Here is a 63,374-nt window from a genome sequence, read left to right as displayed (position 1 = left end):
CTTGTCACACCTTTTTGTTGTTTCCTTATCCTACCCGTAAAACAGCATAAGAAATACCACATATTAAATTCCAAATAAAAGTGACAACAAACCGACGTCTCATATTTATTACAGGAAACAAGAGGTAAATTGTGATTAAAAAATGGAATCAAAACTTCCCCTTGCCTGTATGCCTGTACAAAAGTTGCAATGCACTATAATATCTGGTAAGGCGAAGGAGAGAAAGAGGGACAGAGAGCTGCAGAAGTAAGCATCGCGGTCCTCATTGATTGCCTGAAGCAGATACTGTACACTTGGAGCAGTCGGAGCTCGCCGTCAGCTTTAAAGGCAGTTTCTCTCTAAGTCTTTTTAAGAACAACTCATGTTTCAAATGTTCCGGCGCTTTGTTTTTTTTTTCTAGTGTGGGAAGTCACACAGGTAGGCAACTCTCACTGACGGCAATTCTCTCTATGGCACATAGTGATTGGGTGGCGTTTACGGAGTTTGAAAGGCGTAGATGTATCCCTCTAGCGGTTACAATTTAAACAATCCAACACTTCCACCAAGTCCACAACACAGGGTCATAACCAAGCATTCTGAGAACATTAAATAATTACTCCAATCCTTGTTGGTCTTTGTTGAAATACCCCTCTGAAAGCCAGTTGATTTCATTTTGAAAGTCATAGATTTTGGCAATGACATTCCTCAAGATATAGCCTACATGAAAGCTCAGTTGAACGGATGACTACTCCTCTATGTAAATGTTTAAAATGTACTGTAGAATATTATGAAGAAATTGTTCCCTATATGATTTGAGGATCAAAGCTTTTATTTTGTAATGTTAAAACATAATAGTTGTAATCGATAGAGATCAATATCCAAAACTTAGAAATTAAAAAGTTTTATCCAATAAAAAATACAACTTTTAGGCTACTCACAAGCTCTTCGGAAAGTCCTCCATTTAAACTTTGGCAAGGTATGACGTATTGTATAAAGGTAGACTTAACTGTCGTGTCAAAGTCATGTTTACCATTAATGTCTTAAAAAAAAAGTAAGCAGTAGGTCAAAGATGTAATAGGAGAACGTTGACAAAGTCATAGCAGTTCTTATCCTTTCTTTACTTTTTCCTTTCTTCTTTCAGTTTAAAAGCCAGAGTTTGAGGTGTTTAGCCATAAAATGGCAATAAGTGCACTTATATTTTCTACCTGTGCATGTTTAGTTTTTTAAATCTGTCCAACTCTTTTTTTTCCATTCATTTATTCATTCTCTAACTCCAGTCTAAGTTTATCCCAATTCACTATTGCCACACAAGGATTTTTGTCAAAGGGATTTGAAAAAGAAAAATGTAAGGGATTTGTAAGTTTCAGGTTGACTCACACATCCTAATGTTTACTGACCCGTCACTTTAGATGGATGGAACTTTCAAAACCACACTCTCGACTAAAGTTTGTAAGCCTTTGAGACCAGTGACAAAGCCTTCGTAGGTCTCAGCTGCTGAGTGAAATGAAAACAATCCTTTGGTCAATGTTACTGTTACTCTGAGGATATTTTGACACAGAGAGGAGAGTGACTTTACCTTTTAATGGCTTTCCATAGAGACAGTCAGCTGGAATGTCGGAGTTTCCTCTCTGTTCTCGCACGGTTGTTTGTTGTGAATGTGTGTTTAGACAGCCAAAACTTGCCAGCTACCATAAAAGGAAGAGAGAACAAACATTAAATATTTGCCTTCTTTTTCATATGGTGTTGCGACTTTGGGCCAGATATTTCCTTTTAGTGTCTTGAACAGGGGAAATCACACATTGAGAGGTGTTGATCTAGGAAGTCGCTGGGAGCAGAGTTTCACAGTGGATAACAGTGTGTGTGTGTGTGTGTGTGTGTGTGTGTGTGTGTGTGTGTGTGTGTGTGTGTGTGTGTGTGTGTGTGTGTGTGTGTGTGTGTGTGTGTGTGTGTGTGTGTGTGTGTGTGTGTGTGTGTGTGTGTCAAAACCTTCACATGACATGTTAACACACATTCTCCTGTTAGATGTGGTTGTGTGGCAACACTTCCATCTCTTTGAAAGAGTTTTTGTTTGGGTCCTTGTCTCAAAAACTAATGTTTACCATGAGGTTGCTTGCTTTTGATGCACACTTTGTGGTAAGATGCATGCTTCTTTTCCTATATTTTTTCAGTCAGCAAAACAGCACTGGTCACAGACTTTCCATAAAGCATACTTGATAACAGAATTTAACACTGAAGGGAATGGAAATTTGAGCTCACTAAGGTACCAAAGTATCGTGACAGAATGTGAAAGACTTCTCCAGTCCTGTTATTACATTCTTTGTTTCTTCACCTTAGATCAGGCTATCACTCTCTGTCTCTCTCTCTCTATAAAGGAACATGAGGGCTGAAGATAGAAAAGATGACCTAATGTCTTAAGAGTTAGCATCCGCTCAGGTTGGTACACTATGTACAGTTTGAAGGGAAGGGAAACAACCATGAATCATGCTCACATAAAGGTCATTTGCCTTGCCTCCATTATGCAAGGAGATTGAGTTGAATTGTTTTAGTACAGTCTTGCACCCCCCACCCAACCCCTGAGGGTATAAACCAATCAACAATCACTAAATGTGCCTCCTTGGCTCTACCATTTGCCAGCGTCACAATATCTATTTTCAGAAACAGGCTGATTCCCAGTTGTTTCTGGATTTGATGGTCCAGGAAGACAACATCCCATCTTAACCTAATGACCCATGACGGTTCATGTCACAGAGCCACTATGCAATTATTTAAATCCCACTGCACATCTGAGTCGGACCATAAAGCAGAATACACTGCATGATGTTAAGATCAGTCAGAGGTCAACAGTGAATTAAACACCACAGGACAAATTTGACATCAGGTAAAATCAGGGAAAAAAACACATGCAGCAGTGACTAGTACATCTTGAACAAGATAGTTATAATATAATAATGCCTTTTTAACCCAATTGAAAATGCAATAGATTCCCAATTACTTGAGTCACATTATCTGACCTTTTTGTCATGCAATGTCTAAACACAGGCATCTATCTTTGATGGAAAATAAAAGCCATTTGGTATGGACTGATATTTACCCATGTTTATTATAAATGTATTTATGCAGAGTTGTAGGAGTAAGTGATACTGTTAGAGTTATCCACATTCAGTATCTGAATGCATGAAAACTAGTTTTGGCTTTTTTCACTTTTGACCCAGGGAGATTACATCTGTGTTTCTAAAAGTAACAGTTAGGTCAGATGGGTAAACTTGAGCATGTTCTGTGGACATAGAGCTCAGTAAATTGATATTGGATAGAGCAAAAATATGTGCATTTTGTTTTCATCAATGATACAGACACTGTATTAACTTTGTCAAATTGTGTCTAGATTACAAGCATCCTTAAACTTTATCTCTAGCTCCACGGTGATGCAGTCATTGCTGTCCTACCACTTCTGTTCAGAGACAAGTGGTTGCAGTATTGTACAATAATCCCACAACGTGACTGAAGTGACTGTGGAGCAGTGCGAGTTAAATAGGAAAAAAAACATTGTCCTATAATCCATTAATGCACCCAGCTTAATCTGTGACTGTTCTAAAGTGCAAACCTAAATGCTTTTGACTCATTTTTGTGTGTGTATGATCTGGAGAGTAAAATGATATAATGTAAACAATGTTAACACATTGAAGAATAATACAGATGAGGTTTTAAGTAAATTTAGGGGAATTCTGAATGAGAAATGTCAAAGGAAAATAAAAGCAAAGCTGTTTTGACAATAGCATTTCATAATAGTGGCTAGGACCTTTAAAGGCGGTGGCTCTTTCTAAATATAATGCCTTTACAGAATACCCATTAAAGCCCTTAAGAGTATAATCCTGTGCTGCCTAAAAACGCAGGCAGTTTCTGGTAAAAAAGAAAGCACTTCCCAATAAGAGATGTGCTGACTGGGACGGAGGTGTTGTTTTTTACTTTTAAACAGAATATCGCAAAGATTACAGAAAATGTATACATTTGTGTAAATCAGGTTTAATCTTTCCTAATGCTTATGACAGCTGTCATTTATATGCGCTTAGCATGGAAGGGCAGCCAGTTCAGCTGGACAGTGGCATAATATATATATATATATAATATATATATGAACACTGAAAGTAAAGACTGCTTTTGTGTTACGGTGATAATTGAGTATTGGCAGAATGGTATACGTGAAATACTATTTGTCACAGAAAGTATGGTACTGTAGAGTCTGGTATGAGGCATGAAATCAATGCGCTGTCACACTTTGTTGATGGACACTGAAATGTCAATTATTCCATCTTATTCCACATGAATTAGTGAAGTCTACTGTTTAATTTACATTAATTCATCACAGCAAATTGAATCATCTTATCTTATCTTATCGTCATTCTGGATCGGTAAACGGTCAAGTTAAATCAAGCACATAGTTGTGTATCTGTAATTTAATCATCTCTCCTAAGTGCATTTCTATCACTACGCTGATATATTATATTCTAGTCTTATTTTTTCTATGTCATCCCTATCCCACCCAATAACTTTCCAGTCTGCCTCTTTATTCTCCCTTATTTAAGTGCTAAATCATTTATTAGTCATAGTGCCTGCTGTCTGTACCCCCATCAGACTACATCAGTCCACTTGAACTGTCAAATTACAACTCTTTCTTAGAGTTAAAGGTAGTTTTAGGAAGTTGCTGGCCAAAACAATTTTGGGTGAACAAAACGTTTTTGGCAAAACATTTTTAGTACACAAAGGCATCACATTTTCAACAGACTAAACCCTAATATTATTGGTGTTATGTAGGTAGATAAAGGTTTTTCTGGTGTTTTGGGGTTATTGTCTAAATGTCTGCTGTATACAAAAAAACAACAACATTTGAATAATGTTTCTTGTGTTGTAATTAAATGTTGGTTGACAAAAAATGGCGTGATACTTTACCAGCACCATCTGGTAAGCTGTGTGGTTATATTGGTAGATTTATTAGACAAACTTGGCTGCTGATGTCCTAGCTGGTCAGGCTAAATTTTGTTGCATCAGACTTTCTCTGTGATTGTTTATTTTGTGTTTTAGTATAGCTGATCAATCAACATGGGTGTCCATTAGCGTGTCTTGCTTTTGCTGATGTCAGAATACTGGGCTAGTATAAAGTCAATAAAAGCAGAGTCGGAGGTGGGAGAAAGTTGGTATCTTACTACTACAGTGTTTTCAAAATTTGAAATTCTCCATCTACACTACAATGCAGGACTGGCATTTTTAAATTGACTTGCTTTGAAAGGCCAAAACACAAAAAGTGCTTTTGTCAAACCTATCCACATGTACATTTTAAAACAGCTACCTCATAAACCTTTTCTACCTTTCTAACTTTCACATGTCTCTCTCCATTATCACTATCAAATATGGGCATAAAATGCAATAAAAAAATGTATATATATATATATATATATATATATATATATATATATATATAAAAATAGTTTAAAGGATTACTGAGTTTGACTTCCAAACTAAATACTTCAGGAAATACAGAACCATGCTGAACATCACATCACTGTCTACATATGCAATTGTGCATGAGGAGTGTGTTCCTCATCATCTTCACATCCCGGATTTTAGCCGCTGTTGTGAGCTGTGTGGTAAACAATAACCCATTATGGGTCCCCAACGGCAACCAAGGCTTGCCCTTGGTTTAACTCTGCTGCTTGTGGGGAAGAATTATATGTGCAGGGGTGCAGAGTACGGCACAGTCAGCACACCATCGTTTGCCACCACTACTGCCCCTCCGTCTAGACGTTAGAGCACGTCCATATGGAGATGGTTAAAAAGCTCATTAGCCGGCCTACTTGAAATACAGTTGCAGTGACGCTTGTCCATAAAAACACAAAGTAGAGTGGTTTCTGCAGTGGTATTAACCAGGTTGAGGCATCAAGCCCCCAGGACTGACAACAATTTGGCACAGGCCTCCAGTTCACCAAAGGATGGCTGAAACTGCATGCTTTCCAAGAAAGGATTAAGGAAAGAAATTATTTCTTGGAAGATTTCTGGAGCTTTTAGCTTGAGGTAGTCTGATCCATCTGGGTGAGGAAGAGTGGAAAAATGTCTGGTAAGGTGAATGGGATATGGCCCATTGAAAGAAAAATGGCTTGGTCTTATTAAAAACATTTAGGGTAACCAATAGATTGCTGTAGGGCAAGGAGATATTTGAGGAAGAGAATGCAAAGAGTAAATACATGCTATTGCCAGTTTGTCACTAGTACATTTTCAGCATTACATTCACACATTGAACTCAAACCTTCCTTTCTTTACTTGCAAGATGTTCCTCACAGCTTCACACAATTCTTATGTACAGTATATCAGTAAAACTTTGGAGGGCTGTGGATTAGAACCTGATACCATGGGAAAATTGTAATTGCAACTGTTTTTACGGCCTGCAAAATTCTGATAAACCCACTGTACGCCAAGTAAGTAAGTAAGTAAAATGTATTTATATAGCACTTTTCACAGATAAATCACAAAGTGCTTTACATAAAACATACAATATGAAACATATTAAAACAAAGTACATTTAAAATCACAAGGTAATAAACCTCCCAGCACAATGTTAGCGACTAGCATGTAAACTTAGTAGAGCATTAAGCAACTAAAGAGGCAAACTTTTGCCCTCAGGAGTTGGTGGAGACCAAAACAGAGCTAAAAAGGAGAATGAATATTGAACTTATTGTACGTTCTTCAGGTATACCCAATCGGACTCCAATTGAATGCTAATGTTGCTCTATGCGTAAATAAGCTAACAAGTTTGCCATATCAATTATGTGTAGGTGATAATATGTCAATTTTGTGTTTACAACTTGTTGCATTGTCCCATTATAGGCAAAAAAACAAACCAAATGTATTTAACACAGTCTTGCTAAAATATATTAATAATCATTTTTTTCTTTTTGAACAGAAAGAATAATGGCTTAAACAAAAACCTAGAGTTAATGGTCATAAGTTTTCATATCCAAAATAAATATTACTGCATGAGGCTGCACGAAGGCTGTTAGGGGATGAATCAAATTTGACAGCAGTGACCACAGAGTAGTCAAACATTGAAAGATATAGAGAACAACTGTAGACTGGTTTAACTGGTTTCAAAGTGGAAATAAGGCTGTTGTAGAGCTTGCCTCAGCACAATTTGTTTCATCTAAACAAAACCTCTGCAGTGTGGAGGTCAGGGTGTCTCCACATCGTATACCATTTTATAAATGTAGTTACAAACTACAGGGAATCATTACAGTGGGAGACCACTGGATGTCCTAGTGTTTTGCTGTTGTAGCTGCACCCATGAAGGATATCAGTCTGCCATCGTAAGTACAAAAACTAAATACTAAATATAAATATTTACTATATGCTACTGAGCTATATGACTAAAACTAAACCAACGGCTGTCATAAGCTGGACAAGCCCTACACAAGTACAACAAAATCAACATTCTCTCAACTATCCTTTGTGAGCACTTTTCAAAGCTTCACACCTATTAAAGCTTATATTGCTCAATATTGTTGAGGTTTTCTTGTTCCATTGGCTGCGCATGTTTACAATCATTTGAACAAACAATAAAAGAAAAACTATGTTCCAAATGCTCATAAAGCATCAGATTCACAGAGTGACACCAGCGTCACGGCCCTGTACTGTTAATGTACAAGTGTTTATCTGTACGACTGCATTTAAATGGATTGCACATTTATTTGTAAGCAGAAACGGATATGGCCACACAGAGTAGGTGGGAGCCTGGTGTGTGTACACACAAATGTAGCCTACTTTACGGTTATTAGCGTGAATGTGCTAATCAGACTGAAATAAATGAATTTTCTGTGTATAGAGCTTAAAAACTAAGGTACAAATGTTTCACAGCATTCAAAGATGTGTAGTCGTTAAGAGACTATAAGCAAGAGAAAAATGGCAGGAATGTTTAGAATGTGCTTGGTAAACAACATTAACAAAATGCAGTGGACTTTGTAAAGAGCATATATGCTCTTTGGGTGTGTCGTAAATAATCAAAGTGCTTTGTGGAACGCAAAAACAAGGTTGTGGTTTTTGTGGACACACTGCGTTGCGTAAGATATAATGTATATTTTACTCCAGCTGGGAAAGGAAATATAATGCGTTTAGTGTGATGGTAAAGTCAGTAAGCAGAAAAACACATGCTGCAGCATAAGTAAGCAATGCATAATGCTACATTAAGATGAGCAAACAATGGGCACGTGCTGATTTGCAGTCAACAATGCAATACTGCACCTTAATGTGTCTGGGCCAAACAATGCAAAAGCCGATTATGCAAATTGGGGTTATCGAGGCCATTGCAATATAACAATGGCACCAAGTGGATTGAGCCGCGTTGTGTGTGTGTGTGTGTGTGTGTGTGTGTGTGTGTGTGTGTGTGTGTGTGTGTGTGTGTGTGTGTGTGTATGCTTGGGTTTCTTGTTTTTCCCACAGATGCCCTTCCCAAAACCCCCTATCCTTTGGTCTCTGTTCCGAGGCCTCATTATAGGGGCTCCTGTCAATCAGAAGGTCAAGGGTCACGGCAGAGGATCAGCTTGATCAATACCCCCCCCGGCCTGATCAATCAACTTGTCTTTTCGTCTCCACTAATAAGATACCAGCTTCCATCAAAACAAAGGAGTGAGAGGAACAAGAATGCCAGAAAGAATTAGGAGGAGTAAGAAAAGGGAGAATGTAAACAAGCCTGCCTCACTGAACAGATCCCAGAAGCTTCTTTTTTTTCTCACTTTACAATGACATTGTCAAGGACTAGGACATTGATGAGTGGGTTGCGTCATCATGATGCACCTGTAATGCCCTTGGGCCCCTCTGTGTTTGCACCAGATTTGAGACACCTTATGAGAGACTTAAATCTGTGGCTGCATAGGGATCAGTTCCTTATGGCAATAACACACACATCTTGGTCTTCTTTAGTGTTGGCAATCATTTAAAATAAGGTTAATATTTGTATGAATGCACATTCATCTCAGGTCATTACTATGGGGAAAAAACTCTTTATAAAACATAAACAATTAAGCTTTATGATCACAAAAGCATACTTCCATTTAATTATAAATCACCTCATTTCATATATCCAAATAAGACACAGTCAGCCTCTCCTCATTTCCTTTTAGCAGCTGCAGAGTTAAGAAAATTGAAACTATCCATCAGCTTTGATTATCAAACAGGCTTAATAAATGGGTCATTTTTCAGTATCCTCTCAAATTAAAATTGCCTAGTGTGTATTTTCAATTGAGTGTCTGCTTCTCTGCCAAGGAGTTATTCTCCCTAAGGAATAATTCCAGCCACCAAGTAGTTACAAATCATGGAAATGAGATGATGGAATATAGAATAGAAAGGCACTCAATGCTAAATCATTAAAAATTTACTTTCTTTACCTCCGCTCCAGAGCAACGCCTCACACAACATTGGTTGGCGAAGAGCCAAGCATAAAGAGCGAGCTGGCCTGGAATGTTCTGTGGTAAAAGATAACTCTTTTAAAACTAAAAGGGCAATATCCGAACAACACAGTTGTGACATGTAGCAATAAAACAGATTTAAAAGGTTTGTAATACAATTTAAATGCTCTAAAATCAAGCAGAACTGTAGCCTATACTTAAGTGATGATACTTGGACTGCCAGAGGGAGGAAGTCACTCACAAAACTACTTTCTCCTCACTACTGTGTAACCTATTAGATCCCATATCTCAAATAGCTCAATTATAATTCACCAAAACAACTGTAAATTAATCTACCAACCCCATCCATCCATCCTTCCCCAGCACCACAAAACAAAAAAAAACTAGATGGGCACTTGGAGAGCGCAGACCTCCGCAAAGGCATACCCTATTTCATAATGTTCATGCAGTGGTAAGTTTCCAGTCAGGAACTCATTTTTCTGATTATTTTGACACCACATTAATGCAGCACAAACGCCTTATCTCACAATGTTAATGACAGTGAAAAATTATTTGTGTATCCGCCCTCTGATTTGGATCCGCTCAAACATTTAATGGGTTCTTTCTTGGCCCATGCTATACCCTTCCACCAAGTTTCATAAAAATCGGGCAAGCAGCTTTTCTGTAATCCTTTGTCCTGATGGACAAACCAACAAAAAATGGACAAAATGAACCAAAAGCATAACCTCCTTGGCCGACGCAAAAAAAAGAAGAAAAAAAAGGAGGAGGAATTGAATTCACTTTTAAACAGAATACTGCTCTTCTTTTAATCTAATTCTTAACAAGAGTAATAAGCGTATTATGTTGAAATATTCCACTAAAATGTTTTTACAGATCTGTGTGAGCAAATGCTACTTCTTGAAGTCTATAGTCCATAGACCAAAAGAGAAAAGTGATTTATGAAAGAAAAGTAAACATACAAATATTGCAGAACCAGAACTGTGATAGCGGATAAAAAAAATGCAAATGCTCTTTTGCATTACAGTATAACAATTACATGCAATGGGGGACCGAGTGCTAAAACAGGGAGGAGAGAGAGGAAAATGGAGGAACAAACAGGTCATGAACTGGATTTAAATTCACTGTGTTACAAGTACATGGTATATGTTTTAGCTTAGTGAGCTGTCAACACAGCCCAAGGGACTGTGTCTAACAACTCATTTGCAGGAAAAGAAGTTTGAAAGGTGCAGCAGAAGGTGAACTAAGCAGCTGAAAACTGTGCAGACGCTACAGAGGAGGGATAAACAGGGGAGCAAAAAAAAAAGAAAACGGCAACAGAAGTAAAAGATTGTATAATGAGCCAAGACGGAGGAGTTGGTTACAGTACTTTCAACTTGTAATAATAATTTCCCGGCAAAATAACACAATTCTATTGGTATGTGTAATGTTACCTGTTGAGCCTTAGGTTCTCTTGGTGCAAATTCATTGTAGAATAGAGAAATTAAGTTGATGAAAAAAAATACTTAACAAAAGGCAGAGTCATGTTGGGAACCCTGCCAATGACCCTATAACCCTGGCAAGAATAATGCTTGTGAAGACCAGCGTCAGCAATCCTGAATATGGCAGTTTAACATAATAAGGGCAATGACGTCTTTACACAAAACAAATCTTTGGCACTATGCCCTAAATATATGGGCTTCATTGTAAGGGTCTAAAATTCTGGTTTAGATTTGTCCTCCTCCTGTCATTGTCTTCAGCTGTCTGAAATTGCATGGTGAGGCTGGATGTGCTCCCCAGATCATGACGACGATTAATAAATAATAACGGTGAGATCAGGGGGACATCACTGAAGGGCTATTTATAGCCACAAAGCAAATTTAACCTTGACCTTTTTTTTTTCACAGTGACGCCACTTGCCTTCCTCAAGCCAAGAGTCAAACATCATATTTTCACACTACGGCGTCATCTCATAACTCTGACTTAGATATGAAATATTCAAATGCTGCTCTGCCGACTGTAATAGGCAGTGAAAATTGTGTTTTTTTTTCAGGGAGAAAGTTGCCTGCACCTGTGAGCTGGTACATGTGAGGAGTGCAAAAACACCTGGACACTCATGTGTGTTTGCATCATATTGTATCATATGTGGCTCTGGGCAGAACACATAGAGGTGCATGAGAAGCCACAAACTAAAATCTTTTGGGCCTATGTGGGGAAAAGGCCCGAATCTGAGGGAGTCTGTATGAGGTGTGTGCATGTGTATATAAGTGTGTCTGCGCAGGTGTGCAGAGGGAGGATGGCAGGCAGGCGAACAGACAGGCGCACCGGGTGCCTGTGAGGTCAGGGGCTAGGTGGAGTGTTAGCGGGAACGACACCTGACAGCAACTGGGTGGATGCGCCCTGGCAGTTCTGTACATTCATGTCACTACTGATAAAAGTCAGCACCTGCTGAGCAGGAAAAACTACAGTGCCAGTGCCACCGGGTCCTCCATACAGGACGAAGAGAGGAGGATGAGGACACTTCCTTCCGCCTGTCCCTCCAATGCTCACTGAGCAGACAAGTCGGGACAGCTGTGATGGCCATAGGCTGGGAAAGGGGTGAGGGTGCCAACCTTGTCAATGCTAGAGGTGGGAGCAAAGCTACATGGCACTGCCTGATTTGGTCTTGGAAAACGAAACCTGGATGCCTCTCTTTTGATTGTGTAACAGCCAAGGGCAAAGGGAAGTGAACAGAACTTTTTGTATTACAGTAGCGTTTTACTGGATAAAGCAGAACAATCAGCTTCATGGGCTGAGATAATGAGTCAGTGTGGAGGAGTTTAACATCAACACCGGCAGGAAATGGGTTTAGTAGAGTGCTGCATAGTAGCTCATTGATTAATGAGTATCAACTTGACTCTTTCAGGGGATTTCCTCAGGTTCTCTCGATTCCTCTCACTGTCCAAAAATATGCAAATCCTCCAGAATTAAAGCAAAAATAGTTCCGGATTATTGGATGGTCTTCTGGCTGTCTTTGCAGGTCTCAAAACATCTTGGCCTTCCATGTTCTGAAGGAACATAATGACCTGGGGTACCTGGAGCTCAGCAGTACGTCAGTGTTTCCATTCATCAAATTTACACCTGAGAAATAAAACTCAATTGAAAATGCTCTCAAATCTATATTATCTTCTGCGGCCTTAGTTGGTACTGGATTGGATATATCATACCGGTGATGCTTTCATTGTGTCCATTCTATAGCTGATAAAAAGCCAGATACTGCCACCTAGTGTTCACATACTGGTACAGAGGGAACCCCCTTTATATTCAGCTGCTACTGCATTTATCAAACTCCCAATGCAGTCAAAGCCTGATGGCATCCAGCAAAGAAAAAAAACTTGCATTTGCTGTGTATATGACTTGTGTGGATGTATGCTGATGGAAAACAGCCCCACACACTCCTCCTCACTTTCCTTGAGAAAGAGCTGATCTGCAACTTGTCACTAACCCAGAACAAAACGGAAACAATTGTCCAATGGGCGTTTGTTTTCCCCTCATTTTGCTTTTCTAAATGACTGAAAATGAGGGCAAACACTTGGTGCCGTAAGTAAAAACAAACTTAGCATCTCACTGTAGTAATAGCTTGGGGAAAAACGTCACCTTCAGCAGTGTGGTGTTCAGGAAGGGAGGAGGTCTTAGAGTGTGTGTGTGTGTGTGTGTGTGTGTGTGTGTGTGTGTGTGTGTGTGTGTGTGTGTGCGTGGTGGGGCAGTGGAGAATGAGTGGGGGGAGGCAAACTTGGACGCATGTGCTGCAAATTAAGCTTTGGTAGGCAGCCCTTGTGTTGGGAGCAGCGGAGGAGACAAGAGTGTGGGTGTTTCTGCATGCCAGCAGACTGCTGCACCTTGGGGGCTGACTGACCCGGTTGTAAAAGGAGGAAGAAAGACAGCAGGCTGACGAACACTTGCTCACGCTTTCCCTCTTCCTGCCTCACTCCCTCGCTATTTTGCCCTATCCGTGGCCCCTGGGGAACCCTTGCACGCACCTCTAAGCAGCCTCTGTATATTCACTCCCCATGTGCGAGTCTTCAATCGCTCTGCCCTTATATAAGGCCTCTTTCCCCTCTACATGTTTGAGGTCCTCCGCCTCTCCCACTCAGCCACTGTGGAAATCTCTGCTTCATTTCTCTCTGGGTGGGAGTCCTCATTCATACTGAAAATAAGCAACTAGCCTAATTTTTTACAAGAAGATCGTCACATATCTTCTCAAGTTCTCTTGATTCATAAATACAGAAGTAGGCTTTCTAAACATTTTACTTCATCCCTTGATTGCAAAGGAAACTTTTTTTCATCTGAAATGTTGGCAAAGTGAGTTAAAAGCTACACACGGGCCACAGTGGTAACACTGGACTTCATGGCATTACAATACTTGACCATCCATCTCCTCTCAACACACACATACAGCTAGCATTCCTCTAATTGCATATACACCACAGTCTTGTTGACACAGATTTGGAGTTTATTCACACATCACATACTACAGTGGGTAATGTATTTAAGAAACATTGAACAGTGCTGCCACATATGACACAGGAAAAACAAAAGAAAAAGACACTGAACCCTTTCTTCGCCATTATATAAAAATAGTGTTGCTACAAAAGTATAAATTAGGCTTACTAATAGGACAACTCAGATCTAAAGCTACACAGGAATCTGCTGCCAAAGTGCAATAAAAAGACTAAATGAATAGAATCAAACCTAATTTTTTTGCATTTTAGCAGAGTATAAAAGGAAGAAATGCCTGTAAAATAGGATGAAAGCAACACTAGTTTCTTAACCTGAATTGATAATACAGACTGTAATCCATAGTTAAAACAGAAAAGATTTCCATGTTTGCATTCTTACACCATATTTTACATTATTTGAATAAGTTAAAATCCTGAAACAAAATAAAACTTGGTTGATTTAAATTTTCTAATAACAGTATCTAAGTTGAGTTTTCTATTATATCAAAAACCTTTTAAATGCTACTGTAGAAAATAGAGGTATGTTATTGGTGTTCCCTACTGGATCTCTGAAATGAAGGCTCCCCCTTGTGGCATAAAAACAGCAGTTCTCTCACATTTACATAATACATCCTGTGAAAATGGATGATGTCAAGCCATAAACCCCAACCCATGATCAGCATCGCCACTCCCATCTCCAACGGTTAAAATTCTGTTGCTTATCTGACTCCTGATGAGTGTCTTAAGGTAACGTCTACTCATAAGTCAGTGTTTCTCATCAGATGGAAGTGAATCATGTTGGCTCTAACTTTATATATCAGTACTCTTATTAAAAGCATGCATATCTTAGATATAATTCCCATTTAATCAACAAAATGAATGCTAAAATTAAGTTGACATCATTATGTCAACAATGGCATTTTGTCCCAGAGCATATCCTATTTAAAATACTTAAAAACTAAAAACTAAGAAAAATCCCTTCATCAGTTCATTCGAGGAGCACTGCTAAATCTGCAAACCAATGTACAGTATTTTAACTATATCTTAGACCAAAGCTACATTTTTGATTTCCAATCTATAAATTACAATATTACCTTCTGTGTACCGAGGTAAAACATTGGATTGGTAATTAAAAAAACTAAATTTAAAATATAATTTACAGCAATCTTTTTTTTTTAACCAAAATATAAATGTGTGACATAAATCAGTTTGAAAACAGCAGTATATTATCACAATGAAGTAATGTTATGTCTTGGTTACACTGAATCAAGTCATACTCCCCCAAGCTTTACAGAAGGGGAAATAGATAAACTGTTAAAATGTGAATGACATCATACTTCCTTCCAAGAATCTTAATGCATGAAAACAATCAATCAATCAGTTAAGAAACCATTATAGAGTGACATAACACCTGCTGAAAATGTCCTCTTTGCTGACCTCCAGCGGTTTAACTTCTCACCTGATTGCAGTGATGTACATGTGTACTCCCAAGACCCCACGCCATCACGGTTGGGTGGGATTATAGGAGCAACACAACACGTTTCTGACCACATCCATCTACTACTAATGGTGAAACAGGCTACCTTCAACCATAAAGGGCAGCAAAACGGTGCTTTTCAGCCTGGTGCTAAGTTACTCTTAAAGAAGAGAAAAGCATTTATGAATAAATAAATGCTTATTTATTATAAATCAAAGCTATAAATGGAGGAAAGGAGGGCAACAGTCTATCAAAACATTGTAGTTTGCAAGAGCCATTCACATTTGATTGACAGACATAATTCAAGCATTTTCAACCTTTAATGCATTTATAATAAAAGTTGACAAATGTTCTTATATAACTTAAAACTGACACAACTGCGTTCAGGCGGACTAAAAAGATTTGCATTTTAGGGAGACCTGTCTGTTCTTGGCTTTACACTTTGCAGACCATTCACTCAAATGCCCTATAATTCCCCATGTGCAGTGTACTGACTTCCTACTTCCTGTGGCCTATAAAAAGGTACAGTCACATTTAACAAAATTGCCCTGCACTCAGCCTCAAAAAAAGGACATGTCACAATTCTAACCATGATTATAAATAAATGTTGATCAGAGCGACCACTAACTGTAAACCGTCTATAAGGGAGATGCAGCAGTTTTTAGTCTGGTGTTGCACAAAAGAAGGTGGCGCCACAGGGCTAGAATAGTGACTCCTCCATTTCCAAGTACAGTTCATCATCAGTGTTCCTACTGGCCGACCGTGCACATCTGTGAGGTAAAAGTTGAACAAAAGTGAACTCTGACCCATGGAGTTCATACGGACACAGGAAATGGATGTTTGAATTTGTCAAATTCAATTGAAAATGAATGGGAGACTAAGTGAATATTCATTGTAGTGTAATGTGACTGTACCTTAAGATGTACTGGGGCCTAAAGCTGGGAAAAATTGAGAAAAAAATATAGTTAATGTTTATTTTTACAGTTGATATTTTTAGTTATGACCATTTGTGTTAAATATTTAATTTAATGATTGAAAGAGTATGATGTAGCTTTTAATTCATGTGGAGGAGCCAAATCAAATAACTGAACTACATCCTTTTGGATTAAAAGACAATATTTAAGCTGCACCACAAATATTAACATGAACAAAATCCAAATGGGAGTCTCATACCACAATATCAGTATTGATACATTTTCCTGCTCTGGTATGAACCCAATGAAGAGATGACCTACTGAGTATAGGTTTTCAGTATAGTTTAATACAATGGATACTTGTGCTTGGATGTGTTATTGTTGAAATAATTCCTGACCTGTTTATACCCAAGAGGTGACTTGAACTTTGGAATAAAGCACTTGTCAAATACCAGTTGATGTCCATGATGTTTTAAAAAGTCCACATTTGACCACTCGAGGACACGGTTTCAAACATCATCAGCCAGAGGTCCCTTTGGGTCTACAGGAGTGAAAAACCAAACTACAAGCTTTAGAAAGCATGGCGAAAACAAGGCCATTTAACATCAATAAAAAGGCATGGTGTTTGTTCTGACTGTAGGGTTTAAGGTGGTTGCATGAAAGAGACTTTAGGCCCTATGACAGAAATGACAAACTAGTACTTGACTAATTAGTACCAAAGGCAACAAACAAATTTACAGTATAACTGTCATTCATCCAAGTCATTACAGGAGGTATTAGCTTGTGTAAATGTATACTAGAATCCATAAAATAAATAAATAACTTAACTTTATTAGTATGCATGTGTTGACTTTAGTGAATGTACTGGCAGAATTTGCTTTATCCTAGAAGAAAAAAAAAAATAAACCCTAACCCTGATCCATTTTGTTTGTTGCAAATGGCACTAACTGCATTTGGGGTGGAACGTTTCACAAAAGTCACGGTTCAGTACATACCTCGGTATTGAGGTCAAAGTTTGATGGGTTTTCAGTAGAGTAAGGGGAAAAAGTGGCGGCGCCTGCTTGGGTGCACTCATTCCTGAGAAAATCCCGTTGATTTCACAAACAGAAAATAATTTACCATTAATGATTAACTGTAGGAGCGTCATGAGAACAGTCATTTTTAGTAGATAACAATTGAAACTATGCCCTTGAAGCTTATTGCTTCAAAATAGAAATATGTTTAAATTAGAATGATAAATGAGTAAAGAAGAATAAAAATAGCAATGATAATTTTATATATATAAATAAAACAACACCCACACACACAGTGGGCAACATCCACACAAGGATTTATGCAGGTATGCATTAAATCTTTGCCAACAAGCTTACCAAACTGATGGCTAATAATATTACTGCAGTTTATCGGAGGGAAATGCACAGGTAAAACATCTCCAGTATAAAGAAGTGTATTGACGTCTCTTTTCACAGAGCTGACTGATGAGACATTCCTGAAGTACCAGCACTGGAAACTATCATCAAGCCACACAAAATGGCCTCTAGATGTAATTATTGTGTATTTACTGACATACAAGCTGGGTTGTACCATCATGTATTAAAAAAGATAATAAAATATTGGTTTATCCAAAATGGCATTTAATTCCCTGTTGGTACAATTCAGCTATGGTAAGGTTGAATGAATGAAATCGGTGTAAAAGCTGACCGCAAACAAGTTCTAATATGATTCTGTCTTCTTTGTGCACGTAAAAAAATTCAACCAAAAGTTTGACTTTATTCAAGTTAACTTTATGATATAGGCCCTTCTGTGCTAATCTAGCCTTTTGACCAGCATATCCAGCAGCATAAGGCCTCTTGAATTAATTTTAGAAAGAAAACAAACCATTGGATGACTGGATGACGGAAAGCATCATACCCTGTGTTTTACCCTTTTGAATGAAAAATGCATACAATGATCCACAACTAAATTTTTAGGCCACTGAAGCAACCTTCAAATTAGCTGCAATAATTTAGCTCCTGACCTGATGCTGAAATAAATATTTTCAGTGATACGCAATAGTAAATAATAAACCTAGTACACTTAATCGGCAGAGATGCAATGGCAGTCAAGATTCACCGCTTGATTTTTTTGTTGTACACCAATGAAAATGATCATTCTCCAAATACTGTAGCTATATGCAACATTACTTACTGTGTGTTTTCAGAGTTGTTTCAAGCAGAGAACGCTGACTTTACCTGAAAATGTTGCCATTCAGTCAGAATAACAGCATTGCAGCCTTTTAGCAGTTTAGTCAGTAGGCTGGAGTAATTCAAGTCACTGGCCATGATAAGACTGATCCTGCTTACGTGTGCATCCCAAACCGAGGGTGGCGTACCAAACGAGACAATCTTTTGAGTTACCGTTCCACCCCTACATTTTGTCCACAGTACTTTACAGTCCTTTCTTATATGGAGTTTGTAAAGTACTGTTTGTATGAAAGGACCATATAAATGTAATAAGTCATATTGTTTTATGGTGTTGCAACCTATACAATGTGAGTTTCCTGTAAATATCTTTCTCGATGAGTATTTAACACATTTAAGTTTACAGTTGTTCTAAACCTACAGTATATAAATAATAGTCTTCAGTCATTGGTTGGGGGTGAAGGTTTGGTTGATAAGGGTTGGTAGAGTTTCTCTCCTAGCCCATGTTGGAGCGAAGGAAAATGAGTTTGTTCATCTCCTCAGTGGTTACCTGCTGCCTCCTCTTCATAGCCAGGCTCTGCTCGCACACAGTCGCACACTCATTGCGTATGCCCACAGCAGGCACAGCAAGGAGCCACATTGCCAAGCGAGCAAGCCTGGGAAACTTCTCATTCACTGCTGAGCTCCAGTACTGGAAGAGGTCAGGTGTGCCTTGGAGAAGAGGCTCAGCCAAGTATTGAAAAATCTCTTGTCTAACTTGGCTCTGACTCTCATCATTACCAGACACTGTGCAAGATGAGGAGGTCCCCCTTAAGGTGCCACCGTTGTTTCCCCCTCCCTCTACGCGGCTTATTTTAGGGGTTGGTGGGCCATCATTGTCCCGCTCTTCACCACCTGAACCTCCACCACCAGTCATACCTCCATCCCTGGATTCAGCAGCCATTTCGCATGCACGCGAGATTATATCTTCATGCTGGTAGGCTGGCACTGAACGCAGCTTGAGCTGTGGGTCCAGGACCATGGCTACCTGGTGGGCTCGTTCAACCTAGAGACAGAAAACATTTCAACGACAGTCCTTCCTTAAACCAATAACTTTTATTCAAGCAAAGTTCAATCAAAACTACCAGCATTTATTTGTATATTTCAAGAACCTTAACCTTACAACATTTCAGAGGAATCTTATCACTTTTAGAGCAAAAATGTTAATTTAAGAAACTTCATCTAAGCAATAACAGTTCAGTACCTTGAAATTTTCCTTAAGTGCTTCAAGGAAGTAGTGGCAGAGTTTGCTAGCCGTGCCGGTTCCAGCCTCTCCAGCTTTGGAAGTGAAAAACTTCTCCAAGCGTAGGTAGACGGGCAGCACCTGCTGTAAGGTTGGTCTCCTCTGGCTGCTCAGCTCCAGAGCTGCCAGACGCAGAGGTGCCAGCAGACAAGCCAGCGTTCCCAGCAGATGCTTGTTGAGACCTTGGAGGAGAGGAGCTGTGGTCTTACTGCGTCCATAAGCCTCACAAATCTGTTCAAAGTGGGCATGGACCTGCAGAAGAGCTTCAGCCATACGATCCCAGCAAGGAGGGTTGGGGCATTGTGCAGGGCTGCCCTGTGTACCTTCCTCATTTGTGCTTGTGGATGTGTTGGTGCACTGTTCCTCACGAAGGGACAGCGTGGTGGAGGAGGCAATATCTCGGCACGTTGAGAGAAGCTCAGACAACTCATGAAGGCCTCGAGCCTGGAGGCTGCGCTTCCCAAGAACAGCCTGGACAACTGCCCCGAGTGAACACCCCGCGCATCGCAAGCATATCCTGCTCCGGCCACCACCACCAAGTGGCGATCCCGCAAATCCTGCTGCCCAGACTTTGGGCTCCGAGACATACACTGTGCGAATGTCTGACATCACAAACTCAGACAGCACATTCTGCACCCAGTGGTGAACCTGCTCGGGCCCTTCCCTCAGTTCAGCCTCCCTCACACCGAGCACATAGCGCTTCAGTCTCGACCCCTCCACCTGGTAGGCTGTTAGAACATAGCAAGCATCTGGGCCTGATGTCTGGGAGTGGCAGGTGACAGCGATACCAAGGGAAGCATTGGAGCCTAGAGCACATGTGACTTTGACTTTGACTTGGTTGTACATGCGGGGCAGCTGGCGCAGTGCCAAGGCACTCATGTTGCCAAAAGCATCACGGGTGGAGTAGGCACCATGACGAGCACCCGTATCCACTAGGGTCTGTGCCAACTTCAGGAAGTCCTTGCTGTTGAGCACGTTCAGCATGCTCAGATCTGAACACATTACCCGTAAGAGGCGCTCAGCCACCTGTTGTCGTTCCTTCTCAGGTAGTCCGTTATTCTCTGCCAGCATGGAGAGCAGATAAATGGACAGGAAGGCAGAGTAAACATAAGAAAGATAATAAGTGTTAATGTTTTTTTTATTTCAATATTTTGGCAGAAAACATGGTATCTTAGATGGGAAAAGACAATATAGAATCATAGAGAATAATAAAAGACATAACCTGGCTTTGTTTTACAGAGCAGATTCTCTTTAAACTGAGGGAAGATTTAGAGGCTGTACTTGGCATTACTTGGGCATGCAACAAAGCTCCTCAGCAAAAATCGAAGCAGAGATGTTGCCGGTATATAGTATGCTTCTTAACCACCAGGCTACCAGAGGCTACATAATTCCATTTCAACAATTTTCTAACAACATAGTTTCATAGCCCCGTATATACAGTACAGTAACTCTAACAGTGTGAAGTGAATGAAGTTGATTGCAGTACTTACGGCTGACTGTGTGGTTTCTCTGGGAGATACTTTGAGGCGGGATTTGTAGTTTAACTGAGGAATGGGTCGGAGCCTGAGAGCCTCTCCACAGCTGCTCTTGAGGACCGGAGGCTGAGGAGGTTTTGGGAGAGTCCCCTTTGGTGTGGTTCTCATTGTCCGCTAAGGAGATACAGACATGGAACATGGATCAGGCAGAGGCGACAATAATGTATGGTTTTAATGGAGAAAGTGTTTCCAGTGGATAATAATGAAAAGAATAAAAGAATGACACAAAATTAAACAAACACAACGTGTCAGCAAAAGAAAAGACAAAAACACATTACTTGGCCTCTCTGAGTCTGTCATTAACAAATTGTGCCATCAGCTGACCAGGTTTACAAAAACAATTTCAACAGGTTTGTTTCCTGTGTCAATTCTCACATAAGATCAGCCACAAATCTTGCAGGGTATGTCTTTAAATGAAGTCAGTGTCAAAGCAAGAAATCAAAAAGCAAGGACCTAAAAGCAATGTCAAACAGCAAAAAATCATCATAAAAGTGAACGCTTTAAGTATTTTAAGACTGTCCAGACAATAACTCCATCATTTAATCTGCATACAAGGACAGGAAACATGATACATGCATAAGAGGGTAAACAAACTGCACTTTAGTCACTTGTCAATTAAAAATAACATAACATTTGGTGGTTATAGCTTCCTATGCTTGTTTTTTTATACCATTTTAATTATTGTTTTTATATTTTAGTTGTTTTTTTCCACATGCCTTTTGGCTGTGGTTGCTTGAAATTGGAATTGGTCTTTATTTCTGACATTGTATATGCTAAATGAATAATTAAAGATAATGCACTACTGTTTATGGTTACATGTACAGTACAATGCACCAAAGCTTTTGCAACAGAATCCAGCAGCCTCAGAACCAGATCTGCAACAACCCATATTACAACATTATATTCCCTGAAACTTTATATTAAAATGTTGTGTTTTTAAGAATTTAATGTCTATACCTTTATGAGGATTATGTGTAATCATACAGACTTTGACATGCATTGCAGCCACTAAACCCACAACAGGGTGCCTGTTGCCTGTTGAGCTTGACATGCATTTGTAGTCGTGGACTCACCAGCATGGGACTGCATATGCTCCAGCAGGTTGTTGTAGAACTGGAACTGGATGCCACAGGCACCACAAGTGTAGGGTTCTAAAAAATCACAAGGCCCAGAAGAGCATTGACTCTTTGTTGGAGAAGAAAATTAATACACTGTGCATCTTTACATCTACTAGCCTCTAATATCCCTGATATATACTTTGGAAGTCAGTTCCACCAAGATGTTGCTGTTTTTGTGATTTCTGCAGCCCAAAGTGACTCAATTTGCAGCCGCATTTCTGAAAAAGTGTGATGATACTTTGAAAATAATTGCAGTAATGTTTAAAATGTGTATGTTGGGGCATCCTAGTGGGGTTTAAGGCACTGGTCATGTAATTACAATGTTCCTGGTTTGAAAATGCTTTCTTACATGTCATTCCCCCTCCCCATCTCTCAATAATTCCCCTCATTTGCAGTCCTATCAAATAAAGGCAACATAAATAACACCATAGCATAATAAACAAATTCATGTTTACATGTTAAAATAAAAACACTTAAAAACAGCTTTTCCAACTATCTTTATCCAGTATGAGTCAGGCGATGCATGTCATTACGACACAGCTCTATCTGAACACAATGCAGATGTACAATATGGCTAATGTTAACAATCCTGTCCAGACATTCCCTCGTGATAATGAAGCTAAATGCGGACAATCTGTTTAATCACAATGGATTACAGAGAAACCATTTGCACCAAACAATGACAGATTAAGAAAAATTGAAGCATACCAGAAAAAAAAAGGTGAAATGAGAAGGAGGCAGCAGGCATATTTTCTGCTTTGAGCAGAAGGTGGGGTTGGACTTACTCTGTGTTGTAGAGAAGGTGCTGGCCACCAGAGGGCTCGGAGTTCCTGTGGACAAGAAAACAGGGAGGGAGTTAAAACTACAGACACAGTGGGCCATCACTCTTTTCCCTTGTTTATTCAGTATGTAGCTTTAGTGTTTAATGTTATTCTTTTAAAAAGGCAAGCAAGATTTGCAATCAAAGAGCATTTACTCTAGATTTCTTTGATTGATTGTGTTACCAAACCATGTCTGTGAGACCTCCCTCATCAGTGAGTGATGTAAACTGTATACAACCAATTTAAATACTGCATTTATTACAGAGACATATTGATTGATTCCAGCACCAGGGAAACAAAGAAAGACAAAATGGCACAGACTCATGACAAAAAAGAAGAATTTTGTAACATTGGAAAATCGGTTCATATAGCATTGCTCACAGTAAGAAACGGATTAAGAAAATATGTTTTGGGTCTTTAACAACAGGTCTCTTTTAGAGTCACTGCCATGATGTGGGGCAGTGTTAGGTTATGTTAGTGAGTGTTATTAGAGCCAAAAGTGATCCAACATGGTATTCAATAAAGTCTACATTTTTATGGTCTGAGTGTGGTGTAGAATTATAATAATAGAGCTCTTGGACAGAGTTTTATATAGTAACAATTGATGCAAGGTAGGTCACACAAACCTCTTTACATCATCTACTCCCCCTCCATTTCAATTTTAAGCCCCAATCATCAGCAAAACACTGTCTGCAGAAATACTGTTTCTATCTATACTGACACTGACATACACCTGCTTTGTAGCAGAACTGAAAATATATTTCACCATTCGAGCAGAAGTGATACATTTCCACACAAATACACACACATCCACATAAAATAAGTGACTCAGAGCTCACCGCTTGAATTCTGTGAACTGTTTGTGTCAACCAGACTAGACTGAATTGCACCTTCCAGTTTCCGCCTGAATGGACTGTCTGTAAGTGAAAACACAGGAGAAACACTGAGTGACATGTCTATGCTAAATAACGTGAATAATATTCTTAATTTAAGCTAAAAACTCACATAACAGTTAAGTTGGAGCGAAGTCAATGACATGCAATTTATTAATCTCAGTTTTAGTTTGCGGTAGGCAAATCAATCACGCTAACAGCCTTGACAAAGGATCCAAATTTTCATATTACATTTTAATATGGTTTTAATTTCTCCTATTCATTCCATCTTTTTGACCCACTTCTAAGATGTGAGTGCGTGCCATTCTTTAAATAGTTCTTTAAGGCAGAGCGCTTCTTAGCAGAAATACAGTACCATTTGGGACTAAAATCAATCATTTATGACATACAATGTTGACAATGGACTATATGTAATGTGGTCAAATAATAGTCTAAAATACAGATCGTTGTATTTGATTTTACTTTGGTAAAGTAAACAAAATGTACTTAATTGAGGTTTTCTTTTAGTTTGTGACTATTTCTGGAAACAAAGGCTTTAATTTGGTGAAAAATTAAGAATCTGTATGGACTGTAATAAATGTTTTAATGTTTTTGAACATCATTTTAATGTGCTTAGGTGCTCGAGGCAATAAAAAAAAATACAAAAATAAAAAATAAATAAAAGTCCTAACAAGAAAAAAAAAAAATTTCAACATACCATAACTTAAATTGTGCAATTAACCATTCACTAGGAGGTTAATAGTTTCCAGCAGGGTTGCCACAAATACAGTGGCAAGGTGACCCAGAACCTAGTAAATTTAAATCCTTTTTCCACTGGCTCGGTGTAACACACTTTAGCAATAGTGAGGCATGCTCTTATGAATTCCTACTACGCCCTCACAGCAGGACTATGATATTATTGTGATGGTCCCTGGCCTAAAACCCAGCTATGCCAATATCACAGTAAACCGACTGGCTGCACTTCTGTGGTCGTGTGGGCGATAAGAGTCAAACTGACATTTTAAAAATAAATTATTCTACAGTACAGGCATTAGGAGTTTAGTTTCTGGTCATGCTTACTCGGTTGTTTATCAATTTTATCAACACCGATCTCTGCTCAATTTTGACCTGACTCATTGCCAACAATATTACAATTAATCAGTCAATTATGAAGCATTCAAATTCCACCTTATCAATGACAGATATAAATGTATAAATTATACTTTAAAAGTAAAGGTTAAAAAAAAAACAATACTGCTCTCAAGGTGCATGATCCTGAGCTTTGATGATCAAATTTCAATTAGTTACCATCCGAAGAAGGCACAACTAGTGTTTGTTTGTGTGTGTGTGTGTGTGTGTGTGTGTGTGTGTGTGTGTGTGTGTGTGTGTGTGTGTGTGTGTATGTATGTGTATATATATATATATATATATATATATATATATATATAGAGATAGAGATAGTGTGTGTGTGTTTTGAGTTATGCAAACTTGTCCTTGCATTATACAATCAATCAACAAAACTACTGATGAAAATGTAGGATAAAGAACAAACAAAAAGAATGCTTACTTTTAATCTTACCGGTTTGGCTGTGGCCAAATTTACTCATATCCATGCTACCACATTCCTGTACCCGTGAGGTCTTCAAATCAAAAGAGCCTACATAGATCAACACAAAAGATTCTCAGAGTAAATTGCAGTTCAATGTTCCAACCGGTGACATCCAATCTGACAATACTACATTGCCGTAAGTAAACAGACTTACCCATAGGTGTGTGAAGAGCAACATGCTCCTGGTATGGGTTGAAATACTTGTACTGCTTCCCACAGAACTCACAAACATAGCTCCCAGTTTCTGCAGACAAGAAAACACACAATCAAACATTTGTTTTCATCAAAATCCATGTTAGTGATAATATCTCTATCATATCAATTAAGGTCCAGTATGTTGGATGAATTGTGTTCAAATAAAATAAAAAATAAAAAAGGGGGGACTGAATCATTTTGTGAATCGTGTCTTATTTCACTAGGGAGAAGCAAAAAAAGGTTAAAGGTGTCGCTAAGGTGTCCAAATAGAGTGGAGAAGATGAAGGAGCTGGTGATTCTGGTATGTTTTACTGACTGTAAATTTACATTTAGCAATACCTTAATAATAGCGAACATAAAAACACAGGGGTCTCCCTACAAAGTGTGTGGAGGTTTACGCTACCCCCCCCCAATCAGTAGGAGTCATTAGTGCAGCGACAAGTACAGGCTTCCCACCTACGAACACCGCCAATTGTGTTTGAAGGGACACCCGCTGCCATTGGTTGAACCCGCGGTCTCCGCAGAGGTGGGCGAGTGCTTTTTCCCCTGCGAAGGAGGACTTTTGGACTCATGTTCTAAGTTGGATCATCACCATGACTTAAGTTTGTTCATTAAACGATGTCCAGTACCCTGAACTGGACACGATGGACTTCAAGCAGTCAAATGTATGCCACTTTAAGAAAAATCAAACGAATGATGCAAATGTTAGATGTTGGATTTACCCCTTTAAAATAATCATTGAAATATAACCTAAAACCAATAAAATAATTTTGAAACAAGGGGTTACAGTGACAAATTATCCAAATCTAATGTATTTCATCTGGAAGGTATAAGGGTCAATGACGTGACGTCCATTTTTTTGTGTCTATAAAAAGGTTAAATTAAATTTAAATACATTAAATTTAAAAAACAGACAAATTATGTCAATACATACTTTTTTAGAGGCCATATTTTAAAGAGTTTGGTTTTAAATTAATTTTAAGAGAATAATTGGCGATTAATGTCAAAAATGTCTAAGTGGTGTAACAGTCAAAACTTTGTACCAAAATTTTTAGCTTGCTTAAAAAAGGTCAAATTTCTTAATAAAATATCCCATAAACTACTTGGGCATTAACCTAAATTAAAGGTTATTATACGTATTTACAATATATTTTAAAATGATGCTTACATTTATTTTAATAATTTAGGGAATCCTGTCAGTCATGCTAGCTTCCTGAAATGTCAAGTGGTGTAAGGGTGTAACCATAGACAGTATATAAGAATGGACCAACAGATCCCATTGCTCTGACGGAGACCAGTGAAGGCTATTAGAAGCACTTCCGGTGATCGCCAGCTTTACTGCGCAGCCTCCAACTGAGAGAGACAACGTAAATGTGACGTGAGCAACGTGTCTGAAAGTTGCCTAGCAACCCCCCCGGCTTCTTCAGCCCCTTCTCCGTGCACCCAGCACCACTACCGCCCTCTTGAGGCTAAATAGTTTGTGCAGCTCACAGGAGTAGCCATTTTTGGAGTTGTTTTTGTGTTAGAACTACACTTCGACACCGCCCCTCCCTTTTCACTCACACTCACACACACACACACACACACACACACACACACACACACACACACACACACACACACACACACACACACACACACACACAAATTTGTATGAGTGCATTCACAAACAATGTAGTGGATGAAATATTAAATATTAAATCATTCCTTTGTGGTTACACCACTTGACATTTTAGGTCCATTTGGTCCTACCATTGTTAAAAAAAAAAAAAAAAAATAGGTGAAAATCTTATTTCAAATGAAATAAAATGTACAGTAACAAAATATACATTTTAACGAGTAGGATGCCTTTAAAAAAGCTTTTTCAAAGTTTTTTAATTTTTTCATCTGGCCAACCCTTATTCGTCATTGACCCATAAATCAAATGTACGTTGTAAGTTTCTGTATGTATATTACATTTTGTAATCTTGTCCTGCCATGGTATATCTGTGCAACTAAAGGCCTTTACACACTGGGGATGTTTTTTTTCCCCGTGTGATTAAAAACTGTTGTTTTTGTCAGGAGTACTTTCACACAGTTACGCGAATATTACACGGCGATAAAGTAATTGTTTTTCAGAACAAGATCGATTTTTCTGAACTTTCGCAATGTAAATAAGGCATCAACCAATTGTGTTGTGTTGCTTACTTATTATGAGGATCATAATACAACAACTGGAGGCTGTATAGACAGTAAACTTTACTTCTGTCAACCTTGACAAAGGCAGCGTTTACCAGAGACTCTTTCTGTTCTTACCTATCACAATAAAAGCCCTAGACATATGCTACAGTATATATACAGTCTATGGCTACACTGCATAACTGTTTACCAGAGGAAATTAAATTCACTCAGAGTATTTCGCTAAAAGTAAACTCAATAAAACAGCTTACAGTAGCTTAGGGTTAGCTTTTCCTGCTTCGGCTTCCTAACCGTAGTCGGACAGCACATGGGAAGATGAGGCTGGAGTCTCTGGAGCTAACCAACGTTAACCATGGATGTTGTTAGGTCTATTTTAGGGGGGCTGAAACTACCCCAAAATGTTATAAGAAAAAAATAAGAAAAACTAACTAAAATTTTAAAAACAATTTCAGACTTAAGTTATGATGACACTATAAACCAGGAAAGTGGAAGATAGGGTGGTAGAGGCAAACTTTGCCAGTAGCAGCGCTGTGAGGCAGCATTGGAGTAGCAGGAAGCAGTGAGGAATAGGGAGATATTTAAATGGACTGCCTGATGTGAAAAATGGCTGCGATTGGTTGTGACTGGTGGGAATGATAATTAAAGTGGGCATAGGACATCCGTGTCATGCAAGAACGCGATGCTTAATTACATTGAATGAATCTTCCTTCAACATTCATCTGTGTGTGTCGGTGTAGAGTGTGTGTGTGTTTTATTTCTATGTTACGAACTGTCAGCTGGTCGAAATGGCAAAGTTTTATACCGGTTTAACGAGAGACCGCAAGCACAGTAACGTTATGTGGTCGAGTGAGCTAGAGATTGACTAAAGAGAGGGAGCCGCTAAAAGCAAAGCAGTGAATTAGAGAAATAAAACGTTTTCATTGATTCATCACTAGAAATGTAACTGTAGCCAGCATCTTATTATCAAACGTTATCCACATATCATATTTAGACACAACAAATTATATATCCAGCTACAAAAAGCCTGAAAGTCAGAAGTTAGACATAAGTACAAAGAGTTGTTGAGATGATCCACCGCCTCGTCTCATTGCATTGGTATGAACTGGCAGGTTTAAGAACGTTACAGACTAGTGCGTTGCAAGTAGTTGCAAGATTCAACTCGTCTCGTTGTGAATCTTTGGTCTGGAACTGGGCTACAAGCACACCAACACACACAGATGAATGGTGAAGGAATTGTGATTCAATTTAGAGAGCAATACAAAGTGAAATTATAAGTTGTCAATGACTGTTACTTGCCTTATCTTTAGCTACGTTTACTTGAGGTAAAAGAAAGGGGATATTTTAGTTGGCTATTGACAACACTAAAAGGAGAATATGTTTATTGCTTTTTTCTTGTTAAAGGTCCCATGGCATGAAAATTTCACTTTATGAGGTTTTTTAACATTAATATGAGTTCCCCCAGCCTGCCTATGGTCCCCCAGTGGCTAGAAATGGTGATAGGTGTAAACCGAGCCCTGGGTATCCTGCTCCGCCTTTGAGAAACTGAAAGCTCAGATGAGCTGTTCTGGAATCTTGCTTGTTATGAGGTCATAACAAGCGAGGTTACCTCCCGTTTCTGTGCTTTGCCCGCCCAGAGAATTTGGCCAACCCATGAGAGAGAGACATCATGGCTTTCAAATGAGCAAAGTGGCAGTTGGTCAAGGCCACACCCCCATCCTCCACCTTGCCCCTCCCTCTCTCCTTCTCAACAGCTACAGACACAGAAATGGCACGTTCTGAGGAAAGCTCATTGTGGGACTGGCTCTAGTGGCTATAACTCTGCACCAAGGCTGAATTTTGGGAAAGAGACTTCAGATATAGTATTAGGGGATCACTAAGGTCTATAGAAATGCATCCAAAGAGCACCATGTCATGGGACCTTTAACATAGTGGCTTCTTCACTGGTTGTTGATATAAGTGTAGTTCTAATACAGTAACAAAACATGCGTTAACACTCCTGCGCTCTGATCGCTCTCTCTCATCTGCTCACGATGCATCCCCGTCCCTTTCTCTCTCCCTTCAGCAGCTTCCCAGAAGGACCTTAAACTGTCCCACCGACATGGTAGATATTTCACATTTTCCTGACGTTTATTCGTCACACCCCCAGTGTGTAAAGGCCTTAAGTTTAAAAAAAAAAAAGTGCATCAAACAATCTTACTTGGTCCAATTTTCTGGTAGGGTTCAACTGGCTCCTCCTCTTTAAGGCCATCCACAGGCAACACTACCTGTTCATATGGATCTGAAAGAGGTGGGGGATGGAGATGAGGAAGAAATGGGCAATTTGTTTTTTAGGTGAGTGTGGCAAGGGCATCACATGGTTTACCAACATATTCATACCTTCTCTACCTTCTTTCCTATGGCTTTACATGGAATAATACTCTGGAGTTAAGTGCTTGTTAAGGGCTATATTGAATCTTGTCAAATTACGGTTAATTCTGTAAGAGTGGGCCTTGTTTACCTCCACTGAAGTGAAAACTAGAAATACACTTCTTCACCTGACTATTATTAGAGTCAGGCCATTGCTCATTTAATAGTTTATTTATTATGTAGCAAAAAGGCTCCCGTTTTTTCTGATCTACTGTTTCTATTCAACTCATTTGTTGTTGCTGCTGCAGGAAGTAGAGACTCTGATATGAGGGAACATTGTGAAATAGGAAGTTCACTCACTAAATGGCTTTTCAGATCAAGTCTTGGAGTTTCAAAGAAAAAAATAAATTGTCATGCAAATTGTCCAAAAACTCGTGGTTACCATCAACTGCATGCAGGTCACGGTGCTCCTGGAAGCAGCTGTAGTATTTATATTTCTTGCCACAGATGTCACAGGAGTAACGGAAGCTATCTGCAGATTAACAGATAGAGAGAGACCAGCAATGTTTATAAAGACACTGGATATTACTGACAATGAGAACCAGTATTTCATATATGACTGAATTCAAAACTGTAAATTGGGTAAGAAATAACCTAATAGGAATAAAACATAGTAAAACTTTGCACAGTTTACAGTACAGATAATAACTTATAATAAACTATTTCTATTGCACTTTTATCAACAAAGTTAAAAAGTGCTTTTCTTAACAGGAGAAGTTCTGTTCATAGTAATTTGGCATTAGAATAATTGATAAATGAACAAACAAATAAGATTAAAATACACAGGACAAACTTTGATTGCATTGTGACAGACAAACAGAGGTAGGCTAAATTAGACTAGGGCCCTGTTTACACGTACATGGTTATTTTGAAAACCAGAGACATTTCCCTTCGTTTGTGCCATATCGTTTACATGCAAACTGAGAATTTGCCTCTGAAAAACAGAGTCTTTCTAAAAACTCCGGCCAGAGTGGAGATTTTTGAGATCTTCGTTTGCATGTAAACTGAGACTAACGGAGGTTTAGAAAGCCGAGAGAGAGATAGAGGAAGTGATTTTTTGCTGTTGTTGCTATTTTCGGGATTCTGATTGGCTAGCGTGGCCTTGAGCTTCTCGTTACACTGCCACCTACAGGTTTGGCATGCTCTTGACGGCATTAAGGGCATATATACACGGTTACATGTAAACACTTTTCTGAAAACTGACAGCTGTGCACAATGTTTGTTTTTTTTGTTGTTTTTTTTAAACGGAGAGGTTGAAATGTCCGTTTATGAAAATAGCCAGCCACATGTGAACGCAGCATAGATAAACAAGGCAAATAGGCAGATGAATCCCTGGGGAGAAAGTCATAGAAAAGGTAATAATGATTTGACTATTTTTATGAGTAACCTCTCCATATAAACAAAGCAAAACATGCAAAACGAATTTCAATGTAAATTAGTTCAATTCTGCAGTATAAATTTGAAATAATAGTGTATATAAATATATAGTAGAGTTCTTAAGAATTAAATGGTAAATTGTCCATGCATTTTTATTTGGAATTTGTCAAATTGTACAAACTGCTAACACATGATTCAAACTGAATTTTGAATTTTTTGAACTGGTATACTACATTAAACTTTAGTTATGACACAAATCATCTACATACATTTTTTTAAATGTGCATGTATATTGCCATTTCTTTTCCAACTCTGTCGAGGGATAGGATATAAAGGGATGCAGATTACTTGTTCTGTTCTTGGTAATTTTGTTGCCGTGGGAAGTATTGTGCCAGGTGGCTGTTGACAATTAAGAACACCTGACGTGCGCCTTGGCACACCACAGTGAAATCTTGTCTAAAGCCAATCTGTTGCATAAACAGCATGGCATAGAGCAACTGGAAGAGCAAATCAATTTCTAACCTCCTTTCTCCGGAGGCCTGTACGAAGCAAGATTTGGCGTTAGCGAGCTAACTTCGGGTTCAACCCAGGATTTTCTGTATCACGAAGGTGGATCACTTGTTATCAGGTTCAATCGCCGTGGTAACTCATGCTGAACGCCTAACCTGGTCAGGAGCAGGTTAAGTTGGAGATCAGAGATCAACCGGTGTAAAAGCACCGCCTACTGACCAATCAATACTCTGTTGATAACGGCGTCACCGTTCTTAAAGAAGCTCAGGCGGCGGTGCGCAGAGAGAGAGAGAGAGGGAGAGGGAGAGAGAGATGCGCTCATAAAAATTAAAACATTTAGAGACCGACAACCCCGTTAACATTCCCTGATGGGTATTTTTATGAAATATATATATTTTAATGGGAGGGAATTACATATCGGCTTCTTGAGCCGTGTGTCGCAAATGTGCACACCGGTTTGAATAATGTTTTTATATTTTTTATTTACGGTCACGATTGCTTCCCACTGCCAGGGTTGCAACTGAAATAATAGGCTAAAGCAACGACAGTTTATGGAAAGCACAAGTGTAATTATGGTCAGATCTTGGTCCTGACTGATGGGGAAGGGATATTGGAGTTGTGATGTAAACATCTACAGCGTCCGCTATTTTTTTTTGCCAGCTTTCCTTCCTGTTTTAGGAAGTAGCGACTGTATTGCATTTTCCCTGTAAAACCGAGTTTGTGTTCTTCATATTTATGTAGAATTATAATTTGCTCTCTCTTATATATAACATAAGCAGCTCTGGTAGATGTTTGCGATTGGTCGTGGTGCGCAAACACTGCCTCTTTTATGTGAACGCGTGCGCCGCTGGATTGGGAAACCCTGAGTTGACTGAAATAGTTGATAACCAGCGTTGTGATACAGCTTATGCGGGACCACAGTTGTTAGGTTAGGTGAAGCCGGATAACTGAAAGAGATCCAGGGCATGTTGCTCTTGCTTCGTAGTACAGGCCTCAGTTGGTTCAGGTTTAGTCTTCTCTCCACAATAATATGCCAAACTGATGCTGCCCCAGCAGAAGGCCCCTCACCTTACACACCCATGTGAAAAATGTTTTATCATTTAGCAGCAGAGCAACAACTTCTAAACTTTCTTCAGTCTTTTCTGTTAATTCAATCAGCTGCATTATTGGCAAAATTCATGAGGTGTTACAAATATGTATTTAAATACAGTACAATGTTTATTCTGCTCTGCCCTGATCATTTTAAGTCTGAAGAAAAAAGGGGGCACAGAAAAGCCAACTCAGTTGATTTAAAACAACCAGTTTCTTCAATTAACAGCAAGAGGGTTTATGCAATTTGCGCTTAATTGGCAACAAGGACATACAGCTACACAAGTGATTATTGGGGTGCCTAACTGTAATTGCATTTATAACCCCTCAAGGCTCCAATACCATGTATATTATATATTTCCCTCACTAATTGACTTGATTAAAAGTATTTTCTACAAATTGGTAGGTTCCTGGCATTTGTCAGTGTAATTAAAGCTCAAATAACATCATTGCTCCAAGCATAGGTGAGGACATTGATAAATAAAAATAAAGATACGACAACCTTAACGGTCCTCCGATTTGGATGTATTAATAAATATATCATTGATATCTTCTTGCCCACAGCTTTTGATGGCTATGAAATATTTCAGAAAAAAAGGCCTGGGAAAATCCAGCCATTATTCATATTAAAATGCATTTTTTATTTGAGAAGCACTTAAACCATGACATATTTCACGTTTAAATGCAAAAATACAGTTTGCATTTTCATGTTTAAGTCTGCCAATTTCACAAAACTGAAAATGCAAAATCCATTTTATATTTGATGTCACAATCAATCAGGGTTATATTTTGGAATACACAATGCAAAGACACCTGGCAGGTCGCTGAATTGGCCAATCAAGTATGAGAAAATGATAACATTCTAGACCTGTAAACTCCTGTCTCAACCTCTGTTTAGTATTTTGGGGTCTGATGATTCAAACAGATTGATGATCCATTAATCAAACAAGACTTCCTGGATCGCAGTTGATTGTCACACTGGTACCTGAAGCACACCCAACGTTTTTTTATTAAACACAGGGCTGTTTTGTCAGAACTTTGTCAGAACTACAGAAAGTTTGTTCTAGCTGGGCTCCCAAAATACTCTGTTTAACTCCAAGAACTCCACAACACTAACAGCCTGTGTTGTCTCCTGCTTTTTTTTTTTTTTTTTTTTAAATTCTCCTTTACCCACACTACTTCAACAGAGGGATATTTTACAACCCATACTAACTGGAAAATCAAGTCTTATTATCATTTGGCCTTGCTTAATGGTCCTCAGTTTGTTTTAAAATGCAGACTTGCAATGATCCAGAGTAGGTTGCTATAGTAACCAATCATTAAGAAAAAGTCTGGTGTTAAACAGGCTTAAAGTCAAGGTTACAATAATTTTATATCTTCACAGTGCTGCCCTAAACCTGAGATTTAAACATATTTTGATCACAGACATGTAGAACAAATTTTATTCTTCAGGAAAATATGTGTATTTATTTATCTATAATAAATCAATTGCTACTAAAATAAGTTATAATTTTCCTTTAGTTTGTTTTATCTTTACATGCTGCCACATTTCTTTGGGGCCACTTGAAGCAAGTTATATTTAAAAATGCTCTTAGAAATTGGCATGCCAGTCAATATCAAGTATAAAGTCTAAATATGTGGCGTCAACCAAAAATGCTTTACAGGATGTTCCATCCTCCTAAGAATTTAATCTATCAGCAGCATCTCTTGCCTACTAATTAACACTGCCACAGACCTTTTGGTTCCACTGGATTTGTATTCCTCATACAGTTAAAAAGAAAAAGTGACTGTTGTTCTGTCTGCATCAAGATGATTGTTCTTTCTTCCTGCCATGTTGCTAGTGCTGCCTTTAAGCAATATGCACATTCATGTAATGACTGCTGAGAGTGTGTGTAGCAAGCTTTATAAATAACTCTCAAGTACTACTCTGAGGTAGGAGTATTTTTAGTCCTAATCAAACTTTCACTGTGATTCATGGGACTGACTTTAAGATGCCTGATAAATACAGGCCCTGGCAGCTGATATACAATGCAATTAGAAGAGCAACATCCCTATACCCGCCATTTATTTTTATATGTAGTTTCAGGTTTCCCCTCACTTAAAAAAAGAGGAACTGATGTCAGAAAAAAAATCATTGTGATAATCAGAACATTGTGTCCACACATGACATGATTGTGCCAGAAATATGTTGATGTTTCCTTATAGGTACCTGGTATTAGGATGTCACCTATGGGAAGGCGGCTACAGTGAGGAGACAAGACTGATGGGAGAGAGGGAGGGGGACAATGAGGGTAAATAATATGGCTTTTAGCCTGCTAAGTCACATAGAGACAAAAGGTATCTTTAGTTATAAGTTGCGTTTTAAGTGTGGATTGTTTTAAGTCAGCTTTGTGAAAATCTAAAAGATACGTATCTAGTAAAAACAACATTTCACGTCTGTTAAATGAGCCAGGTATGAAATAAACAGCTTGTGCTGGCATGCTTATAAACTTGAGTGTGTTCAGTAGATGAGCAAAAGTGTACTCACTGTTGGGTGTCTGGGGAAGACCATCTGCAACCATGCTATCTGATTCTATAGTGGAAAAAAAGGGGAAGACAGTCAGCCTTAGATAAATCTGTGAATAGCTTTTGGTTGGTGCTAAAATTGCTATCTCACATTAATACAATAAAACAATTCCTAGCCAAAACAGGACATGCATGACTCATTTAGAGGAAGTGAATAATTTTAGGACCATACTGTCAAGAGAGGAAAAACACAGCCGCCAGTCAGTTATTATTTTTCGACTTTTCATAAAGACAATACATAAGTAAAAAAATAAATAAATAAATGTGTCGTACCTCTGTGTGCCCTGACGTGTGTCTGAAAGCAGTTATAATATTTGTATTTCTTCCCACATACCCCGCATACATAGGAACCTGCATGAAAATTCAAAACAGTGTCATAAAAACAAAGTGATAGCATCATCAGGAGTATATGAAAGCCTATTAGGGACATTGTAGGAAGAAAAAAAAATCTATTATGGAGCTGAGGGAGCAGGGTATTATTCTGAGATTAAAGTCGTAAATTTAGGAGAAAAAAACTCTGATTTTCTCTGAGATTAAAGTGGTAAATTTATTAAAAGAAAAAAAGGTTGTTTTTTTTTCCCCAAGGAACCACACTGCTTCAGGATAACCACAGATGCCGCGGCTTACTGAGTATTATGCATGCAGTTAATGACCTACCCAATCAAATAATATATTGCAATTTGGATTTAGCAATAAGGAAATACGTGATTTTAGCCCCAAATCACCATATTATCATAAGCATTTGGACGTTGAAAATACATTGCTGTGAATTGTGCTCCAACCGAGTTTGGCCTGTTTTGGGTAGTTTTTGCTATAATAGCTTACATGTAAATATAAACACTTGTGTTCTCTGCTGCCATTGTTACTGTAAGGTCTCTCCTTTACATTGGTGACTCTCTTAACAGCCATCTGAAGGCAGCAGGTATATGGAGCTAAATCAGGGCCAAATGTTTTGTTCATTTGAAAAAAATATATATAGTTGAAAAAATAAAGCTTGAAATTGAAAAATTAAGTTTTGGTCAAAACTTGGAAAAAATAAAACCATGTATTCAAACTAAAAATAAGTGTACCAATTTTTCTTTCAGTTTGAATAAAATTTAGATTAAATTCTGGAATTATTTTGAATAAATTATAAATTTTCATTTTTCACTTTTATATTTGTTTTCAGTTCCACATTTCAGGTTTTCAGATTCAAAACTTATTTTTTTACGGCTTCAAATCTTTTTTTTTTTCGGTTTCAAATCTTTTTTTTTTTGGTTTCAGATCTGTTTTTCACTTTCAGATCATTTTTTTTTTTTTTTAGACTTTTGGCCCTGATTTTGCGTGGGGGGCGTGGCTTCAACTCAGAGGGGCGTGGTATTATGAGTGACAGCCTAACAAAGAAGGCAGAAGACTCCTCTGTCATGTTGCCTTCAGGAAATGGTGTTACTGTGAAAACTATGACTGAATGCTTTCTATCCAATATATATATGTGATTTTTACTTAACAAACTGATGCCAGTGACAAAGTTCCATTTAAAAAATTGTATTGGACAACACATGGTACCAATTACACTATAAGAGCAATAAACTGTGCCAGATTGTGCAGTTCGGCAGGAACAATGACTTCTCCCACTTCCATGTATGACTTTGAATGTAGCACCACAGTATTCACTTGGCAGTCAGCATAGCGTCCGCTCCGCCAAAGCAACATGCTGGCACAGCCCACAGGTAAGACATGTGAAAGATATTAGCCTTTTTGAACAGATACTTTGGGTTATTATCCCCGCAGTGGCATTTTTTTTGTCATTAACACATAAAGGGAAAATAGGTGGACCGCTGGAAATGAAGCATCGCTAGCACAAAAGTTAGCATTAACTAACGTCAGCTTCACACTAGCTGGTGTTTTTACACCAATTTTAGTGTCCAGCTCAAGTTTTTTGACTTTAACGTGTAGTGGTCTTTGTTAACCTCTGTTTGTCAGAATGACCATAACTCGACAGTGGCTGCCTGCAGCCGTACAGCCTATAAATGTAAAAACTTATAGATAACTAACATTGCTAGTGTTACCTTTTCATGGTTAGTTTAAACAACATAACTTGTCCTGGTCCGCTTTGTTAATCAATCAATCAATCAAAGCTTTTATTACGGACACACACGGTCCAGAAAACAGACAGTAAGACATACAAATACAAAAAGACAAGTTAGTGTATTCTGATACTTAAGTTAGGCTGTGGTAGAAGCCTTCAAAGTTTGCCCACTTGGCATATTTTGTAAGGCATAACTGTCATGCTGTTACATGTAACGTTATAGTGTAAAACGTAATTTATCAGGCCAGAGCATTAATGTAAAGTTTTATTTGTCTACTTTATAAAAAGAGACCTTCTTCACTGCAGCCACTGTCAAGTTATGGTCATTCTGACAAACGGAGGTTAACAAAGACCAAGTTAAAGTAAAAAAAACTTGAGCTGGACACTGAAATTAGTTTAAAAACACCAGCTAGTGTGAAGCTAACGTTAGTTAATGCTAACTTTAGTGCTAGCGATGCTTGATTGCCAGCTTTTCCCAGCTGTCCACCTATTTTCCCTTTGTGTTAATCACAAAAAAATGCCACTGAGGGGATAACGTCAGCAGTATCTATTCACAAAGGCTAATATCTTTCACATGTCTTACCTGTGGGCTGGTGCCAGTGAATACTGTGGTGCTATAAGTCATACATGGAAGGGGGAGAAGTCATTTTTCCTGCCGAACTGCACAATCTGGCACAGTTTATTGCTCTTATAGTGTAATTGGTACCATGTGTTGTCCAAAACAATTTTTTAAATGGAACTTTGTCACTGGCATCAGTTTGTTAAGTAAAAATCACATGTATATAGTGGATAGAAAGCATTCAGTCATAGTTCTCACAGTAACACCATTTCCTGAAGGCAACATGACTGAGGAGTCTTCTGCCTTCTTTGATAGGCTGTCACTCATAATGCCACGCCCCTCTGAGTTGAAGCCACGCCCCCTACGCAAAATCAGGGCCAAAAGTCTCAAACCGAAAAAAAAGATTTGAAACCAAAAAAAAGAAATTTGAAGCCGTAAAAAAAAGATTTGAAGCTGTAAAAAAAAATAAGTTTTGAATCTGAAAACATGAAATGTGGAACTGAAACAAATATAAAAGTGAAAAATGAAAATTTATAATTTATTCAAAATAATTCCAGAATTGAATCTATATTTTATTCAAACTGAAAGAAAAATTGGTACACTTATTTTTAGTTTGAATACATGGTTTTATTTTTTCCAAGTTTTGACCAAAACTTAAATTTTCAATTTCAAGCTTTAGTTTTTCAACTATATATATTTTTTTCAAATGAACAAAACATTTGGCCCCGATTTAGCTCCATACAGGTATGTGATCCATCTGCATCTCTAAATGGAGAGATGATATCACTGTCAAGCCAATTACACACGCCAGGTCTGCTGGTTAGCCCCCCATATCTTTTCAAAACAGTTCACACAGCTCCACGAAAAATTGTGAACCTTTAAAACTTCTCGCTCCCTCAGGACCATCTGTTCCTGCCAGTCTTTCACCCGGTGTCTCCATCCTAAACACCGGAAAACTAGGTAACGCCATATTTTTGGCCTGGAGCTCCAGGTAGCCTATGTGTGGCTACAACTGGCTATAACTTTCCTCTGAGGAAAATTCTCTACAGGATTCCCAAACTGTCAGTGTGTTGTGACGGGGAAAGTTCCTCTGTGATTAAAGGGGGTGAAAGCGGTGAATGTAATAAACCATGATTGCCACCAACTCTAATGCACCCACCTATGCCGTCTTTCTGATCCCACCTGCGCCCATGTGAGCCACATGCGTGCCAAGGAAGCCTGGCCATGAAATTACCAAAAGTGCGTTTGGCACACTCCCGACTCAATTGGCAGGGCACACCTGATCCGACTGCACCGCTGGTTAATAGTTACCATAACATAATACCTGAAGGTGGGTGGACAAAAACTCTCGTTGTCCCCCCTCCTGAACCAGTGACTCCGGAACTACAACACAATCAACAGATAAAGATATCGCTGGTTACATCTATTATGGGATGTGTGTTACAGCAGGACACAATACAACAGATCATCACTGCAAGCATAATAATAATAATAATACACGGCAAGCTGCAGCGTCTTTGGTGGGATGATGTTGATCCAACCTTGCAAAGTGAAGCAATGTGGTTCCTTGACAACAACAACAACAAAAAAAAACATTATTTCTCCCCTTTTTTACCTCGTAAGTTTGTGACTTAATCTCAGAGAATAGTTTGTTTCCTCGCAAATAATTTTTTTTTCCCTACAATGGCCCTAATACGCTGTCGTAGGAGTACGTACACACATAGCATTCTTCATTGTCATAAAACGTAAGATCTTAGCTCCAAGTAAACAAAATGTTTACTGAATCTTAAAATTCTGAGAACTTTTCTCTGCGTTTGCCTAAAAGGGAAGAATGACTACAAATCTGATTAGTTCTTGAAATAGGGGTGACCCTGAATAGTCTATGCTTCGAGCCTGATTCGACTGCCAGTCTCATAATCGAATCTTCGCAGAGTCGTAAAGCCCAGTCCAGACGAAAGATTCGCGGCGAGACGAGTTGAAACTTGCAGCTATTTGCAAAGCGCCGGTCTGCAACATTCTGAAACCTGCCAGTTCACACCAATGCGACAAAACGAGACGGTGCATCATCTTCATAGCCACGACTCTTTGTACTTCCGTTCCAACTTGCAACTTTCTTTGTAGCTGTATATCATTTGTTACGTCTAAATATGAATGTGGACAACGTTAGTGATAATGAGATACTTGCTACAACTAGTAGAGCTGAAACGGCAAAAACGTTTTATTTATATAGGAATTACTGCTTTGTTATAAGGACGCACACGCTTTTCAGTCGCTCTCTAGGTCGCTCAACCATACACTGTGCTGGTGGGCGCTCTTTAAGCCTCCAGGCCGGTTCTGATCACTGCAACTTTGCCTGTAACGTTCTAAAATGGTTTCGTCTGGTTGTAAATCTTTGGTCTGACTCTGAACTGGGCTTTATGAAACAAGGTACCTGCCATTTTGGCTATATGGGGGTGCTCAATGTCAGGTTTAGATAGAACTACCCGTTTTCCTGTTTTCTCCCAATAAGTTAATATACAGCCTACATGCCTATTAGGATATAAATACTAACACATTGCTGTAAATAAAAATGTGAACTCTGTGGCTGGTAAGCTAAGTTGGTAGAGCAGGCATACAGAGTTTTAATCCTCGACGCAGAAGGTCCCGAGTTTGAGTCCGACCTGTGACGGTTTCCTGCGTGTCTTTCCCCTTTCTCTCCCCTTTCACTTTCTCAAGTGAGTGAATAAATCCAACCACCCCAACAAATTTAAGTTTCACTTTCCATGATCCGTAACTGACGGTCGTCGCCCACACGCCCCCCCACCCACATAATTCAATGATAGGCAAGACTTAACAATTCTGATTCTACTATGAAAATTATTAGTCGGGACACCCCAAGATTGAAATATGAATGTCAGAAGCAAAGATTGGTATCAGGGCCAATCAAGGCATGTTTTATATTTTTGGGAGGTATTTCCAATATTCTGTCCTCCTATACTATAAATGAAGCTACACTAAATATTAGAAACATAACTTCCATTAAAATGTAGGATTATTGCAGGCCTGTTGTATTAAACTGCAGTAATTTTAGCTAAGTGTACCCAATAAATTGGCAACTACAACATTTGTGTATTTGTGCAAATTATTTTTACCAAGGAATTGTGGTAAAGTGGGTGTTTTAATAATAATAATAATAATAATAATAACCACCATCATTTGAGAGCTTCAAGTTTGCAAATGAGATTCCAATCAAATACTAAATATGACAAATTGAAGTGAATGGAATGTCAATTGTGCTCACAGGATTGGAAAATTACATTTTAAAAATGCAACCGTAACAACACGCTGTCAGTAGTTTTCATAGGGGCCATTTCTTCTGTAGAAAGTAGTTCCAATAAAAACAGCTTACAGCGAAGTCTGTAGATTATCCTGAGTAACCAGGGCATTGTTTATGAAAAGCTGCTGCTACTGGGTTTTTCTTTTAAAATGTCATTTTTAAATGCTGTGCAGTTTTCTTTGCGTTGTTTTGTCAGTCAGGAAGCAGGGTCAGGGTCAAGAGACACCAGACAAGATTGCAGTCAGGAAATGCATGTATATATCCATATACTGTATATTCACACACCTATGCATGAGTCTGTGCTCTTCGTTGGAGGAGGAGTACCAAGGGCAAACATACCCTCGGTCTGAGCTCTACGGGATGCACCTCCACTGGCTCCTCCATCATTTCCTCCAATGACAACACAGATCTCAGCAGGATTGGCATCACCCACTTTCCCATTACTCGTCTCTGAGGTCCCAGGCTCTTTCTTTACTGTGACAGGTGGTGGAGTTGTGTTCTTAGTCTTTGGGACTAAGGTTGGTGAGGGACCATCTGTGGCCGCACTCCCACCATCCGCCTTCTCCTTCCCAGGAATGGGTGCCTCTTGTGCACTCATGACTCCACCTCCTCTGAGCCTGTGCTTCTGTACCAGGGAAATAAACAGAGAGACAGACAAAGACTTTACTCAACTGTCCTGTAACAATATACAGCCTTGATTCAGGCATGACTTATAGCCAGATCTATAGCATCAATGCACAATATTAGCACTGCGAGGTTAAACAGATGTGTTGTTGTACTGTAGATAGCAGCTTTGATTTGAACCTACCGAGGTACCTAAGAGCAAGCTGCACATAACAAGCAGTAGCCTGTATCTGACAACTATTGAGTGTAAATAAAAATAACAAAAAACGGTCAGACAGATGTGTGAGATCAAAATGCACAGGAGCCACTACCAGCACTATCTGTGACAGAAAAAAAAGACAGAATTTTCTTGTTAGAACAGAGTGGCTTAACTGTTCATAAGTGCCCTTTAATGGCATGAATTCCTCTTTTGTGGCACCCAAATGCTCTAATTTCAAAAATATCCAAATTACACAACTTGACACTTCAGCACAAGGCTATAAAAGGCTTGTCAAGAGAATGTGCTCAAAATGTAACCATGCAAAACAGAGTTATGCCAGGATGACTGATATTATGGAAAGAGGGGAAATTGGTCTTCTAATAATAGCGCACCAAAACAGCAACAGCAAACCTTTTCATAGCCCAATACAGCTTTCTTTGGATATGACACACAACCAAGAAGCATCAGCAAACATGCCCATGAATTGGATAATGTTGACACAAAACATTTAGGCTAAGGTTTTAAGTTCAAATTGCTTACCTTAATCAGTAGAAAGTACTGTCAGCTCAATCATACAGTGATTGTGCAACACTTAACAGTAGCAGGCCTGAAGGTTGTACAAGTTGAATGTTTGGTTGATTTCCAAATACCTTCTACAACTTTTAGAAAGTTACAAGGTTGAACATGACTTTACATTTTAAGTATAATTGTAAATTCTTCTTCTAATTATTTAATTAGAATTCAGTCTATTTTTGTATTTTGTTGGTAAGGGGATTCATTCTCTCAGCCCAAATGCAATGGTAAACCATCCATTTAACGGCACACATCGCCAATGAGGCTTTTAATTTGAGTATTTCCATTTCCAATGCTCAGTATTTCTATTATTTCTTTTTTTTTGTGTACTTCCCATTTTATACCTGAAATGGCATTTCAGGTTTTGTAATTTCTCTTTCCATTAGTCTTGTCACAGTGTCTGATTTCACCAGTGGCATAAGGTGTACAGCAACTGTGTACACTGCGTAATTGTATCCACACTGTCCATGGACTGAAAGTGTGAACAGAAATGAGCCAACAAGCTGTGTTTATATTCACAGGTTATCTTTGGGACCTTGTTATGCAATTTTAACACTGTTGAAGAAAAAACTATACCATTGTTGAAAAGATAAAATGTCTCCCAACTACTACACTTTACTACAGACATGAACCGGACAGCTGCTCAATAACCCCAACTAGAGCTGGGCAATATATCGATATTATATCAATACTGTGATATGAGACTAGATATCGTCTTAGATTTTGGATATCATAATATCGTAATATGGCATAAGTGTTGTCTTTTCCTGGTTTTAAAGGCTGGATTACAGTAAAGTTATGTCATTTTCTGAACTTACCAGACTGTTGTAACTGTTCTATTATTTGCCTTTACCCACTTAGTCATTATATCCACATTACTGATGATTATTTATCAAAAATCTCATTGTGTAAATATTTTGTGAAAGCACCAATAGTCAACCCTACAATATTGTGGCAGGATCGATATTGAGGTATTTGGTCAAAAATATCATGATATTTGATTATCTCCATATTGCCCAGCCCTAACCCCAACTTATTCATAAGCAAGGTTCAGGTTCATACAGTTTTAACCAGAGGCTCATAACTACAATTTTAAACCACAGATCTTTAAAACTTAAATACATGACTGCATTGCATTAGAAGGGTGAAGTTAAGCTAAGGCATAAAAAAAAAAATTGTTTGGTTCTGGTTGGTTGTCAGTTGAGGTCATGGGTCTATAGGGAATTTATTTTATATTTTTTCCCAGTGGCAGCAAGGGATAGGTAGGATTTTCTTTTTCCTTTACAGTAGCACATAGCCTACCTGTTACTACAGGCTTAGTAAATTGAAAACATGATGAGTCATTCGCGTGCATATTAATTCAATTAAATTTTATTTATAGTATCAAATCATAACAAGAGTTATCTCGACACTTTACAGTTAGAGTAGGTCTAGACCACACTCTATAATTTACAAAGCCCCAACAATTCCAACAATTACAGTAATTCCCTCAATAGCAAGCAGTGCGACAGTGGCGAGGAAAAACTCCCTCTTGGGAAGAAACCTCAGACAGACCCAGGCTCTTGGTAGGCGGTGTCATTAAGCAGCCACATGTATCGGTTTTGGTCTTATAACACATCCATAGGTTTACCAGCGGAGAGAATGGTTCATTTAGACAGCAGCTAAGAGTTTGTCCAAAATTCAAGATTTGTTGCAAACTAAGAGAAACAGTTACACTACAAACTGACATCTTTCATTTTAGCTTGTTTGTAAAAAAGTCGCTATTTGCAGAGTAGAGCTGTGTTTGCACAGCGCAGTGGACAAGAGTGGACAGCGCAGACAGAGCAGACTGAAATATCGGTTTCTACAGGTCAGAACAGGTAGGTGGGTATACTGATAAGTATTGACTTTTTAAATCACGGAGGGTTTATTGTAGGCTACTTACAGTAACGAGTGTAGCGTTAGTTCATCTGCGCCAGCGGCAGTAAATAATGTATAATCTGTATCGTTTCCAATCAGTTACATGTGCCGCGTCAAGTAAAGCACACACATCGGCTCTGCTGTGTGTGTGTGTGTGTGTGTATCGCTGTTCAGAATACGGACTATCTTCCATAATGCAACGTTTGTAGTGTTGTGAAGTTGTCATTAGCTTCACTGCTGGTAGCCACCTCCATTGAGCCACAGGGACTTGCTGTAATGTTAGAGCACTCTAAAGGGCGTTTACCTTTCATTTGATCGTGTTTGCTTGCTACGTGCCATCCTCTTGAACGACATTAAACACAACATATAGTTCATGAGTGGTTTCATCTGCTCTGTTTAACGTGTTGAAGCTCTCCGGCGGCGCAGTAGCTGGCCGGTGAGGGCTGCTTGAAGGCGCCGTCCACACGCTGCTGCCGTAAAACTGGACACAGCAACCTTAAGTGACGCTGCGGTTAGACAATCGGGTCCTCTTCCAGCATTGCTGGACAGGTATCTTGTATCGCAAGAGTGGTGTACAAAAATTTAATTATAGTTCACCTCAAACTTTTTATTTGTGTAATTAATTCGTATAATTTCTTCCCCAAGCTCATAAAATAAATTAGGGTCCCACATAAATTGACAGGGTCGGTCGGAAACCGGAACCAAACAATTATTTTTGTTAGGCCTTGCTTTTCTGTGTCAAAGGCTTTGTTTAGTGTAGCCTTTGGGAGTCAATTTAAAGGTTGGGAATACCAATTTCTTACAGTGTTTTGGGGAGAACTAAACACACCTGTGTGAAACATGTGACATTTAATCATGGCCTTTTTTTAACAGTCTGAAGCACTGACAGACTGGGATATTAAATCCCAAATACAGTCACTTTTAAATTCCTTGCCTGAAGTTTTGAGGAATTTCCTGCACATTGTGGGTCAGGAACCCCTAGCCTGCCATTGTTCTGCCTACTGTGGTATTGGGGCAAAGGCCACATTTATACTTTGCCACATGGATAATTGCAATAAAAAAGGGTTAATTGCACTCAGCTGAAAAGAAACTTTATGGCTTTATTTATGTTTGCGCTGTAATATCATTAGCACAATATCTTTTGTGAATCGGACCATAAGACGGGGCAGATAGCGGGTGCAAGTGATGCGCAATTGATGTTTTTTGGGGGGAGGTTTTAAAGCAAAAATGCCAAACAAAAATAAATGTATTTTCTGTCAGACAACTGGAGACATTTTGATGACATCACCTTGGACTCTGGGAAAGATTTTTTTTCTGTTCGTTGGAGTTTTATAGACAAATGAGTAATTGAGAAAATGATCGGCAGATTAATCTATAATGAAAATAACCATTAGTTGCAGCCATAATTATATGCAAGTACGGTATAACAAATAAAACAAAACCAATTTAATTTGAATTATGAAAAATAAAAAAGGTCAAATATATATGCTGCCTATTTACAGACCAATGCAACAGCCAATCACATACGATTATTTATTCATAATGTCTTGTTTTATTTATTCAATATTTAACACTCTGGCTCTCCATAATGAAGCAGCAGATAGCACCAGTTCATGTCTTACTCCTGTGTACCAGAACAGTTTGGGCAATGGATTCATTCATTTTGATCTAAAGCTAGAAATCAGAGAAACCCCTTGAAATTGTCACTTGTTGTCATAAATGCAGTTGTCACGCTAAAATGAAAAGTGAATTTTGAATGCAGGCACTCGGACAGAAATATTTTGGGTCAGCAAAGTTAGCGGCCCATTTATTGTCTACGCAGCAGTGCCAAATTTTACATCCCAGTGACATAAACTGAATGGTCAGCTCTCCATTTTGTAGCTTTAGGACTGTAATGACGGTGGTACAAGTTCAATTCAATTTTATTTATAGTATCAAATCATAACAAGAGTTATCTCAAGACACTTTATAGATAGAGTAGGTCTAGACCACACTCTATAATATACAAAGACCCAACAATTCCAGTAATATCCCCAAGAGCAAGCATTTAGTGCGACAGTGAACTCTTCTAACGGTTGGCATTCCCCTGCTGCAGAGGGAGCAACCATTTTCTAATGTTTTGGATCAATTATGGAGTTAAGGTAAGAAAAATACACAAAATGCTATAGTCAGTAAAATAATATCTTTAGAAAATGCTCCTTACAAGGCATGTTGCAGTGTGCAGTATTGCGAGTGGTATACGGTCCACAGTCCCTCCAGGATTTTGCTGCCTTTTTTTGAGATTGAAATGCCTGATTTTGCGGGAGCTTTTCTAAAAGATTGCGATAAAAGTTGCCATGTCTTTTGTATTTTTGTTGCAATGAAGTTGCGAGAGACAGTGAAAGTTGCAAAAAAAATTTTTTTTTCTATTAGTTCTTTAAAAATAAGTTAAGTTAAGTTAATTTGTTTGCCAAAATAAACTTCTCCAGTACTGTATGACAGACGTTTGGGTTCAGCCTTGAGCTGAAAGCAAGTTTCCTGAAGGTATACCGGAAAATTTAGTGTCGTTATCCATTTTAATTAGAACTACAGAGTCTAGACTGAAAAGAGAAACTACAGTATGTGGTCAGTCTTTTTTTTTTTTTTTTTTTTTTTTTAAAGCAAATTTTAAAAGTAGTAAGTGAAAAGTGAGTTTCTTTGCAAGTTTCACCGTAAGATACAAGAAATACAGTAAAGCCAGGCTTCTCTGTCTCAGAGTGTATTTTAAACATAGCCTAAAGGGAAGCAATTTCAAAGTCGACAACACCGGTTTCTGGCATTGTACTGGCAGAACTTACACTGGTATGATAATGTTCTACCGTGACAGGTCTAATCCCCAATGCCTAAAAAAAAAGCAATGTGTCATCATTGTTCTTTTATTAATGATAGGGTAAAGGCCTTCGGTCAGCAAATATAGTGACTCAACTTGGATGGTTAACGATCAATTGTATTTCATTACCAGTGGTGAAAAGTAACTTATTAGATTTTAGAACTGTACTTCAGTAAAAAATTGACGCTACTTGTTCTTTAGTTACGCATATCCAATTTATGTTTCTTTATACTTCCACTCCATTTCAGACAGAACTATTGTACATATTCTATTATTTAATTTACAGATTAAGATTTTACATAAAACACACATGATAGGCCTATATAAATACAAACACACTGTTAAAGATTATACCAGTGGTTCCTAACCATTCGGCCTTGGACCCCTTAAACTGTCAGGTTGGGGCCATTTCTCATGTATAAGGGACAACATTATCCCTCTGAACTTTTCACAAGGTTTCATTTAACTAACTATTTGAAGTCCCAAGAGGTGAAATTGGCCATTATTTCAGTAAAAAGCAAAATTAGTGAAAATGAAAACAGATTTGTGCAGTAGAAATTGTTTTTCTTATTTTCTCTCTAATAAATCATCTCACAGCCCAGACTTATTATGAGGGAGACCATAAAAAGGGGCCTGAGCCCTAGGTTGCAAACCACTGGACTACACTATGTAACTGTGTATAAAGTAGTTAAAATTAGCTACACACAGTAGAGCTGTCAATCTTCCTCTATAATACCATTCAAATTCCATTAGATATTTTTTTTAAATATTCAAATAATATTGAAATATTTAATGCTCAATTGCAGCCTGTAAAATAATATGTACTACACTACTCTGGCTTATGCATTGTCAATGCCACTATATACTATAAGCATGTGGTTGTTGTTACATGTTCTGTCTACTAGAGGATCTTCTAACATCAGCCTGGCCTTGAGGGAACCTGCACGCAACTTTGTTTAGCCTACATTAATTTTCCACAACAAGCATACAGCGACAAACACAAATCAGAGAACTCTGTAATGAAACATTATCCAACAAGTGTAGTGAAGCGGCTCTGTTGTAAAGGCTAACGGTGCTCGGTTAGCACAATGACATCATGTTAGAAAGTACAGCCGAAAAGATTTGTCATAACTAGGTAAGTAACAAACGATGCTAAATGCATTAATAACCAAGTCAAACCGTGCTGTCACTACTATTTTAGTGATTTATAAGCAACCTGTTTCTTGCAGATTGTCACGTTACTGAGAATACAGGTAATATATGAAGTCGAAACTAACTCTGACAGAGGGCAGCTAACATTACCTTCAGCTGTCTCCATGAAGCTCCCAGCTACACTAACGTTACTATACCTTGCGACGCAGTTAGAAAACAAGAACAAGCTAACTAATGTTAACATAAGCACTTTGAATCGGGGGAGGTCACGTTAAAACTATTTCCCGTCCTTTGTTACGATTTTCCAACATGAGTGACACATGCGGGTAGGCCGCGGTTGATTTTTTTACTATTTGAATTATATTTGAATTTCGGTATTTGTTCCAACAGCCCTAACACACAGGGGACATTTTTCTACAGAACAAGCACTTTTACTTCTGATACTTGTACTTTAACTAATAATATGTATGTACTTTTACTTAATACTTTAGTGCGTGACTTTTTTTATAACCACCATTTGATCATAACATGCTAACAAAGGTCCTCCGTGCTCACCAAGCACTACCACAGGATTCAGTTGGTGGACATGAAAATGAATAACATATAAATCAATTGACTTTTGCCATCTGTAAAGACTAATGCATATCTGAAATGGATCAATCCCTTAGTCATCCACTGTAATAATCCATGTGCAACATTTTAAATACATACCCTGAATATGTGAAAATGTCTTAATTAAAGTAAAAAATTGTTGTAGTCTATACTTTTACACAGTTTCATTTCATTTAGAGTTAATGGATGAGAGAAGGGTAGGGGACAAGGAAACAGGAAAAAGGTTTAGGAAGAGAAGTAAGTCTAAAGGGGTTAGATAAAGATAGGAAATCAATTTTCCTAGACGGCCTTTTTTGAAGTCTCTTTTATTTACACAATTACTTTATCTTATTATTTATTTTGATTTTTTACTTTTTTACTGTTCCAATCACAAAATACAATTCTCTCTCTTTTATATCATCTGTTTTATATCTGTGAATGAACATGAATATATTTTAATAATTCTTTCATATAAATGGAAATAAGCATTGACAACAATGTACTGTATGATTATCTGATAGTTGTCTTTGGCTCAATAGAAATATTTGAAATAAAGTCAAAATTCAAAACTAGCCATCTGGCTTTCTGTTCTTTCATAGTTGAGGCTTCTGATATGCTGTGACCTGAAGCACCATGCAGAACAAAAATCTAAAGCAGATGCACATTTGCCTGATGTTCCTTTACAAATTAAGCACAGCCTAAACCAACTAAAACAAAAGTAAAAGAAATATAGTTAAATTAAATCACCCAATACATTTGCATATCAAAGATCTATACTATCATTTTAATAGGCACTGAAGTAAGAAGGGGTTGGTAGCATTGGGATTTATGTCAATCTATTAAACCAATTTGCTCGTTGTGATTTGGCCCAGCTGTGTTTTAAAATGACAATGCATGCATATTAACAACAATATATTATAACAATGTACTTTAGGTATCTAGGGTTACGGAATAAGGAGGTTAGACATACAAGGAAAACATCTCTAGGACATACCTCTTCAGAATTCAGCGCTTAGACGAGGTACTTAAAATAATTGGCCTATATTTGGGCAGTACTGTATCTGCCTCTGCACAATAATGAAGTAAATCAACCACTGTGCTTGGTTAAAGCAAAAGTCTTGTGCTTCTAACTTAGAGATTTTCTTACTTTGAATTGTACCTTGCAATGCCAAAAAAAAAAAAAATCACTGTGCTCTGCATGTTAAGTAGACTGGAATAGAGATTCCAAATATAAAATAAAATTTGTTTAAGGCTCATGAAAATGTTTCCACTCTGGAGGGATTAAAAATAGGAATCAGCTAAAATGGGGGATGGTGGGGGTCACTTCAATCACTGCATGTTTGTATTATCCAAAGCCGAGTCCGTGACTAGGAGCAAGGGTTGACGCTAAATGCTTTGCTTTCCCTGTTTCTTTAATCAAATGCACATTTGTCTGTCCTCTGTAATAAATGTCTTCCAAGATGGTGTATGACCAATGATTTCAAAAAGCAATAATGCAGAGAAATGGATAACCTCCCCCCCCCCCTCTTACCTTACCTCACGCATGCACACACGGGATGCTCTGGAAAAAGAAACTGTGTCGTCTAGTAAAATTCCATCAGCATACACTCAAAAAACCCATAAAAACCTTTTCAATCTATATGTTAATGCAACGAATTAAAATTTAATAACAAGAGATATTGAAAAGCAGACTTGAATTATACAAAAATAAATCCTAAAAGATCAGGCTCCTAAAATTAGAAATTCAGGGCGGCATCCGGTCTGCTGCTAAACCCTTGTAGGCTGGCAGATTAAATTTTTGATGAAAATCAAAATTGCACTGCACACTGATGCAGGCACAGCAAACCTGGCACTATTGTGATTTATGGATTCATTAAACCTGCGGGAGTTTCACCCCTCCCCTTTTCACTCAAAGAAATGAGATTTGCTTTGCTGGAAATTTGTATTTTCAGAAAAGCTACTCAGGCTCTGCTCTACCTTCAGAAAATGGTCAAAGGAAAAAAGAAGCTTCTGTGTACATAACCACAGCACGTAAACAGGCCTAATTTTCAATGCTGCAGAAATTGAACGTCCTTATAAATTATTCATGAAACCAATAAGGTTCATTTTTACAAAAGGAAGAGGCAGGAAAAATATGTGCAGAATGCACAGAATTTTTTTAATGCAGCAGCAGCCCCAACCCCTGAAAAGCCATTCCCTAGAGACTAATTTAACTGAAGCCATTTTCAGACATTTTCAACATGCCACTAAGAAAATAACTGAACGCCAAGATGTTCACTATGTTTAAAAAGGATACATGTTTGTTCAGACACATCTAAGCACAAATCAGGAATCTGTAATTGGACATTAACAAGAGAGAACTGGCATGACATCAAAGGCAGAAACTGTTTGCGTAACACCGCTTACCCTTTAAACGGAAAACAAAACCGCTGTACTAAGTTAATGACAATTAGATCAGCAACTATGTTTCAAACACTGAAGCCCACCGGCTGTGATATGATCTCTCACCATCTAGTGTTGATCAGTGCCTAGAGGGACAAGTTTCACCTTTCCATCCAAACTATTCGCTCTAAATATTCTCAGTGAATCAAAGCTTTTGTTCTTTTAAGTACAGACAGACCAGCATTCCGGTTACCTTACTTACAACGAGAACACTCCCAGAATGCAGTTCCCATTAACCACATCTGGGTTTAAGGTGTTTTTCATTGCAGCATTATTCCTGAGAGCTGTATAACTTGTTATCAGTCCTTCAGGTATTCTGCATATGAACATTCCCATCACTCACAGAAGAATCCATCCCTATTAAACCCATGCCACTGGTTGCCTCTCTTCACTTCTGTACTTTAACTGAAACTCCTGCATTTTGATTAGACTTTCCAAGCAAAGGTCAGAATTTACACCCAGATTTTGCATACCAACCATACAATTTCCACCAGCTCTTTCAAAATTATACAGATTTGAAGGTCAGCATTAAAATTACCCACAGCAAAATGGCCTCCCCAGTTTCCCTTACATTAAAATAAAAGCCAGTCATGCAAGATGGGAAACAGTTTGGCGTCTGCAGGATTAATATAAACAGTAGAACAACTGGTTGTGATTGTTTTTCCTGCCCTCAAATTATGCTGACATGGGCTTTCTTTTCCAAAGCTGTTCAGTTGACTTTGGATAGTTATTTTCCACTTACACAGTTCCAATCTCTAGAAATAAAAGTCCAAATTGTTCCATGTTTACTAAGTAGTTAATTATATATGTATACCCACCACAGCACAAAAATACACATTCATGCATACAAAAAACTGGAAAAGCACAGTTAATGTGTATGTTAGACTAAAAGATTCAGCGTGGATATAGCAGATTTATGTTTTTTTCTATTATCTCACAGACTGACAAACTGTTGAACTGACTGTGAATGCTTGACGTTAATTAAACCTTACGCAAAATAATTCAACTCCAGGAATGTATCATGAATAAAATCATTAACCTGCACCTTGCTTTAAATGAAGTATTTAAAAAGGTAATTTCACATCGATTAGCATAAACAGCAAATTATGCTTTTAATTTTAATTTGTGGCAATCATTTACAGATGACGTTTATTAATTTCAAGCAGCATTATGACCGTGTGTTTCCATTCGAACAAACTAACATTCAATCGAAAACAAGTCTCAAAAAGTCTCATTACAATTTTTTTAATTTCTCGAAATGACTGCCTACAGGTGGCGCCAATCACACCCAGATTTAAAATCATCTGTCTTCCTAAAAATAAAATTCGAAATGTATTTTGACATGACCGCACTTTGGTCTTTTTTTCTTGTCGGTCTTTAATGAATACCAAGTCGTCAAATACAGCCAAAAGTAGCGTTAGTGTTCTGTGAGTTCAGAGGAGAAAGTCCGAAGCTCTGCTCAAATTTGCAGGAAAATTCACAAAACATGGCTGCAGGAGGTTTTTGTGTTTCAGATTGTTCCTCCCCTCATCGTCCTTCATGTTGCCACTATCGCCTGGTCCCCTTGCTCCATCGGGATATGCACAGTGTTTTAACATACGTGGTGTATTTGTGAACAAACAAGGCGCATAGACGACTAGTCAGCAGTTACACGGAAACTTAATTACGAAAATGCAGTCAAAAAACATCAACAGATTAGGACTATTTCGGGTGGCTTCAAAGCCTGCACCTGGTTCAGCTGGCATTAGTGCGAAAAGACTGCTAGGTATCGTTCGTTAAGTAGACGGGACTGAAACTTGCTAGTGAAATTTCTCAAATTTAGGATTTCTAAATCAGAAAAAAGAAAACACAGCGGTCTAGCTGACATACCTCCAAAAACGATGCAGCTCATGCGAAACAGGCTCCCGCTCCAGAAATCTTCCCTCCCCGACCAGAGATGACTGCACAACTGCTTCCTCAAAAAAATTGTGAATTAGTTATGAGAATTTCCAAATGGTACAAATTTCCACTAGCGCGTTTTTTTTCCTCCGCGACACGCTACGTTACATTTTAGAAAAGAGTAATGGCGTAACATTAATGAATCATGAATTTCCCGAGGTTTACTTCAGTCCGTGCAAGATTCCGAAATTGAAGCGCCGGCCTGTATATCCTACATGAAAAAAAAAGAAAGAAAAAGGAAAAAAGTCTGGAAAGAAGACAGAAAAAATGGTTGGCCGACTATAAAGTCACACAGGGAAAAAAGAGACTGGAAATTACGCAGAGGAAAAAAAAACTCATGTTAAGTGAGAATAATAATAGCAGGCTCTTACTGCAGCCACACCATACACTACTGAGACAGGTGGCTATTTTGATCAGATAGCTTCTGATTAGGTCAACGATTAGCTACGCATATTTAGCGGATGGACAACTTATGTGTTAAACTGCCATAACCTCTTGACTTGGTCACATACTGTCATAGTTGTTTTCGAAATGTTTTCCTTGTTGCTAATGAAATAAATGAAAAGGAAAATAGCAACCCTCCGTGAACCGTTTGTTCCAAAACTGTTTACGTTGTTTAGGTCCGCAATTAAACCCCAAAAACTCTTACCAGACGTTTAGTCAAAAAGAGTGACAACGAATCCACTCATGTTAGTGCAGTTAACTGCAGAAGTCTCCACATAGTTTGTTTTAATACCTGTCAAGAGCAAGGTTTTGGTTGGCCAACACATTTTCATTTCAAAACCCTAGTCTGAGAATTAGCATTTTTTTCTTCTTCTTTTGAAATTGTTTAGTTTTTGTTTCTAGAGAAAGTTCTTTTTTGCCAAGATGTTTAAAGAAACAGCTTTGGCTTGTGAACAGATAATATTTAGCATTTCTAATAAATTAATTGTGCAGGTATAAGCTGTAAATGTGGGTTGAATTATTTAGACTAGACAATAATATTAACATGCAAACTAATAATAACAACAACAACAACAATAATGATATGCAAACTAATAATAACAACAACAACAACAATAATGATGATGACGATGACGATGATGATGATGATGATGATGATGATGATGACAACAATAATAAAATAATATATGATGTACTATTATAAAAGTCTCAGATGCAATATGGCAACAGTTCCCATGAGCAGAAAAAGCATTAGCCTGCATAACATAAAAGACAAAAAGGCTAATTATAATCAATTAGGGATTGATGTATTTGTAATTAGTTAGTGAGTATTATTTCATCTTTACTATCAAGGTTTTTTATTAAATAACAGTGATTGTAATTATGTTTACACTCATGACATAATTAATCTTGTACCTTGTCACTGCTTTATCATGCACTTGTTTTTAAAAGTGACATCAAACATTGAAGGTGTAATAAGTCTTTAGGTTTAACACACCTGTATGTGGAAGATCAATCTAAAGTCAATTTCCTGGCAAAAAGAACTGTACCATGAATAAACAATCAAAACAACATTGTGACAAAGTTATTGAAAATAACTAATAAGGGGAAAGATGCAAGAATATGTGCATGAAAATGGCATAACTGCAAATGTGCCTCGTTAAAAACTGAGTAACCCTACGTGAAGGGCACTGAGGGAGAGCACCAAAAGGCTTACGGCAACTCTGAAGGAGCTGCAGATGTGCTTCACATGGTGGCAAATAGAAAGTTTTGAGGAAAAAAACACTTATGATGTTGATGAAGTTTTCCAGAGGGCACATGAGAGTCTGACACAAAGTGGAAACACTGGACTAGTCTAATGAGATCACATATGTTTTATGGGGCATCACACTTCATACTAAACACTCTGCACATCAGCAGAAACACAACATCCCTACAATAAATCCTGGTGGAGGCAGCATCATGCTGATTCTTCTTTGCAGCAGGCCCTGGAGGGCTTGTGAGGGTGGGGGGTCAAATGAATGCAGCAAAATACAGAGAAATCCTGGAGGAAAGCTTACAGTACAGTTGCAGTCTGCAACTTCGGAGATTTTTCTTCAAGAAAGACAACAACCCTAAACATGACACCACAGTTACACAGCAATGATTAAAAAAAAAACAATGTTTATGTCCTGGAGTGGCTGAGTCCAATCAAAATTTTTTTTGTTGGTACTCTTGAAATTGCTGTTAAATCGCAGCCCTTGTTCAACTTTAAAGAGCATAAGCAGCAGAAGAAAAAGGGAAAATTGCAATTGTTTGTCTAGATGAAAAAAAATGGATGGAGATCAATCAGCATAGACTAAGAGTGATCATTGCTGTCAAGGAAAAGGTGCCTCTGTTAAATAAAAAAAAAGAACTTCCACAATCTGTTATTATCTGTGGATAGTATGGTTTTCATCAGTTACACAGAGTTGCTGTGCATGCTAATTATTTCCCACATGTAAATTAGTAATTGTGGCTGGTGTGATTTATCACATATCACAATGAAGTGTTTTATTTAGACTTTTACACCGGATGAACCCTATTTCCTCTCTCTTGCTGTAGTTATCATTTCTGTCCAGCAGAGAGCACCAACACACCAATAAATAGTCACTTCACTTGCTCCTATGTAGTGGCCAGTAAGTATACTGCATCTGTACCATCTGTACATTAGAACCTGCTCACTTTTTGCTCTCTTTCTCCCTCTGCTGGTTGGACTTTGCAAAAAAGTATTGTGGTGATTTCTGCTGGGAATGTTAAGTAAACATCAGAATAGCTAAGGTGCATACGGGAACAGTATCCTAATATTGCTTAAGGAGAGTCCAGATTTTTCAGGGAAAGCATAATCCCTTGTTGACTGTATCAATGTATTGATCAGTTCACCTAGGTACGCAACACTTTTTCTAAGACACTGAGGAAGGATAACACCTTCAAGAGTTGTTCAATGCCACTGGGCTAAATGATTTCAAATCATTTGTGGGTAATAATTATGCTTTGTTTCAAGTTTCAAGTTTATTTGTAAAGCACAATCTCATATGATACATACAGAGAGAGAGAGAGCATACAAACTGTTGAAAACATGTATCCAGACAGCACACACAACTAATTATAAAGCTACACAAAATGTCTTGATTTGATTCTTAAAAGGAAATGGTGTAAGTGCAAATTTCAGATCATAAAGTAGGCTATTCCATACATAAGGCGCAAAAGCATTAAATGCTCTGTCGTTGGATTAAACTCAGATGCAGTATATTCCGGGGCCAGACCATTAAATGCTATATTGTCAGAACAGGAGCAAAATCAAACTCACGTCAGTTATATAATGGACAGGTAGCCAGTGGAGCTGAAGCCGTTACATGCCTTTCATAGAGAGATTCTTTTTTTTTAAGATATTGATGTTATTCTGCTGGTGACAGATGTTTAGTGTTTCCAGGTCTGACTATGATATAAAAAAAAAAAAACAGAATTTGTGAGATATGCATGAGATGATGGAAGGCTATCATGGTGATGTGGAGAGGAAGTGGTTGAAGTCTGAAGCTAGTTCAGTAGCACACAATTTCTGTCTGGTCAAACTCTCAGCTGTGTTTTGAATCACTCCATGATGCTTTAAGAGGTGTTCCACTTCATCCACAGTGATGACAACAGCAGCCGAGAACATATGTGTTCTGACCCCTGCTAATACATGTGACAGCTCATAGATTTGGGATGAAATAGCAACCACAGTATCCTCAATATTACAAATCATACTATATCTTTCCTCTATCATGTTTCACAGCTCAAGGTTGGCCTGACCTACTCTTAGCCTACTTTTTGAGAAATATTGTATTCCTTCAAGTGGCAGAAGAACCAACAGGTGAGTGGGGCTGACAACAAGGATGCTATTTTTTCTCAGTGACCTAGCCTACTTCAGCTTGAGAGCTGCCAGACCGTTGCTGCATGCTCAAGAGCTCGGCTTTAGGACACTGTTCCCCCACACTTATGTTATTAAAATCTAGGTCTTCAGAAATTTGACAAAATAACCAACAGAAGAGTAATTAACAACTTACAGTGAAGATGTTTTTTTGCCACGGAAAGAATTGCAGAAATAGGCTATACCATAGAATAAGTTGTTCCTGCTATTTTTAGCACAAAACTGTAATTGTTTGTCTAAAATTGACTATTTCTAAATTATTTCCATTCACCTTTGTGTACTATATGAAGTGTTACTGCTCCACAATCAAATACTTGAATGAAAATGTACATTTCAAATATTGCATGTACTGTACGTGTGTGTGTGTGTGTGTGTGTGTGTGTGTGTGTGTGTGTGTGTGTTGTCAAATTTACATTACACTATTCTCTTAATCTCAAGATATCCAACCAGCATTCACAGCCCTGGCAGACTTTTAAACAGAGACTATGCAACCTTTCAAAGGAGAAATCACTCAATCTTACACTAACACATGAAAAGTTGAAGCAATAAAACTTAAAATGTAATTCAATACACTCAAAGGTTTTGCTGCTACAGCCTTACTTTGTGCTCTAGTATGACCAGTATCTTATGATGGTCTAGCAAACTTTTGATAAATATTGCTTTGTAACTGACATTGCTAAATCAGGTTTCTGACTTTCTGACTCTTGTCTAGTTGTACTACTGTTACAGTACATTTTATAATGTCACAGAAACATTTCAGTGGTTTCATTTTTAAACTAAAATAAGAATTAAGCACACCATACCTCGGCAGAAATCAATGGAAATGCAATGTGTCCGCTAACTGCTAACTGAAAAGTTAGCAAAACTGATCAACAAACAATATTCTGTTACTGAAGAGATGGCTTCCCTCCAACTCCCATTCTGGCAATGGCAATCATTTCAGACACAGTTTGGAACATGTAATGGAAATGCATTTGTGCACTCATTTATGAACAAAACATTAAAACACACAAACCACACAAGTGCAAGTAAGCAAATACAGCAGTAGTATACAAGTTCTCAACAGCCCTTAATGATAACAGTTATTTTGAACAGTTACATAACACAGCATGATCAGTACACAGAACAATACAAACTCTGACCAATCTCTGTTGACAGTTAAAATACCAAGTAGCTCAGTGTAACCAGCCATTACAGCACAAAAGTTAATCCTTTACCTAATATACATAGAAGAAAACAGTAGTTGTTGGCTGACCACAGACAAGTAAAAGCAGGATGGAATCCTGGCTGTTGTTCCTTACATTGCCTATGGTAATTGCAGGTTCTTGTCATTAAAATAAAAAAATACATTTCTCTGGGTTTGAACGCTGTTGGAAACATTTAGGATAGTGTAAGTACACAGCTTAACAAAATATATAACATAGGTATAGTTGTTTTTAGACCTTTTAAAGCAGAAATGTTATATTTGTACCTTTAACTGTGACCAGTATACAGATATGCAGTAGTTTTTAGATGTGTGTAGCTTCACAAAATAAAGAAACTGCAAAATATTTCAAGACTCAAGGTCCATTAAAGAGTTTTCAACAGCATCTCAAGGTCTTCAGTGGCTTGAGTTTGCTCAGTTGTCATCAAGTGTAATGTTAAGACTGAATGGTAAACAGTTAGCCTAGCTTTGTCAAACAAAAAGAAAAATAATACATGTTCCAGTATTTATAGCTCCAAAGCTGTCTTGTTTGCACATTATGTCATGTTACACAGGTCACATTACTTTGGTAAGTGGCTTTCTTAAACATGCAAAAAAAAAGAGATAAGCATACTTTTAGGAGTAAAGGACAATGTTTCATTTATTTTTGAAAACAGTAAACTTATATTCTTGATTATAGGCCTGAATGTGTTGGATAGAAGTAATCTGTCTGCATTATATAAAAATGAACACCACACAAGAAATACACTTACCTTTATGCAGTATACTTTCAAATTGCATTTGTTACCTGATTGTGTTTTAGTACATAGTTTTACCTTGAATAAAATGATACCCTTATCATTAATGTAACACACAAATTTAAGTACAAGTGTATTTGAAAGAAGTTCTACATATGTAGCGGCGACATTTCATTTGCGGTATTTTTCCGGAAATTCAGCCGGATGTCCCTCATTTTCGGCCAGATGTCCGTTACTTGCTGTTTTCTTTGTGTTGGCATTCTAAACTCCTGTCGATTTTTGAGGACTATGGTTAACTGCTCCTCAAAAAATCGAGACAGCTAGCTATCTGTCCAATCTTTCGTTTTCTGTTGCACGACTAAAACAGCGTTTGAACGTACACATTCCACCCAAACAAGTTCCTTCCCGAGGCTTTTTTGCAGAGGCACCATGGCTCTGTCCGGCGCCTAGCGCTGACCAAGACAATTGTGATTGGTTTAAAGAAATGCAAATTAACCAGATCATGTTTTTTTCCAATCCCGGAATGTTGTGTGGACTAGCCAGACCCTCCTCTGCAGCGCTGTGGAGGAAGGTCTGGCAATGCAAGACTAATGTATTACTTAACAAAAACAGCTTCCCGCAAATTTACCAGTAGCACTTTGCCTTTTTTGAGACAAATGTTCTTTTCAACCTTTTCAACCTGCAGGTAATCAGAGGCTCCTGGCTGTTTTGTTCATAGCAAAGAAGCCCATAATTGCTTTAACGCCATCTCTACACTTACATTGTGAACACCTGATCAGGGAAAGTGAGTAATGTAATTATAGTTATGATATGATGATTATATATATGGGTAGAATGAACTTACTGAATCTGCTATGCTTTCATATGTATGAAAAGTCAAAGAAGAAGCTAAGAATAACAATGATTGTGCAGTAAACCTCTGCTGCCCACAATGGCAAGAATGTATCTTATTACAGCAGTGCCCTATCCAAAGCTAATTATAGTTTTCCACTTTCTGCACTTGGATGTTGTTTTTGGTCACGGTTGTGTCAAGGCCACAGCCTAAAATCATCAAGGAACTGAAAATATAAAAGGCCGCATGCAATGTATTTACATTCTAGTAAGCAACTAAATAGGTATTATTTATGTATTATAACCCTCTGTTTAAATTAGGTCGGTAATAATAAAAACTGATGGTTTATGTGGTCTTTTTAACCTTGCCAATGACGACACACTTTGAATTCATGAGAATGATGTCATGTAACTCACACTGAAATGAAGTTGAGAGAGGCTCAAAACACAACACTATTTCCTGTTAGAATTCATCTCATTTTCTCCAGTTCTCCACACTCTCCTTTGCTTCTGTCTTTTGCAATGCTTCATTAACTTAGTTTGATTGAATCATGATTGAAGAAAGTTAACATCAACAGCATTTTAAGCTAATAAAGTTTATCCTAAATTGAAGTGACCGTATGGATGAAAACAAGAGGAGTCTGCAGCCACGTCAGCAGCTCTGTGAGGCTGCACTTAAAGGCTTTGAGCTCAATGCTAATATCAGCCTGCTAAAATGGCCCCAATAACAATGCTAACATGATGATGATTTTCTTGGAAATTATTATTTGTGTCATTGACATCTGCGTTTGGTCTGGTGGATAATTGTTTCTCACTTTCTTTAAGAGTCTCATTTAAAACTACCATTGGTAAATAATGTTAAGAATTTATATTTTCATGTCCTTCCTTGACAGTATTTCTCACTCTTGCTCTGTAACTGCAAGTGAGGGAACAGTTGGAGGTCCTTCTGGTCTTACCAATGAAGATGTTGGACAGTTTGATTACGTTTAGGTGAGTTATGAGGTGTTATCTTATTTGCACTTGTGTTTGTGTTATGCCAAAGATGTTATCCCTTTGTTACTTGGACTAATTTCCTTCTTTCTACCATTTACTATTTCCAACAGATATTTATTTTGTTCTGAGCAAACAGAGCACCTTCTTTACCACCATGTAATGCTTTTTGCTAGACTTGATGTTATCACAAACACCATATGGTTCAATATACAAACAGCCAAAGATAAAAACTATCAGTGTACTATATACTATAAGTATCATGTTACCTGATGTACAGTACATGACGTCTGAAGAAGAGCTTGACACTTGAAACGTCCCTTGGTGGTAATTGCTGGACTGTATTTGTCCATCTTTTACAGTACACAACGCTCCCCACAGCAGTTTCCCTGCTTTGCTCTCAATACTGACTCCCCATTCCATACTCTTGCTGAGTTCATTACCAGCTAAATTAACATAGATAAATTAAGTTTAGTGTATTGAAAACAGTGACAATGACCTAAATGCAACATCTGTCATAACTTGCTGGAGAACAAAACTAGGCAGCTAGCCACATTAGCGCGACATCTGATTACAAGGCACCCCGAGTATGAAGGGAAATAAAGAATTTCCATCTGCATAGGGATTAATACACTTGCCAGAAATTACAGATGGTGAGAAAATTTCACAAAAAAGCACAGATGGCTCTTGTTATCAAGTTGAGGACAAATACAACAGTACAATAAATGACCCTCTGTTTGAATGTTTATGAGTGAAAGTTACATGATTCAAGTTGCAATATGTTTTATGTGTACTGCTGTGGAAGTCGGACATATGTTGTTTCAAGAGTATTTTAATATAAAATGTTTCAGTGGCATCAAAAAGTGCAGCCAGTAGTAAAGATAATAATACAGCTTTAGAAAATGTCTACACAGTAAGCGGTTCCTGGTCTAAAGATGTTTGAGAAACCATTGTTCACATCCAACATATCCTCATATCACGGTTTGTATGATACATAGGATGATAGCTAGGTTATGCACAATTTTTAATGCCTTATCTTCTGAATGTCCAGCAACACGAACGATCAGTGTGCCTCTGCTAGCCCCTACACAGCAGAACCTGATTAGGCAACAAAACGTCTTGGTTAGATGTAGGAAAAAATTGTGGTATGATGTTAACGTAAGATACATGGCAGACGTACGCAAGTTACGTAATGAAAGTTAGTTAAAATAACTCAACGTTGGCTTTCACACGGGACATGAACAAAGGCCTCCTAAGTGAAAGTCCTGTGTTTGTTTGACCCATCCATCCACCCCGACCTCCTCCCTTTATGGCCTTTGTCACTGTTACTACTACTTTACCTCACTTAGAGGCAGGCCTGCATGTCTTGGCTCCTGATTACGTAGGTTATATATACAAATGAAAAAGTTAAATATTAAATTACTTTTCATAGGTACAAGTATGAACAGTGAATGAGAATAGCCTGTTACATGAGACCTTGGATAGACGCCATCATGCTTTACTCAGTTTGACATTCATTTTTTTAAAG

The 63,374-nt window shown here is 38.1% G+C and overlaps 1 protein-coding gene across 13 annotated transcripts; it reads right to left on the bottom strand.

Annotated features, from left to right (window-relative positions):
• Positions 1–13,867: 13,867 nt before the first annotated feature.
• znf618 (zinc finger protein 618) lies at positions 13,868–54,941 on the bottom strand. 13 transcript variants are annotated; one of them, XR_003694576.1, is made up of 18 exons: positions 54,145–54,444; positions 42,233–42,572; positions 36,278–36,355; positions 35,967–36,011; positions 35,649–35,699; positions 30,846–30,935; positions 30,255–30,335; positions 25,839–25,928; positions 25,643–25,732; positions 24,043–24,120; positions 23,168–23,212; positions 22,338–22,415; positions 21,220–21,378; positions 19,691–20,790; positions 18,998–19,492; positions 16,666–16,808; positions 16,268–16,291; positions 13,868–16,123 (listed from the first exon to the last, which is right to left on the bottom strand). XR_003694576.1 is itself a non-coding variant. In XM_028601249.1 (17 exons), exons 3-17 carry the CDS (start codon positions 42,543–42,545, stop codon positions 16,740–16,742), a joined length of 2,862 nt encoding a protein of 953 aa, XP_028457050.1. In that variant the 5' UTR covers positions 42,546–42,572; positions 54,145–54,226; positions 54,863–54,941; the 3' UTR covers positions 13,868–16,739. The 13 variants fall into 13 exon arrangements, 9 of the variants coding, with proteins under 9 accessions (XP_028457050.1, XP_028457052.1, XP_028457049.1 ...); XR_003694575.1 differs by having other exon boundaries at positions 16,268–16,808; XR_003694574.1 differs by having other exon boundaries at positions 13,868–16,291.
• Between the last annotated feature and the right edge of the window lie 8,433 nt (positions 54,942–63,374).

The sequence above is a fragment of the Perca flavescens genome, chromosome 16 (genome assembly GCF_004354835.1).
Source record: "Perca flavescens isolate YP-PL-M2 chromosome 16, PFLA_1.0, whole genome shotgun sequence".
Taxonomy (NCBI): Eukaryota; Metazoa; Chordata; class Actinopteri; order Perciformes; family Percidae; genus Perca; species Perca flavescens.
The sequence above is the reverse complement of the archived record's forward strand: the minus strand, read 5'-3'. Positions and strand labels throughout refer to the sequence as shown.

What these genes read in the sequence shown, in the direction of transcription:
- znf618 (XM_028601249.1), bottom strand. Translation starts at nt 42,545, where the DNA reads ATGAGTGCACAAGAGGCACCCATTCCTGGGAAGGAGAAGGCGGATGGT. An exon ending in GAGCACAGACTCATGCATAG is followed by an intron (nt 36,356 to 42,232) that starts GTGTGTGAATAT and finishes ATTTTCATGCAG; the next exon opens with GTTCCTATGTATGCGGGGTA. An exon ending in GAGAAACCACACAGTCAGCC is followed by an intron (nt 20,791 to 21,219) that starts GTAAGTACTGCA and finishes CCATGCTGGCAG; the next exon opens with AGAATAACGGACTACCTGAG.